This window comes from Ixodes scapularis, unplaced genomic scaffold (assembly GCF_016920785.2).
Source record: "Ixodes scapularis isolate PalLabHiFi unplaced genomic scaffold, ASM1692078v2 ptg000597l_1___fragment_3__unscaffolded, whole genome shotgun sequence".
In the NCBI taxonomy this organism is placed as follows: domain Eukaryota; kingdom Metazoa; phylum Arthropoda; class Arachnida; order Ixodida; family Ixodidae; genus Ixodes; species Ixodes scapularis.
Window position 1 is genome coordinate 404 of NW_024610008.1, and position 72,089 is coordinate 72,492.

The window sequence follows — 72,089 nt, forward strand, 5'->3', positions numbered from 1 at the left end:
ATGTGATCCACCTGTAATGACGACCGAAATCTAAAGTCACACGAAAAGTTTTGCTCAATATTCTAACAGTTTAGTTTTAAGCCGTACCCTTTCAGTGGTTTACGTGAAATAACATGCTCAAACGGATCACGCCTCTGCTCGGACAGCATCATCAGTTTTCTTCAGTTTAAACGGTTACACGAATTGAAAGATTGCAACCAGCTGCTTTGTAGACAGCTGGTTGCGGAAATTTACGCCGTCTGTAAATATCTCTACGACAGCCGAGTTCCTTGAAGTCATCGCAACCATAAACTACAGGTTGCAGCGACCAACAATTTTAGATAAATGTTGGTAGCGACTGCACTCTCGCATTCCCACCCATCATTCCGAACAAAAAGGCGCTAGTTTCGGTTTGAGGTCGGTACCTTTTCGACAACATAGATGGCGGCAGCATCAGTCTTCTGCACTCGGTGCGCTTGGCGAGTTCGTTTGAGCCCAGTTCTCCGTGCAACACCCTGCAAGTGCGATGCATTCTGGGAGAGAACTCGAACGGTGCCAGCGCGTGTGAAACGAACTCGCTAACAGTCACCGCTTACGGCCCCGACCGACCGTCATGTGCTTTATTTCCAATCATTACGATGCCTGTTTCCGCAAGAAATGTCATCCCAAAACATTTTGTATATGCACGCCTGCACTAAAATAAAAGACTATCATTTTGCATTGAAAGAGAACCTGAGGCTGGGTGGGACAAATAAAATGGAGTAAAGCTATAGACCTTTTCATTTTAGTAGTTGCCTCATCGGCGGATAGAGGGCGCTGACGCACTCGACGCCATTAGGTTGCTTCAGTTTGGTTGGTTTCGGTTTCAACGTGAACTCGGTTTTTGGAGGCTAAATCTAGTACTGTTCAGCTCATCTTCAAGTCCACTTGTGTTTCAAAGGAATGTTCCTTGTAACTGAAATAAATATTGAAGCACATTTACTTCCAGCTTGTAGATCAAATGGACATCACGTGCCTGGTAAGGCTCGGTCAGTCCAGCAAAACAATCACAGTCGGGGGCTCCTACCGGCTTGAAGATGTCCTAATCGCATTGAGGACCTCTCCACACTTCAGCCACCTTGAGCCAGAGAGCTTGCTGATCCAAGTAAGCTTTTACTGTACAATAGACTTTTTTTTTTTAATTATTCAAGTACCAAGGCGCCTGCTGGGACTATAAGTATTGTGTGTACGTGATGACACAATTTAAAGCTTCCGTTGCCATGATAACTGCTTCGGTGAGTGAGCCCATGAAATTGGATGGCTGCCAAAGTTAGATATGGAGCCAGCGGAAAGCCCTCATCGTGCCATAGCATGCATGCGAGACCTCTGTTCCGTGCATGCTCTTTGGTGCTTGGGTACTTTTGCAACTCAAAACAGCAGCAGCAAGCCCCTCCCGCAAAGCTCCCTTCTTTCCACATTAGCAGAGTGAAGGCTCGAGAGAAGGAAACCAGCAATCCTGGTGTAGGGAGGTGGTGTCCTTCTCTCCACTCTTCTGCTATTCTTGAGGTGCAACAAACTAGTGCAAGCTTTGTGCCTTTCATTGAGTATCCACATCGAGGAATGAGGTATTGATGGACGGTTAAAATGCATTAGCATTAGAAGCCCCATTTCAATAAAAAGGGGCATTGTTGTCGGCATTGGCATAGGTGTGCGCACCCTGTAGCCCTCGCCCACCACCTGTTGTCTTTTGTCCCTTGTTAATTGAGGTCACCAACTCAGTTATTGAAGTGGCAGTCAGATTGTTTAAGCCTAGTAGACGGTCTAGCGATGCTGGCAGGTGCAAGTCCCCATGTGGCTGGCCGCCCTATCCCTTGTTCTGACGCGGACAGATGCGCAACCTCGTGAAAAGTGCTGCATGTGGTTGGGCCGGAAATGCTCAGGTGTGCCTTTAAATCTTGTGGAAGGCTGCTACCATGACTGTAATATCAGAGACTGGGGTAGAAAACAGAAAAAACATGCAGTGAAAACAGGAAACTTTTCAACACTGTCTATTGCTATATTGGGCTCACATTTGGAAATTGTGTTCTGTGCAAGAGAACTATTTTTCAACTAGAGCGAAAATTGTTGGCTTGTGAACATGTGAATGAGTAGCTAGCCTCTTTGCAGCCGCAGAAACTTGTCAGCTCCAGTGTGCTGTGGTTAAACCTGCTATGAAATATGATCTCGTTACTAACATTCTTGCTCTACCTAGGTGTTCGATGACCGCTTTCAAGAATATGTCGACCTGGACGGAATCACTGTTCTACAACAGTATTCGAAAATCAAACTGGAAATCCAGCTGGAAGCTGGGGCTACCGAAGTAGCTACTGGGTAATTCCAAACAAATACTTTGTTTTATTTTTTTCTAGAACTAGTTAAATTTCAGTTGCTGTCAGGGGTTTCCCCAGAAATTGAAATTAGGGCGCACGGTGTCTAAATTTTTAGGGGGGAGGGGGGCATTGAGAATGGAGGAGTCGTTGCGAGTTAAGGGGGTGCCTTCACAAAAACCAAGGGGGGGGGGGGGAAATCACTGCTGGCTGCTGCCCATTCCAATGGATGACATGATGCACTGGGTTAACAAGACGTAATCATTAGTTGACCGTAATTTTTGCGAGCCGCAACTTAACTCATCAGCTGATCATTTTGCGCTGCATTTATATCTAACAAAGACAGTCTCCTGCTCTAAAGTAACTATATTTATTGAGTTATCACTTACATGCAAGAGGAAACATAGTTGTAATCCCCAAACAGCCTTTGCTGATTATTTTTTTTTTCTCACAATAATCTTTTTGAAATCTTATTCATAGTATGGAGCCTGGAACGCATTTCCGTCTGGTGCGTTTACCATGGCCAAAAAGTGGTCCCTTGATTTCCGCTTGATGATGTCACAAAAGTGTGATGTTGTTGCTGGCCACGTTCCTGGTGGTGTTACGGCCAGTTCAAAACGAAGGATTTTTCTTTTTCCTTGTACGGAACTAGGATGATTCCTGCAAGATGCCAGGATGTTGCTGTGGGGTTTCGGACAGGAGGAATGCTGGGCAAATGCCACTGTGACGTCACAGTATCTCACAGGAATTGTCCTAGTTCCAGCGGTAGAAAAAGGAGAAATCATTTTTGGTTTGAACCGGGCCTTACAAAAGCGGGGGCATATATGGCAGGTGCCTGTTCTGCTGTGGCTTGCTCTGCATCTAGTCATTCGAAAGAAACTTTCTCAGGCACTGGTTGAGACGCTAAGACAGCAGCCCTTGCATCCACTCGCCGTCTTTGCCAGCGTTTCGACATCCTACAAACAAGATCGCAACAGGCGACAATATGAAATGGCAGCTCCCATGACATAATTTGCTGCAGCTTCGGAGCCACTTCCAATGCATGGGAGGCATTGATGGTGAACACACGAGTCGGATGCAGCTCCAAACCTATTTTGATTAAATTTTTATTTTATATGTACTTTTTTTTGGAGAATGTCACAGAGTTCTGCATGTTCCCTTTTGAATAGTAAACAAATCTTCATTTTAAAGAAAAGAACTATTGTGGACACTGTAAGCTATAACACGACAGCTGTGGTTGTTTCGTACCCCCAGCGCCACACAGCAGACGCTGTCCGGAACACAGCACCGATTCTGTGCTGCAGCATTGCTCTTCCAGGTTGCACTCAAACTCTGTCGTCTGCTAGGCGCAAAGCGGACACTGCCACAGCAGTTTACCGACTCTTAGAAGGAGTTGTAAATAAATAAGTGTATATTTAAGCCCAGACTGATAATGAATCCAGTGTTTACTGCTTGCTTCATTATTATACATTTACATACCTGCCAACTATCCCGAATTGTTCGGGAGCCTCCCGATTTTGGAATATATGTCTCGATTGTACGGATGCAACCTCAAATCTCCCAAAAAGTGGCTGCCGTAGTTTTTTTTTTTTTTTTTGACGCTCTATTGCCATAATCATCACGCATGTGTCAGTGCGAGTTACTCGAGAGTAGGTTTAGTTTACTCTGGCAGGTTACCACATGACAACTCAGAGCAGCAGCGTAAAACGAGGGTAGATTTTCAAACGCCAAGGTACGAGATCTGTACTCCTGAGTAAGTTCAAGTGAATTTTGGAACACATATTATATGATCATGGGTGCGCTAGGCTTCAGTTGGCTTTGTCAGATCGTCAAGTGAGGTGCGGAACACCAAACTATTCTTTGTGTTTCCCCGAGTTTAGTTGGATCGATAGATGGCACTTTCAAAAACCAAGTAGAAGTTCTTGCAAGTATTTTTGAGATCATACGCGACTGAGTACCCGTGCTTTGTCGCTTCACTGAAAGCTGACAAGTATGGCTTCTGTAACATGTGTGCCTGTGATGTGAGCGTTTTGCACGGCAGCAAGCCTGACATCAAGATGCACATCGCTTCACGAAAGCTTCACAATCATGTTCGTGCCATAGAAAGCCAGGCACCATCGGCAGTTTACTTCAAAGCAACTGCGAAGACAGTGTGATCCGCGCAGAGTGCCTCTTTACAAGGTTTCTTGTCGAACTAGAAAAAAAGATGTTTTGACCCCCCATCCCACGCGGCGGTCTCCTAAATATTCATGTTGCTGGGTTGCCAGGTATGCATTTACAAACCAGTTGTGAAATTGTTTGAAACGAGGAAAGGCCATCAACAGCCATCTGTCCGATTGAGAAAAGTTTTCCACCTAGATATATATGCAATCATCGACATTGATTATGTTTAGCAGAATCCCCATACTGAAAGAGGCACGCACAAAAGCCTGTGAAGCAAACATCTGCAAGCGCTGTGGTGGCGTCTCGTTTGCACCTAGCAGATGACGAAGACAGAGTATGATGTTCCACCACATGCGGTTGCGCAGTGCTTCGGAGGGCACTTGCTATGTAGCGCTGGCGGTATGGAACTCCCACGACTGCTGTGTTATAGCTAACAGAGTCCAAGATAGTACATCGCCGAGGAAGTTTTCTATGCACTTTAGAATTCCACTACTCTTCAGTGAGCACAACCATTAAATGAGCCTGGATTACTCAAATGCAATGTTCCCTTTCAAAAAATGGAAGAGCACTTTTGAAAGTTTTATATAATGTTATGGCTTTTATCATTATTGCTTTGTTCCATTGTTCCAGGCAGTCTGAACTGCTGCTGTTTCAGAGTGCAGAGCGTCCTGCACAGGCGGCAACAAAAGACGTGTCGAGATATCGCCTCCCTCGGATGCCAGACCATGTGGAGGATGCCCTCAGCAGAGTGAAAGGGCTTGCAGATGTGTCGGAAGATTTGAAGAGGCAGATTGTCAACCACATATACTATGACCTCTGCAGTTACACACTGTGAGTTGGCATTTTATTTTATGGAAGTTGCAGACTTCGCTATGTTTAGCTTGTTCCATGCCTGTTGGCCTGTGGAAGAGGTGTTCAATTTCTCAGTATATTACATTACATACTAAAATACGGTGGTGGGCTTGGACATCTGATATACAAAAGGTGGTATGACAAAGAGCGTAGAACTAATCGAAGCACAGAAAGGAGGAAAATGAATGGCATATTTTCACACTTCCATGCAGGTATCCTGGACCACTCTACGCTGTTGCTGCAGAGCAGCTTGTAGCCAAGTATCCCAAGCTAAGGGATGGTTCTTGTTTAAAATATGTGAGTTTGTGTTACTTTGGTGTAATCGAAAATTGGAATCATGGGCACTTGTACTGCTTTCTTCCAGGAGGTCTGGCGAGCACACCTGCGCGTGAAGGCAATGAATGGGAGGCGCGCAATGGAAAGCACCGTGCCAGGTGTTGGTGCAGCACGGGCGAAGCACCAGAAGGCGAGTGAAGCTAAGCAGAACAGCGCTGACGCCAGGCCCGCAGTGGCAGTGCAGCACATCGCCAGACATGTAAGGCACCAGAACGTCTAAGTCTGCACTTCATTCTTTTGTTCCTCCGGTGCTTAGTAGAATCGTATACTGTTCACTATGCTTTTCCTGCAGCTCTTGGGAAGCATCAGTTTGGTCACTCCTGTTCTAGATATCAAGCTTCAGATTTACTCTCTCAAGGTTTTTGCTCCTTCATGCTTAATAAATGAACCTGATGAGTGATTTTTTATTTATTTGTAACTTATCATCTTGCTATTCTTTTGAGACAAACAAGCACCCAATATTTCGTTTTGCCTGATTTCGGTAGGTGCTTTGATATGTTAAAGTAGTCGCACCCTTGTGGACCATCCTAGCATGCATAATTGAATTTCGTAATTGTTTTCACGTTTGTTAAAACCACTTTGCTGATATAGTGCAGATAGCAGAAGGCACTGAATGTACTGTTAAGTAGAATTTATTTTGAGTGTATCATATTAGTGCTGAATTAGGAAATGCTACTGATTAATGCTTGTAACACACCTTTCCAGCTCAGCGGTGTTACCTACTGGGGTGACGCCGAAGACGAAGATTCTGTTGCCGGCCATCTGGCCTTCATGGCCAAGGAGGTGCGGAAAGCAAACCCGGACTGGCAGAAAATTGCATTGTCGATGGAGAGGACATTCGACGAACGCAGGCACTGGATGCAGTCGGTACAGCCACTTGTGGCCGACATTTTGGCCAAGTATCCAGCACTTGAATATCCCCAAGCTGTAAGCTCTTATTACCATTTTTCGTTTTTAAGATATTTATGCCTGGCGTCACCTTTTTATGCTAATTTGGCAGGGCTAGCTTAGTGTCCAGAACACTGAGAAAAAGTCTGTAAAAATAGAGAGAGAGAGAGGAAAGACAAAAATACGTCTCCACATGCTCTTTGGGCGAGGCCCTCACCTTTTTTTAATTCAAGTGGGAGGGAATGCAGCGTTGTGGAAGCTACGCTAGCCTTGCCAACTTAGCACAGGAAGCTGACGATGACTATAATTTACATTTATTCAGTCATGCTGCTTTAGGCTAGGTAGAACATGAAAAGAAATTCCGATCAGGCATACTTGTTTCAATTGCACAAACTGCATTCTATTGTTGGTGACAGGCTGGCAGTGTTGGGGGCCATGACTATTGTTTTTTTGTTTGGTTCTTCCTGAATATCATATATTCTCCGACTCATGCCTCGTTGAAAGGCATGGAGGGCAAGTAAATGTGAAATAAATCAACACAAAAAGATGTACAGTGTTTCCTGGCGTATAAGATGCATCGTTTAATAAGACACCCCCCCACTTCTTGCAAGTTTCTTCTAAGTAAGAGTTGGCATATAAGACGCACCTGTGTATAAGACGCGTATCTAAGAACACTTATGAAGCGCCAAATTTGCGGAGAAAAAATAGCGCAACCATGCATTAAGAGATCCTGCATAATTGCAGGAGAAACATTTTATTACTCGAAGCACGTCACAAAGCAACGTGTTTTCTTTCTTTCTTTTCGTTTCCTTGACTTTCTTTTTTGTTTTTTGTTATGGAACTCTAGTTTTGGGAGCTTGACTTGCATTTACGATGCATCATTTGCATTGAGCTGTCATAATAGTTATAAAAAGACTAATCAGCATCAACAGGAGTTTTTTCAGTTTGCCAAAAGGAAAAATAAAATATACATATATGACACACTGTTCTATAAGAGACACCGCTGAAAGGTTTGGAAAAAAAGTGTCTTATACATAGGAAAATATGGTAATTGGTTTTGGATTATGCTGCAGAATGCTTCTATATTTTCAAAATTTTTGTACATGCCAAGCAACTTGTTCTTACTGCACAGTTTTTTTTCAGTGTTAAGATGCACTGAAAGTGTTAGCCAGAGCAGCACCTGTATATCAGAGACTTTCATGCTTCAGATAAGGGCTCAAGAATATGTTGTAGCCCCCATCACATGTTCTATCGTTTTATGTTCTTTTACAAGGAAGGTGTGATGTGGTCTGGTCCATGTGTACTATCACGGGTACTATGTTTTGAAACGGCAAGACGCATGGTGCACGGTGCTACTAGCACCACTTGTCGTATCACTCCACAAACACCGGTGCATGCTAGGCCGAGAGAAATTTCCTCCTGCACTCGTTGCGCCATTCAGCACTTCTGGGCCGTCTGCCAGCGAACACAATTGTCAACAGAACCACCGTCACGATCAATACGCTTCACGTGCATTTCATGGCAGCAGCGGATTGCAAAATCCGTTGTTACGCACCTGCTTTTCTTTTTTCAATGCCGATTCCTTTCTTACTTGCGTGATTGCTCTGCATGAAACAGCACAAACCGAACAGAAATTTTATTAAAAAGTTCTGCAGTGCCTTTTATCTCCATATGCGGTGCCTCAACTTATCGTGCAATAATCGGGTCGTGATTAAATGGCTCAGACGCAGGTGTCGGTTTGTATTTGTGGGCAATGACAAGTGTGACCTTGGAGCCTCCGTAGCCAGTGCAAGGTTGGCCGGTGCCGCACCCTCCATCTTGCTAGCAGACGGCTGGGAGCCTCCGTAGCCAGTGCAAGGTTGGCCGGTGCCGCACCCTCCATCTCGCTAGCAGACGGCTGGAAGAGCACAGTTGCGCAACGGTTGCAGGAGGAGATTTGCTTTGGCGTCGGAGTCTGTCGGTGTTTGCGAAGCAATGCGGCAGGTGGTGCTAATAGTTCCGTGTGCCGTGTGTACTTTCAGCTCGTAGTGTCCACGATAGTACTTTAAGTTGGAGAGGGAAAGCAACCCTTAGAGACTGCCATGGAAACATAAAAAGTCTCAGCATTGTATTGTTTCCTGAAATTTCGCAAATAATTATTGATAAAAAGTAGCAAGGGCTGGTTGGCAAACTCAAGCAGGACATGCTCTGTGGAGCATCAGAATAGCAGCTTGTGCTATCTGTGCTATTTTGCACCCGTAGATACTTTGGGGAGAGCTCACCCTGCAGAACTCGGGGATTCTTAGTTCGATGCTCACCCTGGTCCGTTTCATTTTGGATGAGCATTATACCAGCATGTGCTCAAGTGAAGACGTCTTCTTGGTGCATATCGGAGACCTTAGGTTAGCAGCAACACTGCACTGACCAAGTCGCTTATTTACAGTGGAAATATCATGTGCTCCTTGAGACGGATTAACCCCATTGTCTAAAAACTATATGACACATATTGTACAGGAAGGTCTAGATGTTGGGCCAAGACCAAAATAAATCACAGAAAATCGGATGTACAAGCTACGACCCTGTAATTTACCAGACCAGTTCGGCTACATGGTGGATTTAATTTATGAAAATATCAAAGACTTGTCCCAGTTGAAAGTTAAAAATAAAAACAATAAAACTTTTATGGGGTCTGTTCAGATAGAATCACACACATCCGGTTAACATTTTTGTTTTTGTTCATATTTTTGTATGTTAATCCTCAATGTGTGGGGAGTAACTAGCCAATTATGTGAAGTGTGAAGCGCTATAGTTTTGACGGTGGCAGAATAATGCTATGTGTTTTTTTTTATAGAAAAACACACCGATAGTGTGTGGACTGCTTTACCTTAATTTTTAAAAAAATCTAAGATATTAATTTAATTTTTTTATTGCGCATTAGAGTTACGGGACTTTTCACTTTTGAACATGTTTGAAGCGCTGTAACCATTGTTAATTGTAACTTATGTCAACAAGTTCTATTTAGGTGATAAGACCCTTTTAGGAAAAAGACATACAAAAGTTTTCAATATTATGTCTTCTTTAAGACACGACGGGATAAAAAATCTCAAATATGAGGCAAAAATGTCAAAGTAGCCAAGTTTGTGCACTTTTGACGCGTGATATGTATTTCAATATTCTATAAATATTTGTGAATATAGTCACTAAAGCTACTATTTATATAAAATATTTGAGTTTTCTATTATTTGTATGTTGTCTATACACCAACTCGAGTTCATAAACAAACAAACATGCCTCTATCGGCGCGTATGGCGCCGCACGTGCACGTTAAAGTGGCAGAAAGCGCGCCATCTCACATCAGCACTTGTCGACAACGCCCGTTTCAGTTCGAGTTTTTTCTTTTGAAACATGTGAAAACCTGTATTGGAACCTTTCCTTGATCTTGACGCACAGCCCCGAGCTACACTGCTCTGAAGCGTTTTGGTGTGCAGGCAAATAAACTGGATAACCTACCAAAATGCCATAGCGATGCACGGCACACTTGTTTTCTTCCACCCACAGCTTTTTACCTGAAGTGCTCCCGAAGCACCACCACTGTGGCGTGACGTAACAGACATGATTTGGTGTATTACTTGTCGTCAAACTTGACAAAAATGACAAAACTCCAAAACTGGATGCCACCTTCATGTAGTCTTAATATTGTTTTCTCACAAAATATTTTTTTCTTGCAAAAACGTTTTTGGTTTTGTCACACATAGAAAGAGTAACATAAAATTGTGAAGAAAAAGTGTTGACTGGGGACACGTATGTGTGATCTTATCTGAACAGCGAGCCCCCCTGGACCGACATGAGGTTAAGCCTTTTTCTCTCAAAGCTAGAAAACTTTTTTGTGGGCCACTAAGACGTTTGATAGAAAAAAAAAAGAAAAAAAAACGGGGAACAATAACAAGGTAAAAAGTTTTGTTTTTCCTTCCACTTTTTTTTAGATCAATGACCCACGACAACACCTTTTTGACTAGATTGAAATACACAGAAATTTTATTGTTTTCCTTTGTAATTTCTGAGTGGGTCAAGTATCGTGCTTGGTATTTGAATTAATTGCATCCACCGCCTACCCACACTTAGCTAGTAAATTACAGTGTCATAGCTCGCAAATTCAAATTTTTTTGCAGTTTATTTAGGTCTCGTCTTGACATTTAGACAACACTGTAGATACTCAGCTGAAGAGGAGCTTTCTGGTAGCCTCAGGGCAGCGGTTGACGTTTTGCTGAGTCTTATTTAAGCGAAATCTTGCATCTGCTCCAGAAGTTGACTGTTACAGGTCAAGAATAGCAGAGAGTTCTCTCCTTCTTGCTCCACGTTAGCAAAGTGAACACTGGAGAGGAGGAAACCACCAATCACGGCGAAGAGACGTGGTTTCCTCCTCTACATTGTTCTGCTATTTTTTACTTGTAACAGACTATAGCATTTTCATTGAGCCTCTGTGCATTGTTTTGCAGGATTTCTAAGTACCTGCAGTTAATGTGGGCTTTACCAATTAATTGTTCCTCTCTATCATTTTCTAATATTGGCACAGATTCGTCAGGAGTTCCACCTCCTAACGAAACACCATCTAGACACTGAGCTGGAGGCAGCCATAAAAAAATATGGCAAGAGGGTTGTGACCTTGGCAGAGAGGAAATGGCGACTCAAACCCTCAGTCGTTGAACTCCACAAGCGCCTGGATGTACTGCCGGAAGGGGAGAAGGATGGTAAGCTGTTCTCGAGTTTTTACCTTTTTTTCAGCTTGGCTGCAGTGCTTGAAGCATGTTTCAAGCACACATGCTGTTAAAACCTGACCTACAGAATATTTTTCAGCCAGGATGAAAATTCTTTGTACTACAGTTTGCCTCTCACCATCTCCCCGTGGGGCGGTTTGCTCACTTCGCGGTTGCAGCTACGGCCAAGAGGCATTTTTATGTCACGTGACCAGTTCCATGGGGACAAGAAGTACCTAGTGTCCCTGCCTAATGGCTGAGAAATCCATGTCGCTTTGAGTACAACAGTCTAATTTCGCTTGCAGAAACTGACCACAGAAGCTTTAAACTGAAGTCCAGTTAACCGCGCCATCATACTTTAAGAGCGGCAGGTAAAGTTACGCCAAGGAAGGTAAAAATGAGCCAAAATAAAGGAAAAATCGCAAGATAAAAGCGGTGCAGTATAGTTATATACCCACGCCATTCGTCGGCGAGACTCACTTTTTGCTGTAGTCGAGAGGTGGGAGCGCCGAGACTTGTCATCGTGGCGTGAAACTCCCAAGTTCAAATCGCACCAGAAGCTTTTCTTTTTATATATATATATATATTTTGTGCATATGTCTTATCTCTTAACTGTGATCCTTTTTACAAATCGTCCAAGTCATCCACTTGCACGGTGTTTACTATTTGTCCCACCTGTTCAATCATCACACTGGAAGAAAAAAAAACATCAAGCCAAGTTAACGTGCCAATACAATCGTTTCTTAATATTCATTAAAAGGAAACCAAGATTACAGCATTGGTATGACTTTAACACAAACGAGGCCGAAAAAAGCTTTCTTCCCCTAGCAACTACATGCACTTTTATGCGTTTTCAGATATACAATGCTCTTGCTACGACTCTTTTCAATAACAGGAGGCACCTAATTCATACTTATACACACTGTAGTTGTGTCAATTAAAAAGAGAAAAAAAGCTTCCACAAAATAAGCACCACAAAATAAAAATGTCCAGCAAAGTTTGAATTCGAAACTTTCACGCCGCGACAAGTACTGGCGCTCTTACCTCTCAACTAAAGCAGAAGGCTTAGGTCTCCAGCACTATCGCGGAGATATAAATATACTGCCACCACTTTTATCTCAGGTGATTTTTCCTTTATTTCGGCCAATATTTACCTTTCCTGGCCATTACTTTACCTGCCGCTCATAAAGTATAAAGGGGCGGTTAATTGGACCCCAGTTAAAAGCATCGGCAGTTAGTTTCTGCGAGCGAAATTAGACTTTAGTACTCGAAGAGGCACGGATTTCTCTGCCCTTAGGCATGGACGCTAGGTACTTTCTTGTCCCCATGGAGCTGGTCAGGCGACATAAAAATCCCTCTTGGGATTTTTATGTCTCCTGGCATAAAAAGAGCAAACCGCCCCCAGGGGGGCTGAGGGTGGAGTCCCCTTTTTAAAAACGCCTTTTTTGGTTCATTAGCTACCGTATTTACACGATTGTAGGTCAACTCGATTGTAAGTCGACCCCCCCACATTGCACATCAGCGAAAAAAAAAAAAAAAAATCTGTAGATGAGTATTTTACTGTAAACACGTGAGAATGGCAAAGTATCTGTTTCGAAAGCCAAGCCTCCAACACGCGATTGATGCCTTCTGGCGTGCTTTGGCTGCACATGCACGCGCGAGGTGCATGAGATGCCTAGGCGTTATCCAAACTGGGAAGTTCACGCTGGAGGCGGGACAACTGAAGCTGGTCAATGTCGTTCTCACTCCGTCCGCGACTACACTACGACTCGTCCGCACTGAGGATGTCAGTCCCGTCATCATCACTGCCACTTTCTCGAACACGTCGGCGGCGGCGTTCTACGAAATCTTGTACTTCGCAAATGGCAGGATCAACCGTATCTTCCGCGCTTGCTCGGTGATCGCATTGGACGTCAGGAGTAGGGTCCGATTGCACACTTTTGCGGCGTACGTTGCAAGCCTGACTTCCAACTCCGGGACCAGACTTTGGCCTACGGAAGTTCCTTTGTTTGCCGTAACAGTTTAAGAACCTGCGCCACTCCTGACTCCACTGGAGCATCACCGCTCCGACAGGTCGAACTTGCGTCGAACACCAAAGTTGTTGGTTGCTTCTGAGTGAAGAATGGCCATAAACGAGCACAGAAAACCTGAACTGCCCGGATCACGCATGTCAATACAAAAAAACATAGTTAGCGCTCCAGCATGATCTCGTCACTCGATCAAACGATGTGCTAGAGCTACCGTGAGTCGCACGAAAAACTGCGAAGAGAAGCTGCGGGGTGAGTGAGCCAAGTGAGCTGTGAGGCTGTTACAGCGGCCTCCAGAGTGGCTCTTACAAGAAGTGCCGCCACCCCCCGGGAGTCGGGCGCGCCGTGCGCTGTTTACCGCCGTATATTCGGGTTAATTTGCGAATTGCTATCAATAATACTCGTTTGTGCGAATAAAAAATAATTAATTTGTAAAATGAACACAAAGAATAGTGCAATGCTAGAGGTACAGCCGGCTGAACTCGTAACAAGTCGGGGTGGTCATGATATCGCGATTGTTTCATTTTTGCCAGTGGTGGAATGCTTTGGTTCGATAAGTCGATTTTCAGATTTCAGATTTTCAAAAATTGAAAAAAAGGGTCAACCTACATTAGTGTAAATACGGTAACTAAAATCTCAAGTTAATTAGTTGGCCACGGCAGCCACTAGAAAAAAGTTGAAATTAGGTAATTAAATTACCTAATTTGAACTTTTTTCTAGTGGCTGCCGTGTCCAATAGCACTGCCCCAGGGCTCGAATTACCCTATCTCACATTCCTCTTTTTTGGAAATTTGGTGCAGTTAATAAAGAAAAGCCCTGTATATGTCTGAGGGAGCAATAGGACTGGCATTTGTGAATAGGGCAACTGGGAAACATAAACCGAGAGCGTATCAACGGGTTGCAGAAGCAACGACATAGCAACCTAACATGTGTTTGTCGCTCTTAGTGTCGCTGATCACCTGCAGAGCAAGCTATTGGCCTCGACATCGACCTAAAGGTGGCACTACTGTCGCACTATCGTCATCATCAAAGCGGGGATAGAACCATGGCTGCCCTATAGGCTTACTACGTTTGCGTGCGGGGCGGTGTAGATTCTTGCGTTTATTTTGTCGCACAGTATTGGTGGGAAAACAATTTTAGCGGAAAATGGTGCAGTACTGTTCGCTGCTTCAGTGAAGATCGAGTTGTGTTACCAGCATATGGCCTAAATTTTAATAATCGCTTGTGTGCATGCGTCGTCTGCTCTAGGCAGAAGTTGGGAAGCATGGATCACCATGACAGATGCCTATCTCATGTGAACTGCACTGTTATATGCTTGTTTCTTTTTAAATAGATGTATCGGTTCATTAGCATGGGAATTCAACAAAACAATGAACTCCAACCCTGATAACATAATACTGGTATTCTAGGCTGTGAAATCGCAGGTTCTGTGTATTTTCTTGTAACTTTTAGCTTTTGCAGTAATATAAATATTTAGCATGAAGAAAAGTTAGTGCTGTGTTGGAAATTACCGTTCTAATGAGTTCTGTTGCAGCCAGCGAGAGTTCCTCTGCTAGTTACAATCTGCAAACTGTTCTTTGGCAAGACAACTGAAATAAGTGAAACAAACTATTCTAATATATCTGCTGCGAGTGGAACAAATGAGTGTAACCGAGCAACGCAGTAGCATGCGTGTTATTAGGTGCTTTTCTCGGTATTGTGGGTTCACCCACTTCAATTTTTTCAGAGAGCCGCGGATGTCAGGAGGCTAATATCATAAATTTCTGGCTAAATAATAATCTATTCAAACATGGTAGACTCTGCGATTCTAACAAACGACCTGCACCACGACACAAACAGCATCGGCTGCAGCGACATTATTTTATTGATGAGGGCTAGCGACTCTCACGAGACTTTCACGTCACCCTCTGCCCTCACCTAATGCATATTGGGGTTGTGCAGTTCATTGATTAATCTTCAGATTATTTCAGTGATGCCTTAATTGCAATATTTCTTTTTGTCTTTTAATCGAAATCTTGTGCTGGTGAAAGTCAGGAAAAGTAAAAGTTGTTTTAGGACAGAGTGCACGGTAAACCACTTCAGCGTGCCTGTAATTGTCATCGGGGAGGATTATACTGTTTAAATAATGACTTAAAAATTACTTCACTTTAAAAGGCTTTCCTTATTCACATTTCTGTAAGCGTCACATTGCAAAGTTTAAAATTGGAATGCCATATGCCATTTACGAGATAGTAAAAATAGTAAAAGAAGTGTAGTTTAAAGTCTTCTATGTAATGTGACTGGAGAATAATCAACGGGTTTATCGATTGATTATTCTATCAACGGTTGGCGATCAGTCAGGTTAATTTTTTATTTAACCCCCAGCTCCAATCAATATTTAACATTTTATGAAAGCTATGGATTATGCGAGTTAACAAGGATATGTAGGACCAAAGTTTCTACAAACCACAGCACTAAGATTATGGAAGCCTCCGGCCTAATATTTATCGCTTTGTTGAATTTCCACACATGTGAAACAATACAACACAATACAAGGTTTAGTAAGAAGAATCATCAACAAAAACATCAAACATCTAATAAAGAGGGTCCAGCTCAGCTGGAAACGGGCTTGCATTGTCCAGATTCATGCTTGTGAATGTGCGCCCGAAGCAGACGACGCGCGGCAGCATGTTTCCGATTTTGGCCGCACGGTGGCGACACGGTTTGATCTTGAGACGAATAGCAAAACTTGCATTTTCTCTGTCAATATCAACTCCTCTGCGAGCAGTACTAGCTAGGACCATGGCAATCCACAAGTGTTCCCAGTTGCAGTGATAGCGGAGGAAATTAACTTGACAAATCAAAATCACCAGTTGAAGATGTTTCAGGCGTAGCTTGGCAGAACCTGGACTGATATAATGGTGTAATTTATTTTATTGCAGGCTGCTTTGCCACAGGAGTTGTGTCGCTCCTTCCTCGACTTCTGAAGGAGGATGCAGGCAGTTACCTGCAAAAACTGGTAAGCATGATAACTTACATAACCTATAGTAATAGACAAGATGTTAAGGCATTGAGTTTGATTGACGTTAATGTGTCAAACAGTTTCTGCTGCCCATACCTGAGTCTCTTCATTGGATTCCTAGGTAAAGCTACCTAGGACCCCTAGGTTCCTAGGTAAAGCTACCTAGGAACTCCAGCCAAGGTGCCCTTAACTTCACAGGTTTATCGTGGACAAGGCGTACCTCAAATTTCAGTTGCATGCCTCAATCCTTAGCTGGGGCATGCCAAATGCCCTTTATTAGTTAGTACTCCCCCCTTTGCAACTCCCACACAAAAGAAGACATGCTGGATATAAAAAAAAAAAATGTACAACTGCCAGGTTTGGCATTTTTTTATTTATTTGGAAAGAAGTTATTTTCTTCACGGTGAATATGGGCGCACATTAAGTCTTATCGTTTTTTTTTTGGTGAACAAGTATCTTTATTCAATAAAGGACCATGGGGTCTTTGTCTTGCTTTTCTTTTTCCATGAATGATGAGCAATTACTATTGATTGGGCCCCACACATAATGTCAAGGACATACTGGGTGTTTCACTTTAATGGAAACAGTTCTATAAACAGAGAATGAATCCATCTACGGTGTGTGTTTCTTGTGCTGAGCAGACGTTAGAGGAGGTGATAACCGTACCAATCTGTTGGGTAATTCGCTAAAATTTGTTAAATAACTTTTCAGTTATGGGCTTTATGGCCCATGTTGCACTCCCAATTTTGAAGACAGAGGCCGTGCAAGGCTAAATTGATTTACGGAATCAAAAGAAAAGCCACTGTCTTTTAGATACAGATATTAGGCAAATTTGGCCTGTGTTACCAAAGTTTCCGAAACTGGGTGGAAATGAGGGGTGCAGATTTACAGTGCTTGTACCGTCTGCGTGTTTCTTCTCCTTCGTCCGTGTTTGTTTGCGCTGTTTTTACATTATGATCAACGAATACCAACTAGCCCAACTCTCGACATTAAAACAAAGACCAATCTTTGTCTAGGAATATCTCCAAGCCGATTGCATTTTTTCAATTCTGCAAATTGCTTTAGCCTTGCAATATGGTTCATAAGGCCAGTAACTGAAAGGTTAAGTAGTTTTAGCTAATTATTTAACATATTATGTCTACTCTAATGTCTGCCGAGCCCAAGAAGCACACATCAAAGACGACATTCATGTAGATGTTAGCCTCTTTTGTTTATAAAGCTGTTTCCATTAAAATCAAACACCTGATATAGAAATATGACTTGTTCATTTGTGAAATATGTGCACCATGAAAACTGAAGAAAGAAATGCATGTGCATGTAAGTACTGTATTTTCCAGACTATAGTCCACAGACTATACATGTTTCAAAGTTAAAATTTTACGCGGTGCGAACTATATGGAAATATGGACTATACAAGGATTTGTATTTTTCTTGATCTTTCACTGTGACAAGATAGGAAAGATTTTATGAGTAACTGAGTATATTAATAGTGATTTAACAAATGATACAAACTTCTATGTGAGCTAATACAGCAGGCATTTGTCAAGGTGTGCTGTGTATAATTTTTACGTGCAGACTATGCACCGGGTGCGAACTATGTATAGCGGGTGCAGACTATCTAAGCAAAAACTTTTATTTTTGACCCCAATATCGCCCCTGCGGACTATAGTCCAAAAATATGGTACAATGGTACAAACGAGTGATATTTCAACCCACCTAGCAACCTTGTGTTTCATTTCTCATCTGTATTGCAATTGCTTTCTGTAATATAATAAATACATATATAAATGACCAAGTTTTCTTCATTAAAGCACACCCATTTTTTTTTTCTCGTTATAAGTAGGTGATATACTTTCCGGTGATTAGAGAAAAGAAAATTCAGCAGGTCTCTATTTGTATCTATTTCTTTTGAAAACACCAGTGTATTTTGGTGATGGTATATCTCATGCAAACACGAAGGTGGAAATTATCAGGGACAATGACTAAGAGACACAAACAGTGGTGTCGGAAGTGTTCGGAAGCTTGACCCCGCCCCCTTCACAGAGTTTACTTTACCTGTCTGAAATTTCTGGAAGGGGAGGGGGGTGGGGGGGCTGGAGGCTGGAGGTCCCCTGTACCCCTTGTTTTGACATCAATGAAAACAAAACACCCAATACACTAAAGTATTTCAATTATTTACATCTCTTCATCTCATAGGAGCATCTATACTTAACTTCCTTTTTATAATAGAGGCATGATTACATTGAATGGCTGTCATGCCCATGTGCTCCTTCCTGTTCTCAATGCACAATTTTGAATGCACTCTCTTAGCATTTGTGTTACACACATCCCAACAATGTCTAGTGACACTTGGGATAGTGGTGGGCAGTCCGGTGCATGAAGATTTAAAAATAGTATGGTGTCAGCATTGGTATTGGCGCTAAGAAAGGAACCTGCATTGTAGATCTCTGAGCTTGTATTTGTCGCGCGCAAGAAGCCTGTAGATGCTTTTGCCTTAGGCGGCTGTTCTACTAGGCGAGTGTGTGGCCCCAGAGGACAGTATGCGATTTTAAAAGCCTTTTTCAAGACCCACGTGAATTTCTGAATAGACAAGGAGGGTGCATGGTTCTAGTCAAGATGTGTCTGACAAGGAGCTACATACAGGTTGAATAAAAGATTGACCAATCTTTTATTTTTGAGACTGGTGAATGTTTATTGGTATCTTTCAGCTGAACCTATAATGTATATGGCCTATTTATAACCATCTGTTCAGAAAATGCTCCCCCAGCATTCACACTTGGGACTGGTATGCTGACAAGGCAAAGTGTTGCTGCATCTAACTTTGACAAAACAATCAAATGTGAACTGCAAAGGCAACTTGGGCCACATTTTTAAACTCAGCTTTGCAGCAGATTTGTAAATGTGCTGGAAAGTGGATTTCATCAGTGCAACTCGCAGCAGGTTTGAAAATACTCTTGTACATCGAGAAGTTATTTTTCAAAATTCAGTTTTCTCGGAAAAAGGTTACTCGCATTTCTTAGGTAAAGTAAAATTAAAAAAAAAAAAAGAATTGCATAGTTTTGTATGCTTTCACTTTTTTAAAACACAAGTGCCGAACCCTCTGTACAGCTCAAAGTAGCTTCTTGGTTGACTTGCACTAACTTCTATGTTCTATTTTTTTTAGGACCCAAGCAAGGTGCACATGCACCCAACGGTGCTCTTCTCTGGCGACTCAGCCTTCAGTGCCGACAGCTTCTTGGTGACAGTGGAAGATCTGACCCTGGATGGACTTGATGTTTTAGGCTCAGTCTCATTAATGATTTCATTGTACTGGGCCTTTAATATCAAGTATGCTCCAGGGGCGCAAAAGACTTTCGCTGTCATCGAGAGGCTGGTTGGCTTGGCCTTCACACAGCTGACGGCCTTGGGCCACACCGTGGTCGCGCAAGTTATGCTTAAGGATTAAGCGCAAGTTACGCCTAAGGAACGAAATTGAAATAAACGAAGTTTGTTATCAAAGGTTCTTCGTATGCCTCTTTTTTTTGCAAATGGGTGAATGGAGTGTGCATGTACTCCCACGAGATGGTGAGGGTGCAGGGGGGGGAATATTGGTGCACCCTAGAATGGGGTGTACTGGTATTCTTTATAATTGGTCATGGTGTACGAAACAGAACAGTAGTACACCCGTGAATGGAGTGTGCATGTACTCCCATAAGATGGTAGGGGTGCAAGGAGGGGAATATATATGCGCCCTAAATTAAGGTGCATCAATATCCCCGGTAAGCGGTCATGGTGTAGAAAAGGGAACAACAGTACACCCGTAAATGGAGTGTGCATGTACTCCCATAAGATAGTGAGGGTGTAAGGAGGGGAATATATATGCACCCCAAATTAAGGTGCATCAATATCCCCGATAAGTGGTCGTGGTGTACGAAAGGGAACAATAGTACACCTGCAAATGGAGTGTGCATGTACTCCCATAAGATGGTGAGGGTGTCAAGAGGGGAATATATATGCACCCTAAATTAAGGTGCATCAATGTCCCCGATAAGTGGTCACGGTGTAAGAAAGGGAACAACAGTACACCCATGAATGGAGTGTGCATGTACTCCCACAAGATGGTGGGGGTGTAGGGAAGGGAATATTTGTGCACCCTAGAATGGGGTGTATATGTATTCCCAATAAGTGGAGATGGTGTAAGAAAGAGAACATTAGTACACCCATGAATGGGGTGTGTCTGAACACCTGGGGGTGTAGGAGAGGGAGCATATGTGCACCACTAAATGCGGTGCATGCATGCACCACTAGTCCGGGTGTCATCTGGGGTGCATTATATGGGACAATCCCGTTACACCCCCATGGGTGTAACCACTACACCCTTTTTTTTCAGAGTGCAGTTAAAGGTGTGAATCTTTTATCTTGTCTTTTTCCTAACCGTAATGGCTCATTCACACGAAATTTTGACGCTGGGCGTCAAAATTTGATCAGATTATTTTGATGCTCGAACCACAATCGCAGACTTTTGACGCTGGGTGTCAGAACTCTGTGGAATATCCTGTGGCAAGCGGATCGATCAAAGACCTTTTTGATCTTTTTTTTTCTTTTTTGCTGGAGAAAACTTTTTAATTAGAACAAAAGGCAGGAATTCTATTGCCATATGTCACACCAGGGAATGTCAGCTTATGTGCAGCAAGAAAATGAATTTCGGCGGCGCGAGGATGTCTCGTGCAAGGCTCTGTCACATGCCTCCTCAGCTTGCAATGGCCTTGCCGCTTGCCTTCCTTGTCTTGCTCGGCCTTTTCTGTCCTCAGCTACAGTTGGTTTGCGACAGCACACTGCCTTTTGGTACCAGGGTAGGTAGATGCAGCTTTTAAAAAAGGTCTATTGCATCCTTTGTGATATAGCAGACGTTCACAAATCATTTTAAATCTCGTTTAGCAGACGATACATCAATGTCTTTTTTGTTCTGTTTTCGTCGGTGATTGACACTTCATGGGAGGCGAAACCAACACAATTTAGACGAACTTGAGGTTTTAGCACCGATTTTCCATGTTACCTAAAAGGAGTCAGTGTGAAGCGCGGATTGAACACGAGTGTCATGTCAGCCTTGACTGCCCATTCGGTGAGAACACGAGTCGCACCTGATTGATGATGCTTCACTAATTATTAATCTTAAATCTGTGCTCTGCTCGGTCCCCCTTTTGGTCACAGAAAATCCAGTGCATTGACTTCCCAAACTCTTCTTTTTCTCGCACTGACAGGCAACATATTTGCAAACAGTCTTTTAGCTCCTTCACTCTCGCCAAGACGAAAATCAGACCCCGTGCTGTGGACAGCTTTCGTTCGGTGCTCGCATATTTCTTGGTTGTCACTGAGCAATGAGCATAGGTAACCTACTCAAAGTAATGCATGGTGTTTGTTAAAAGTTGACCTCCTAACTTCCTCCGCCGACGCACACTGGCACGGCAGGGTTGTACCAAGGAAACTGATTTCCCAGATACATCATATGGGAACGGCAGGGAGTAGTAAGCCTCAACATTATAACTTACAGTGCGACTAGGACAAAGACAGACAGAGGAGAAAACACAGGACAAGTGCTGAACTGGCAACTGATTCTATTGAAAACAAAATACATATGATGCTGCTGCTGCTCAGGCAGGCATGCCCCTTCGTGGCCCTGGCGCTTCTTCTTTTACTCAACACGATACCAGCCGAGTTATCCGAGATCCGAAAAGCCGATCTCGCTCTTCATCAAAGTCACTGTGGGCTGGCTCACACACAGAGATCCGTTTTGTGTTATGTAGTATGTCTCCATCATTTCTCGGGGTAGTTTTTGGTTGTGTTGGAACATCACTGTCGTGTTGTTAAAAAAGGGTTGGCATCCGCAATCCCGGCAATGCATCGCGAGATGTGTGTGAGCGGTTCCTTTTGTAGAACTGTGGTGTTCTTGTAGTCTTATCTTGAGGCAACGCCCAGTTTGTCCTATGTAGGCACGCCCGCAGGAAAACGGGGTCTTATAGACCACACCTTTTATGCAGGCGACAAACTGCATTCCGTGTTTGATGCTGCTGCGGCTGAGATGTCGGATCGTCATTTCTCGCACGTTTGTTGACTGTGGAGCACACAGAGCCGAGATTGTGACAGGCGGAAAAATCAACATTCACATTGTATCTCGAGGCAGCTTTCTTGAGTCCGTGGGAAAGGCGGTGGATGTATGGTATGACTGAAGTTTTCCTTTTCTCTTTCTGCTCGAGGTCACATTGCTCGATCTCTGGATCTGTTTTAAGGTATTTCACGATTTTTTCGCAAGTTGAAGTAATGACCGAATTAAGATACCCCAACTCCTTGAGCCGTTGAATTTTGGAAATGAAGTGGGAACTCAATTTGTGGATGCATGTGCTTGTTAAAGCTGTCCTCAGACAGGGAAATGCGATGCCTTGTTTGACGAGTTTAGAGTGGGCTGACTGAAAGTTTAGAAGAGCCTTTGCTGTTCTGGGACTGTAACACCAGCAAACATGATCATCCCCCTCTTTGATGCGGAGGTCCAGGAACTCAATAAGGTTCTTTTTTGGGGCTTCATAGGTGAATCGAAGTCCTTGCCTTTTTTTCGTGAAGATCTTCAGCACATCGTCAAGCTTCTGATGGAAATTAGCCCTCTCAACGAAGACCAAATAATCGTCTACGTACCTAAACACTTTTTTGGTGTTTTTCTCCAAGCAAGGTTCCAGATCCTGATGGATCTTGCCTAGGAAGATGTTACTGAGCACAGAGGCTACCCTCGACCCTATGCATACTCCGGACTTCTGTAGGTACACCTTGTCCTGCCATCCGATGAATGTGGACTTCAGCCCACTCCAAACTCGTCACACAAGGCATCGCATTTTCCTGTCTGAGGACAGATTTAACAAGCACATGCATCCACAAATTGATCTCCAGCTTCATGTCCCAAATTCAACGGTTCAAGGATTCGGGGTATCCTAATTCGGTCATTACTTCAGCTTGCGAAAAAATCGTGAAATACCTTAAAACAGATCCAGAGATCGAGCAATGTGACCTCGAGCAGAAAGAGAAAAGGAAAACTTCAGTCATACCGTACATCCACCGTCTTTCCCACGGACTCAAGAAAGCTGCCACGAGATACACTCTAAAAAAAAAAGGTGTCAAGGGAGAGTAAGTGCCCTAACTTACTCTCCTTTAACTCTATCTGCATGGAAGTTACTCTTTCCCGACCGCTTCTTTCGATGATACTCTCCCTTAACCCTCCCTCGACCTCGAGAGTAACTGTAACGAGAGTTAGTTTCTCCTCGCGATATCACGGGCTGTCGATAGATGGCGCCGCTATGGGTTCGGCGCAAGTTCGACGCTGTTCGGCGCAGGTATTTTTTTCGTTTTCTCGGGGAAACCTTTTTTTCCTATCCGCTTTTCTTTTTTTCTTTTTTTTTTCTTCTTTTTTCTTTTTTTTTTTTGGGGGGGGGGGGGAGATGGGCAAGGATGTTTTAATAAATGAGTTGGTACAGCCTGCCTTGACGGGTTTATATTTCAGTATTTATTAACTTAATTATTACCTGCGGCAGGAAGATCATTTGAGCGGGGGACACTCCTTTATCCAAGCAATAGGCAATTAATGTTTTTGCTACACAGATATATTAAACAATAAGCATATAGATCAGTGTGTAAACGGGTGTATGAGCGGATGCTGACGCGCGTGTGCGATTATGTTTCGTTACAAAAGTGCCTAGGGTTGTTATGTAGCCCAGGGATGTTTTTGGGGCATTGTTATATTTTTGGGGGGTCGTTTCAAGTTACTGCTGAGCCCGACCTCACTGATCGTAGGAACAGGTATATGTATAAATCAAGTATTTTTTCCACATTCGCATTAAAAGCAAGCAAAGAGGAAAACCTCCCTCCGTGAGAGAAGAGGTCGGCTTCGCGCGGTCTATTGCATACGCCACGTGACGACCATTTCATAAAGCGTCGCCCTAAACACGGCGTTCGTTTCGAAGCCATGTATAGGTTCAAAAAACCTATACATGGCGGCAAGCCAGGTTTATGGTACGTGACACTAGGGGCTCCCTTATTTTCACCGCCGTGGAGAAAATAAACGACGGAGCCAGAGCGTTTGGAAAAGTTGTTAGCGATGATTTCCAAACTTGTTATGCGGTCTTTGTTTTGAGTCATTAAATAAACTTGGCTTGACTACTACCTTTTTTTTTTCAATATTTACATTTTACTTTTCGAAGCGAGGGAGTCGATTAGTCTTCTGCTCTGTTCAAGAAAAGCTCTGGGGGGTTAAACCTTTAACTCTGCACAGTTTGCTACATCCTTTAACTGTTTTAACCTCGCTCTCCGAAGCTCCCTTGACAGGAAGGTTTTCGATATAAGAGAACATTCAAGATCGCTGCTCTTTTCCGCTGTTCATCAAACAGTTCCTAATGTACAGCGGAAGCACCGTGTAGCATTCCGGATATCGATATTTGTGGTACGGATCTCACTGGCTTTAAATATAGATACATTAGTGTGTAATACAGAAGTCTTATTTCGCTGTCCAACAGAGCCACATTTAAACTGCCATTGACGGGTTCACCTTACGTTCAGTTGATTCTACACAGCAAGCGATAGCTCAATTATTTGGGGGAGAACGTACACTGCTCTATGCCGCCCTACGATATGTTAAAAATATGCTAAGCTTCTTATGTTCAATGTCCCCGAGGTACGAAACACGGACGACAGAAGCTCAGTTAAAATGAATGAGCGAAAATGTCTATATGTTCTGTAACTAGCGGTAGCTTCCTCCATCTAGCATGGCCTTTGAAAAAGCCTGTGTCTAGAGTGCCGTGGTACTCGTGCCAAGCGTTCAAGTGCCCACGTCCGATGGCACTCTAAGCACGCATTGGAGTGCCGTCCGAATACCCTAAATGGGCTGTACAGAAGACGTGGGTTTTTGTAGTGAAGGCAACGTGGAAACTGTTCGCGAGTTTTAGAGATTCGAAGAGCTATCGCTGTAAAACGCCAAACACTATCCAATGTACTTTTTTTTTTTTTTTTCGGACATGTTGGTTTGAATATATTTACTGTGGCGGATGCTTTCAACGCGTGAGCTCTTGTTTAGTGGGGGCATTCCTTCAGTATTGCACCCGCTCTCTCTTGCCTCGGAATTACGCAAATCATATGATTAATAACCCCTCCAACTAGCAATCCGGAAAATGGGTTTTATCGACGTGTTTTATCCGCTATGGCAATCAGTTTGTTGGAGGATGCTTCATCGACAAAATTGTCTCGTCGGCACCCTGTGCTGTCCCATCGACGGTTTCATCAAAACGAGCGTTGTATCGTTTCATAACATAGCTTGCTTTGTTGTAGCATTTATGGGCGAGCCCTGCGCACTTTACGCGTCCGTAACGGTCCGCCGGTCGGTCGTTTGGATTGGAGCCACCACAGATTGGAGCCACCACGTAACCACAGTGGAAATAGCGCTCCATATAATAGTCACAAGGTCACGTGACTATAATCCATGCGGGCGATGTAAACATCCTCACTGATGAATCCATGAATCCCGAACAAGAGCTCTGCCGGACAAAAGCTTTTATGACCCGTACTAAACCTCAGCACATTTTTTCCAGAGACCCGGATAAAAGTACATCATTTTACGACTACACATGAGCAAAGGGTGCATGAAGAATTTTTTTTATTTCATTACCGATCTTGATATGAGGACCGTATGTTTGTTTCTGGGGGCCGAAAACTGCGATCAGAAATGTCTCGATATGGGCTCATCGGGGCCGCCAAATGGGGCTGCCGATGTCCGCGTCAATGCCTCGCAGTTCTGTCGCGGCCAAATGCATGGGACCTTTCGCTCCAGATTATTATGTTGACTCTATGACCTCGAGAGAAAAGCTTCGTACTCTAACTACGGGTTTATGGACTCCATTTCGTGTCCAGTGAAGAACCCCGGTGCGATTGACAGGACAAGAACATATTCTGAAACGTGGTTATACAAGGACGGCTCTATGACTTTACGGCACTACTGCTGCCACAATAACACGCCGAATGCCTCCAACATGGCACCAAGGCACTGATAGCAGACGATAACGTCGTTTTTGATTCAGAGTTTAGCCGGAAATAACGTCAACTGCAAAACGCAAAAAAAAAAAAAAAAAAAAGAACGAGCACAAAGAAGTATGAGTGCACACTCGGAGCGCTACTGGCTACTGAATTTTATTTGGAAAACACGAACATATATACACACATTATTATACCTCACCCCAAATGAATCTGATTTCCTTGTTTGATGAAACGAGTGACGACGCACTGATGCAACCGTCATCCTTCTTTACACTGATTTTGAATGCCTCGAAAATTTTACCCTCTGTTTTCGGTACCCACTTGCCCGGAATAGGTATTTTATCTAGCAAAAAATCATACGAACGCTTATCACAGTGGACTGCCAAGTTCCACAAGGGAGACCGCTTTACAGAAAGTTCATGCCCTGTGTACGATCTGGTGGTGGACGAAAGCACCCAATGTCAAAAGCCCGTGCCAAATGCCCCACGACTGACACCTCACCCTTTAGCCCCGCCTTTAAAAGGCTAGCTTGATCAGAAGCCCATGACGCGAATCCCGAGATCACATTGCCGGGTCCTCACCGTGACGGCGGAGCATTCTGCTTTTAATTAAGAGACAGCAAGTGTGCACGCGAGCGTGTGTAACGTAATCATGCCGTCATTTGTAGACCCTCAACGTATTAGCTTAAGACATGGAACAATGCTGGTTGAAGCTCGCACAGGGATTCTGCACGTGAGGCTATAATACTACACCCGTACGATCGCCCACATGTGGTTGGTATTTTAGACTACCGATCTGGCGCAATCTACGCGTTTGCGTGCATGTTTTTTTTTTTTTTTTTGTGTGCGCATGGGTTGCTGTTTTGTTTATTTTTGAGCTTCGCTGGTGCTCCAAGGCAACGCGAAAGTGGCTGACGATTTTCTTGAAAATCATATTTCCTCTTTTTTATTCGTTGGGAGACATTTGATTTATCATTCTCTTTTTAATGTTGACATTAGGCTTCAGGCTAAGTTCGGAGCGTCGTGTCTGCCAGACTCCTTTTGTCTTCTTGCTAGAGCTGTCATGTCTAAGCAATCTCTACCACATTGGTTTTTTTGGATATCCGGCAAGCAGATATCAGCAGAGACAAACGAAAGAATTCGAGTGCCCTTCCCCCGCACGGCGGGGGGGGAGGGGGGGGGGGGGGGTGAAGGAAGGCGCACGCACCGACGGCCTCGAAACCGGAATGCTTACAAGGTCGCTCGGCCTGGTGCAAGACCTCTATCTTTCCCTGGGAAAGGGCGAGAGAGGGTGATGAGAGGACAGTTCCCCACCCGTTTTCCCCACACGGCCCTACACCATCACCAATATCTCCAAATCTCTTTGTAAGCGGACTCGGCGTCCTTGAGGCGGAACTCCCTTCATTCCTAACCTGATAGTACCGGGCGAGCTAAGCGCCCACCGGACCAGTTACCACCTGCCCCGCTCTCTGCGCGTGGTTACAGGAGGGAGCGTGATCACGTGATTATGGACAGACGTGCGATTAGTTCACCGGGCACCCCTTAGCTTCCTCTACACTTTCAGCTTAGGAGTGACGGAGCCCAACCCGCAAGACACACACGCTGTAAAAAAAAAAAAAAAAGAAGAGAAGAAGGCGTTGAAGCGGCGCGCAGCAAAACGCCGTCGAGGCGAGATCTCTTTGCTCTGGCGGCATTTCGCCATCGGAGCGTCGGAGGGAGACGAAAGCCGGTGCACTCAGCTCGCGGACGAACACGTCCGTCACGTGATGTTTACCGGCCGCACTATCGACACCGCTGCGTGCGCTCGTTCGCGCGGGAACCACCGCAGGCGGTCCGGATGACAGCTCTTCCATGACTTCGCTGTTGCCGCTATCACCTGTCACCATTCAACCACACTTAAAAGGTAAGTAGATCATTTTCGCATGCGCCTTTTAGAGGTAATCGAAGTGCAGAAGGAATGAAAGACGCGTAACTTAACGCGATAGCGCGTGTTGTGTCAGGAAACGCGCTCAACCTTGTTGCTTCCGCTTTCCCCACTCAGTCGCACGAGGTCAACGCTTCCTCGCATCAGACTCGACTCGATTGACGTGTGCAGGACAAGGGCTCATTGCCATGGGAGTTTGGTTTGTTCTGGTTTCTTCCGAACACTTCCTGTTCGTACCTTTTCGCTTTCCGGCGCCGTAAGAAGAACAGAAGAAATAAAAAACACTGAACCGCGCTCGTTGAATAATTATAATGGGCGCTCTCGCGTGCTGAAATTTAAGAGAGCATGTCATCTTTTCTTTAGTCTATATATATATATATATATATTAAAAAAAAAGTTCTTGTCTTAGGCAGTGGTGTGTTCGTTTCACATCGCGCATCCCCGCTCCGCGAGTGCGGCCACCGGACGGCCATGTTACATGTCGAAAAATTGCCTATTTGGAGCGTTGCGGATGCTGGCGGCAGCGTGCTGAAGATACGTGTTCTACTCGTTCGTCGGTATTCGCCGAAGAAGTTATTTAAAACCCTGTGTAAGCCGTGAGACTTGCCGTTGAGAACACGTGAAAAGTTTTACGGAAGCGCAGTGCCGAAGGGAAAAGACGCAACTCGTCGAGATCAAGTTTACCGCGGCGTGATCAAAGCTTCCTTGGCACGCCGAAGCGCTGCGTCTCTCTGCCTTCGCGCGCTTGGATACCGATCAAGAATCGGCGCCGCGGCAAAGTTTTGTAGGTGTGTCGCGCGTATATGTCATTGCATCATATATCGGGCACGGAGTTCTGGGTCGTCCAGCTGTTCCGGCGAGTTGCCATGAATAAAGGGGGAAAACAATATGGGGACGGTTGCTCTTATGCACTATTAACCATGGCTATTAGCCAAGTTCCATATCTGCTCTAATGAATCACATGGCAGCACAAATAGAGCAACGCTGCGGAGCAAGTTTGGTTTTTGAAGGCAAACCTACAAGACAGCGAGAATTAAAATTTTTGAAGCGCGACCCATATGGTCGTGTGCAGTCCCTTGGCCAATCCCAATTAGGCGAGTCGCGCTCAAACGTCAAGTGCAATAAAGTAGGTTTATAATGAGTCAGCACTGATCATTATAAACCTACTGAGGAGCTGTTGTGCACAATATTCTGTAAACCGTCTAACGACGAAAAAAAGACGTGCTGAGTGCGACACAATTTGTGCGAACAAGTGATCGCTGGTTTTTTCAGTTTTTCTCTTTGAAACCAAGGGATGTCATCCAAGTTATTATTTTTACGGAAAGAGCTCATATAATGTAAGCAAAAACATTTTGTGTTCGCTAATACTATTTGGAAGTAAAATGTGCCGATGTCGTGTTCGCGCTAACAATGTCGTGATGTGTACCTTCCTCTCCTCGTTCGTTGCCACTGGAGACTGGATCAAGCTCTTTCTGGACCGCTAGTGCCGGAAGTTACAAATACAGCCGTCAGAGTAAAGTAAAACGCTGCTCCAGAAGCACATATGGCTTCATGTACATTGCACTCGCAAAGCACATTTACACATTGATTCCTGATAGTTATCTGAGCATGGGAAGGCACAGAGACACAGCACTTTTTTGAGCCAGGGAAGCTTTGATCACACCGCTAGACCGGTGAAACTTGCTTTCGACCAGTTATGCCTTTTTCCTGTGGCACTCTGCTGCCGTAAAAATGTCCACGTTTTCTCAACGGCAAGTTTCACGGCTCACACAGGGTTTTAAAGAACTTCTTTGGCAAATGACGACAAACAAGTAGAAAACGTCTTCAGCTCGCTGCCGCCAGCCTCCGCCACGTTCCAAAAACAATTTTTCGACGTGCAAGATGGTTGTTCGGTGGAGCACTCGCGCTGCAGCGAGGAAGTGGGAATGCGTGATCCGGCAATTGTCATAGAGACCAGTGGTTCGTTCGTTTCGCGGTAGGCCTACCGAGGCGAACGACGACCGTGCTTGCATAACTTACCGCAGGATGGCGCCACCGACATCATTAGATGCTGGCTGGAAGCAGACGAAGACGTGCCACCTGCTTTTGCCACTATGATTTATTAAATACTTTCAGCGGATATGATATGTTACCGCTCGATAATAAATAGGACTGAGGTACACAAACCACTTCTGTCCCACGGTGAGCTGAGCAAGCACTCTGCCATAGACGGAAACAATTTTGTCCTTTCATGAAATTAAGGAACCCCAAGTTACTCGCTTATATTTCTCTACGTAAAAGCAACCATTAAAATATGTGCTTGAGCGAAAAGTAGACACTTTCCGAGAAAAGGTTTCAACTTTTCCTTTATGGTTGCTTCCCTTTGGCTGGAACGATTATTGATGCCTTGCATGGGAGGAAGTGAGGTGTCAATCATTGTTTCAGTGGCCCCAATTACTTGAGGATCACTCGTACGATTCTTCCTCGCTGTATTTGCATTTTAAAGGGATGCTGAACCGAAATCTGGATTCCACAAAACACGGCGGCAAAAGCGTGCAACGGGATGCTACAAACACCAAAACATCACCCGTATAGCGATATCTCGACCATATTTTCTAAAAAAGGAGGTGCATTTGACAGATATGTTGACGTCTTGTTTCTCCGAGAAGAGTCGAGAAGGAAAGGGAACGGTCTCGCGTCCTCCCCGCCTCGCCGCCTTGATAGGGCGAAGCGAAGAGAGGAGAAAACCAGATACGTTGACGCCACGTCCCTCGTCGGCCTCGTTCAATCTTGACCTCTTTTTCCAAAAATACGGCCGTCAATTCAAAATATCGCCTTACGAGTAGTCTCGTAGGGATTCTAGCGTCCCACCTACAGCTCCTGCATTGTTTTCTGAAATCCAAATTTCGGTTCACCATCCCTTTAAGGAAAAATGCATGTTGCATGCAACGTGTGGTTTATTCGCTCTGTTGAAATAGTTTTATTGCCCTGCAGTTGTCGAAGACTGAACTGATTTAGTAAATGGATCGAGATTTAAAGGCGTTTTGCGTTTTTACTTTCTATCCCCTTCTATTACAACACTTCCAACAACAATCTTTTTGCTGCAAATATTTGTCTGTGTTTAATCACAGTTAAAATAGTTTTTATGGCACTTTGAGGAACTGCGGGGTTTTCTATAGTACTTGCATCGCTTTTTACAAGGTGATGAACCGGAACCACCTGCTCCAAAAGCTGAATTCAGAGGGGGGGGGGGGGGGGGTCACACTACCACAGCCATGATGGAGCACTCACACATATTTTTGTTGCAGACTATACTTCTGAGCATCGCCAGCAATGACGGGGCCCATGTGCTGGACGGACCATGGGACGCCACTGAACCGATCATTTTCGAGCCAACCACGGGAAACAGCGGCTCCCAAAACCCGTCCTGGTGGATTTCAAGTTAGGAGCATTAGGAGCCTGCCAACATTGGTCGTCAGCTGCGATGCCTCTACAAAAGCCGTTATCCCATGCCGGTCATTCGGGGCACGCTATTACAGCCGTGATGGAGCACTCAAACATCTTTTTGCTGCAGGTTGGTTATTTGAAAACTTCAGCTTGCTGTCATTCTAGCAACTAATGTCTGCTAGTGGTATTGTGGCCCAGTGATTGCCAAATTTAACATAGCTCTCTCGAAATTTTCTGACAATTATGTTGTAAATTTTTTTTTAAATTGTACAGTTAATGACAACTAGTTACTTTCCAAACAGAAGTTGCTAGAATTTATTCTTGCCTTTGTTCTATGCTTTCGTATTTGGTTAGACAGCACTAAACCCCGGTACAAGGAAGATTTTGAAAACTAGGGCAACAGAAAGAAAAGACTATTAAAGATAGCCAAAAACTCGAATGTCGAGGCAGCCTGGACCAAATATAACTCTTGGGCCAAACTCTGTATCGAACGTATGCATTTCTTCGAAGATAAATTTTATAACTGTGACCTGCCTTTAATATTATAGAATAACCAAAAAACGTTTTCGAAACGTATTTTCTCATATCAGTCATCCTGTTCAATACTCTTGATGAACAATGATGGCAGTGTTATTTCGGACGCTGTATGTCCTACGGTTTTGAATAATTGCTTTTAGTCTACTTTTACTGATGGAGATAGTTCCTTCTTACCTTTTGTACCAGATGTCGATTTTAGGTATATGAACACTATTTCTATAACACCGTCTGAAATTGCGATATTGATGATAACCTCAAAATTTTCAGCTTGGCTGGTGTCGACTCAAATAATACAAAAATTCTAAAAAATACCAAGGGTGTAACCAGCGAAATATTGTCACCAAAAATAGGTGATGAGGCAAAGTAAAACTGAACAAAATGAATGTTTAATGGGGCGAACTTTGCCCAAATTAAAGGAAAATAACAGCACGTCGGAGGCGTCGAGTGTCTTCAATGCAACAGGGTCGAGCACAAGTGATGACTGGTTGCATAAGGCCACGCGGGGCTTCTTTTATAGCACTTTCCTTTCTAGAACATTCTGTACTCGAACATGCTGTACTCGAACATTTGTACTAAAATATAGAATTAACCACGGCCTTCTCAAATTTCCCAGAAGCATCGTCTTAGGAGTAAATAAAAACATCTGCCGGTCCCAAAATTCAAACCCGGGACCTCTGCATGACAGTCGGGCGCGGTGCCCACTGGGCTACCCCTAAGCACGCCGTAATATGCAGTCTACTTTTCCAGCATTCGTCCACTGGTTGCATCCCACACGAGCGGAAGGTTGGGAAGGTCGTTCCAATCTGCAAAAGTGGCGACCGTCACTCTGCGGGAAACTACCGTCTTATATCATTAACCAGCGTTGTATGCTAGTTGTTAGAACCCAATATTTTCTCATGTAGTATCGCTTTTGGAACCTACTAACAACTTTTTCTACCAAGATCAGTACAGGTTTCGTAAAAGATATTCATGCTAGAGGCAGTTGCCGGAGTTCACCCGTGATATTCATGTTAATATGAACACTAACTCCCAAATATGATGTCATATTCTTTTAATACGCTAAGGCTTTCGATCATGTATCTCTCTGTCATTTAATATCAAAACTTTCCTCACTGAATCTTGATTCTCTCACTTATCATGGATTAAAAATTTTCGTTGTGAAAAACAGCTCAAAAGGGAAAAGGACAAAAAGGAAGGACTACATAGGATAAGTGCTGAATAACAACTGATTTTTCATTGGAATGTGTAGATGGCACTATGTTCGCACGGGCATAGGGCGCACCGTGGATTTTGCACTTCTTTCTTCTTCATTGCACACTCCACATGCTAACCAAGATCCAGAAAATGAATCTCACTGTTCGTTGGAGTCAGTGAAGGTTGGCTCACTCAAGATGGTCTGTTTTTTTTATTATATAATAGGTTTCCTTCATTTCCTTACACATTTGGTCTTGGTGTTTAAACAATACAATGGTGTTGGAGAACTGCGGTTTGCACCCGCAATCGCGACAGTGCACCGCTAAATACTAGTATTAGGTCCCTTGCAATGAGCTTTGGTGTTCTCAGAGTTCGATGTTCAGGCATCGCCCGGTCACCCAGGTATCCTGGTCACCAGATAGAAATCAGAAACATTAAAAGATATATTTTTGTAATTATTGGAACTTTAAATATTCTGAAATGTTTTCTGTATGTCCAGTAACCTATGGGGTTGTCATGTAATGAATACTCTTACTTGCCTAATTTCTGTGTCCTGGCACCTTTCAAGTAATTTCATTTGGGTTTACAGCTTTCTTGAATCACACTGGCACCTGCAGTGCACTTACGTGTAACTCTCTGGGAGGTGCACTCGGCAGTAACCTCTGAAATTAACTTGTGACAGCAGGCTTGATGAAACTCATTGAATGTGGAAATTTCATTTTGAAAGGTATTTTTCGAACTTGCCTTGTTAAAGTGGTTTCATAGCATAAGTCACAAGTTGGTTTCACTGCTTAGTGCCTGCCAGAATGAATCTGAGTTACCTGCACTGCGCTTATGTACAACTCATAGTTTGCTGAAATCGGGAGGTTTAGTTTGTCATTGCATTCTGTTCAGAACCTAATCACATTCTACTTTTTTTTAAAGGTCCTGTAGTTTTCCGTATGGACTTGATTGCTCTGGAAGTTAGAGATTACCTTCCACATAAAAGCTGGACATGGCCCACTAATTTTTTCCCAAGAATAAAGGTATGAACAGGTTTTACTCCGTATTGCATCTTATGTGCACTTGCTTGAAATTTCTTACTAACATAGTGTGTAATTATCTCTGAGAGACAAAGTTGGCAGTAACTTTTGAAAGTAACTCGTGACAGCATGCTTGAAGAAACTCATTGATTGCAGCAATTTTGTCTTCGAAGGCATTTTCGGACTTTCCTTGTTAGTTTGTAGCATAAGTCTCAAGTTGGTTTTGCTGTCTAGTTCTCGCGAGGAGATAAGCTGAGGCTCTTGCAATGCGCTTACGTGTAACTCATAGTTTGCAGAAATTGGGAAATTTATTCTGTCATCGCACTCTGTTAATAATCTAATCACATTCCATATTTTCTGTTTTGCTTTTCCAGGATCTGTAGTTCTTCATATGGACTTTATTGCTCTGAAAATCAGAGATTGCCTTCTACATGAAAGCTGGAAATGGCCCACTAATTATTTCTTGAGAAAAAAAGGTATAAACATGTTTTACCTAGTACTGTATCTTGTGTGCACCTGCTTCAAATTTCTAACTGTTTAAGCACCTGCTAACCGCTGGGATGCGCAGTTGGCGTTAACTCTTGAAAGTAACTTGGGCCCACAACCTAATCACATTTTAGGGGCGCTAGATATTTAATTTGAATTGTTCCGGCATCAAAAATTAGTTTGCGTGTTCTCCGTAACTTGCGGCACCAGAAAACCGCAACTCTCAATCACTGAGCTGCACGTCAGGCGTGACAACGGGAATCATTCACACATTAAAAATTAGCTGCCGTGTTGTCCACACCTTGCAGCAACGGCTAGAGCCTGTTGAACTGCTAGCTGCAATGATCTAATAAAACGGACGTCTCAGTGAACAATAATTATATTAGTAAAATGCCATATTTATTGTTCACTGAGGCGTCCATTTTGTTAAGTCACTGCAGCTAGCAGTTCAACAGGCTCTGGCCGTTGCTTCAAGGTGTGAACAACACGCCAGCTAATTTAAACGATTCCCGCCGTCGCAAGTTTCGGAAAACATGGCAGCTAATTTTTGATGCCGGAACAATTCCCGTATCCGTGCATCACGTGCGGTACAGTGACTGAGAGTTAGTTTTCTGCCATGCTTCTACGGGTCAAGTTACGGGGAAAACCGTAGGGCCTCATTACTCTCATGCACGTAAGACATAGTTAATGCTGTGACCATGATGGAAGACAACGGTAGTTGTACCGGCATCAAAAATTAGCTGGCGATTTCTATTAATTTGACGGAATTTGTTTTTACAGTGAATGTACTTTTTGTCAGGATCCGATGAGCTTGGATTGTGTCTAACTCTGGACCGGGAATCTCTGACAAGTCCAGCGTGTAATCCACGGCGAAAGGCCCTGTACAGCGCTATTTGTAAGTGCTTTTTATTCTAATAGTTCCTGAAAGACGTTATGATTGGTTACTTTTGTGTTCGAAGTCATGTTTATTTCATTTTTGCTATTAAAATATGGCTGTCTTCTTGGCGGTAGATGTGTGCTGTAGTAAAGTCCTCCCAGTAGGTCCAAAGCCGAATGCCACAGAGCGTTGAGTTAGTCCTTATTTGCCAAGATTCGGCTTGTTGGGTGCGAGTGGAGTGTCAGTTACGTCACTGCGATATGTGAATGTATTTGCCAGTAATTGTCTTTAAACGACGATTTCTTTTTATATGACTGATTTATTTTAAATTCTTGATTCATTCAAATGTCATGTTCTTTCCTATAACAGGGTATTTATTCGACTTAATTTAGTAGTACATTTGACGCTAGTGAGCTGAAGAGGAAGGCCAGCGGTTTGATTTTTAACTTTTAAATGATATGGAGGCACTATGGGTACATTTATGACTACATATTTCTGTGCCGCAAATACCGTAAGCCTTAAAACATTTTTTTGTTTGTTTTCAAATCAACATAGAAATAGAGGTGTGAACTTATATGGCGATGTTGTAATTATCAGTTCTTAAAAACCGGTGAAAGGACAAAAAAAGTTTTTTTAAAAAATCTGGTTGGGGCACGCGTGTCAAAAAAAATTGAAGTGAAAATTTTTTTTTATTTTAGAGAAATATTGATGGCGCGAGGTGCCTTGCAACTAAGTCAATAGTCACCTCCTTTCAACTGCTTTTCTCTTGGCATTCGGGCATGCGGAGGAGAGGTGGATCGGCTTCGCCTTTACGTTGAGGTGGAAACAACGAATGACCATCTCGTTGAGGTGGAAAGAGCAAATGACCATTCTGTGATGTCATGGACTTTGCCTGCATAATTTCAAATCAATCTTTTGCCGTCAATATTGCTCTAAAAATTATTTTAATTTTTTTTTGCATAAAATTTATTTTTTGACACGCGTGTCCCAACCAAACTGCTTAAAATATATATATATATTTTTTTTTCAAAGCTTCTTCAAGGTTAGATGAAGGGTTGAGGGTCACTATGATGTAGCAAGGTTAGGCCTAAGCAATTTATAGATTCACCTTCCTACTATTTGAAAAAAAGAAAAAAAGAGCTCTAAATTCGACCTTGCAATGCAATGCATTCAGAGTGGTGCAGCCAGTTCATTCACATGCAACGAGAAATGTAGAGCCCACATCTATTGTGCAGCTAGCTGCATGATGAAGTGGCACACATGAACAGCTTGCTGACTATCTAGTAGTGTCGGTTGTGGCGGAGCTTAGGCATGCCACGATGCATTCTTTGTTTTGACATGTGGCACATTTATCAATTATTTTAACTCTTGCGAATCAAAACCTGTGTGTTCTTGGGGTGGGGTACTTTTATATATATATATTTAGAATTTGTGCATTTTAGTATGTATAATTGTTTTTTTAAGGTTAAAATATACTTTATGGCAAATTAGCTCCTTGTAGAGTTGAAATTACTTTAATTAATGGTCTCCCCAAACTGAGATGTTACATGCACTCGCTAGCTTTTTTTTTTTTTTTTGTAAAGTTGTAAAATAAACTATAATATATGGCAGTCAGCACTGAACCACCACAATAGATTGTTCACACTAACTAATCTATAAAAACTTGAACGAGTCTACTTGGACAAATCCAGATGTTAAGAAATTGCATTCATCCTACCCTTCGGGAAAGTCTGTATAAATATAGAGCTATGTCTTTTGCCACTGTGGGCAGAGGCCAGCTGAATTGCTACCGTTTGGAAGGTGAAGGGGTGATGTGCAGGGAAGCTAAACCCTGTCCCCCTCCCCATATTGTTTGCTATAATTGTTTCAAATGTCAGGAAAAAGGGGGGGGGGGCAACTGCCCCCTCCCCTTGCACCCTTGTCCCGATGCCACTGGCAGGGGGTGCTAGCTTGGGGATGCCATAAATAAATGCAACCACTTACGGCTGCCATTGCATACAAAGGAAAAAATAGAGAGAGAGGGAGAGAGATGTGGATTATTTTTCTTTTAGGTGTTCATGTGAGAAGGGTACTAATGGTTTTGGATGGTTGCGGCTGAGTGGCTAGCCATGAGTGCTGCCTAAGTGTTTGGTTCGGACTCTTGTTCAATCGGCAAAAATGCAAGTCCCAGCCAACTATTCAAGTATATTCTATGAATGGCTCCTGGGATTTTCGAAAATGGTCTATTGTCTTGCAAATGAGTGCACTGGTATTAACTAAGGGCACTTAGCAAGCTTACTCTTTTTTAATATTTCTGACTTTACATTTATGCATTCATTCTTCACAGGAGGAGTGGCACGACGGATCGACCTGCCCGGTGATGCGCAGTGATGAACAGGACTCAAGTGCCATAACTCTGGTGTCGGAGGACCACTTCTTTGAGGTGACGGATATTGTGGCTCGTGCTGTGCTCGTTCTTGCACTGCACTGGGTCCACGACATATCTTACCGTCAAAAAGCAAGCCGGTCACTCGCAGTGATTGGGCACTTCATTAGTTTGAAGTACAAGATAAAGTCCGTCCTGGCCTTGGATCTGATATCAAAGTTAGAAACTTTTAGCCAGAGGGAATTTAGGTGCCAGTTTTGGTTTTTTTGCCATGTGCTGAAATTAAAGTCTTGGTTTATTAAGCTTTTTTCTACTGTTTTTATTCTTTCCATGCTGACTTTTCATGAAGACCTGTAGCCTCTGTACAGGCTCATTATCTATGTGCCGTTCCACATTTCCTATGCAACCATCTTGTAAACATGTACATAGCCGATTTTAGATTTTAGGGCTACTGTTCATTGCAAAATACTTGAGTTGTCCCTAGTTGTATGCAACAACTCCTGCAATAAGGCCAAAAGCATTCCACATTACAGTGAAATCAAGAGAGGTATTGACATTCATAAAATAATTGCAAAAAGAAAAGTACTGTGGTCGCACTTTAACTGGCTAGAAATGCTGACTGCCAGCAGAGTTTTTTTTTTTTATTTTTTTTTTTTACTTTTTTTTTAGCAAACTTTTTATTAACAAACAGCCAAATTTACACTTCTGTTCTTCTAATTTTCTTTTCAGGCGTTTCTGTTACTTTTTGCTGGGTTAACTTGCACTCAACAACACAACAAAAACAACATATAAGAGTATATTTGAGTGGAGTTTGTGTGACCCCTTCCTGAGAGTGTGTTTAATTCTTTTATACAGAGTTTAGGCACACGGGGGTGTACTTTACACAATTCTTTGTGGAGAGTAATTGACTCTATTAAAGAGTTAAGCACTCTTCGAAAAGGGGTCACACAAACTGCTCAAGTGTGCTGTTATTTGACATTAACTCTCGCCAGAGAGCATACTTAACTCTTTAGTATGAAGTGTAGGCAACACTTCTAATGGAGTTTTATTTACTCTCCTCAAAATGGTCATCACAACTCTTCCTAGAGAGCATGCTTAATTCTTTATTACAGAGTTTAAGCAACACTTCTAATGGAATTGTAGTTACTCTGCACAAACAAGTGAAATCAACTCTTCCTGGAGAGTTTTTTTAACTCTTTACACAGAGTTTAGACAACACTTTTAATGGAGTTCTCATTACTCTACACAAAAAAGTGAAATCAACTCTTCAGGGAGAGTATGTTTAACTCTTAAGTACAGAGTTTAGGCCACACTTCTAATGGAGCTGTAGTCACTCTACACGATGGAGTGAAGGTAACCCTTCCTGGTGAGTACGCGTAACTCTTGAATACAGAGTTGAAGTTACTCTACATGAAGGAGTGAAGGTAACTCTGCCTGGAGAGCCTCCTTAACTCGTTAACAAGGAGTTTAGGCAATACTTTTGATAGAGTTATAGTCACTCTACACAAAGGAGTGATATTAATCCTCGTCAAAGAGTTTAGACAACACTTTTTATTTAGTTATAGTTACTCTACACAAAGGAGTGAAATTAACTCTCACACTTACACATCGAAAGAGTAGTGCTGACTCTGGCAAAAGTATTGGCATGACTCTTTATAGAAGAGTTAAGTGGACACTCGCATGGGAGAGTTAAACTGACTCTCGTCATTGAAGAGTAACCGTTACTCTCAATAGAGAGTGTGGTTTGCGACAACCCAGATACTCTCCAAAAAGAGTCGAGTCGACACTTGTCGACTCCTTTTTTTTTTAGAGTGTACAATGTGAATGTTGTTTTTTCCGCCCGCCACAAGCTTAGATCTGTGTGCTCCACAGTCAACAAACGTGCGAGAAATGACGATCCTACATCTCACAGCCGCTGCAACATCAAACACGGAATGCAGTTTGTCGCCTGCATAAAAGGTGTGGTCTACAAGATCCCGTTTTCCTGCGGGCGTGCCTACATAGTACAAACTGGGAGTTGCCTCAACATAAGACTACGAAAACACCACAGTTCTATGAAAGGAACCGCTCACACACATCTCACAATGCATTGCCGGGATTGCGGATGCCAACCCCTTTTGAACAACACGACAGTGATGTTCCGACACAACCAGAAACTACCCCGAGAAATGATGCAGACGTACTATATAACACAAAACGGATCCTTGTGTGTGAGCCAGCCCACAGTGACTTTGATGAAGAGCGAGATCGGCTTTTTGTATCTCGGATAATTCGGCTGGTATCGTGTTAAGTGAAAGAAAAAGCGCCAGGACCACGGAGGGGCATGCCTGGACGAGCAGCAGCATCATCATATGTATTTCCTTTTCAATCGAATCAGTTGCTTGTTAAGCGCTTGGCCTGTGTTTTCTCCTCTGTCTCTCTTTGTCCTAGTCGCACTGTAAGTTATAATGATCTCTACCGTAAACTCGCCCAATTGTCCATTCTGCTAAGCCTGAACAGTTCGGTCTTTTTTTGGTGACCAAATTCGGTCGGCAGCAAGACTGCTTTTTAAAAGTGTGAACGAACCATATGTTCTAGCAAAAAATGTGCCTATTAGAGAGGTTCAACTATTAGAACCATAGCTATACTTACTGACCTTATAATGTGAGGCCTAAGTTTCCACATTCCACCAGGATGTGCGAAGAGGTAAGCATTGGAATCTATGGAAGAAGCTTAGCAATGTTGAGGCATAGAAAGGTAATGGTTCTTCAAACAGCGCTAACCGTATTGTTGGTTTCATTTCTGAATTGTTTTGTGTTGTCTCTGTTTCTGTCGTGTCCTTAAATCTCAGTGATTTGCTTTGTTCGTGGTTTGCAAGGTTTCAGCAGACCCGTCCTCTTTTTTAAAAGGTTCTTTTTTTTAATTAGATGCTGTATATGGGGTGTCTGTTCATGCAGGCTTAGGCCATCCCAACAATGTCAGGACTGCTTTCTGCTGATCATTTTCATAACCTAAATATAATTCAGTTAGAACCCAGGGAACAATTTTTGCAACAGATATATCCCTCATTGCCTCTACGCACGCCTTCTAAATTCTGGGAACTGGATGGAAATAGTGTATTAGGTTCACCACTATCTTTCGATGATTTTCCGAGTGATGCTGCCACACTCCACGAATGCGGCCAGCGGAAGTTCTCATTCAGCCACTGTAGGGCGCGCAGCATTCAATCGGTTGAGGCGTTTTCAAAGCTGGAGGATATAGTGGTGCCTCGATTATGTGACTTTCAGGAGACTGCGCGACAACATTGGATAATCCAAAAAACAACAGTTACGGGTCAAAGACATACAGAACTTCCAAACAGCCTTTAAGCTGATAATCTGCTGGAATCTGAAGAAGCTAGAACCCTCATGCGACTATGAATGTAACCTAGAAATTGTGTAATAGAGGTGCCAATCAATCTTTATTATCACATTGGAACTTCAAAAGAAATCAGTGAGTTTCTGCTGACTCGTCCAGTTGTGCATAAACCGGGGACGCATAATTGGGGTTTTACTGTATCCACTGTGGGACACATTTCATTCTCGATCGCATAATGTGTAGAAGTTTCTTAAAAATTTCTGGGCGTTGCCTTTAAGGACTAGCATTTTCAAAATAAAAAAAAAACAATCAGAAAACTGCTTTAATAAACGACGCAGATCAAGCCTGGAATGTGCTCGACAGCGGATGTTTTCTTCAGCTTCGATAACACTTCCCCAGTCGACTGCTGCATGCTGCAAGATTGCCAATTCAGAACTTCCGGAGGCTGCAATCACAGAGTGAAGCGTAATTAAAGTTGGAGGCACCTACTACAGTCCATGTGCATGTTCTCTTAAAGGGACACTTGCATGGCTGTTACTATTAGCCTTGGCACACTCGCAACTGTTGTTTATTTGGAAAGACAATTTACTATGTAGGCCTCTTCGGCCAGCCTAGTCATCATCACTTCGCGCGAAGCATTTTTTTTAATAGTGCAATTGATGCCCCACTTACACACTCTTTTCCTTTTTCCTAAATATCATATTCCTCATGCAGTTCTCTGCTTGTTTTGGCATTGTATCTGGCAAGAATCTTAACATCGTGCAACACCAAGGAACAGGGGCATTTGCTGCAGTGAATGGCGAGGTGGCCAGACAGGCTAGCTCACGTGGCAGCCACGTGCTCATGGGCACATTCGTTCATGCATCCACAAATTTATTATTGTGTTTTATGCTGCAAGGCTCAGACGGCTGCTCTATGATGTTGATTCTGTGGCAGAGCCGAGCCATCTTATTGGATGCCAAGGACACCACGGGAATGCGGTGGCGCTGACCGACTTCCCTTAATTGTGTGAAACTGAGGGTATGGTATCACAGCTGGTCTTACATTGGACCTCTCACGAGTGGGTTTGTTTATCCAGAAGCAAGCTACCTGCAGATGTGTATAATTCAGGTCGCCAAAAGCTTGTTAAATAAAGTTGAGGCATAAACAGACCTGCTCGTGAGAGGCCCAATGTGAGACCAGATGTGGTACCATACTTACACTCATACCTGCCAACTCTTCCGAATTTTTCGTAAAATGTACAAATTGAGACTAATTTTACGATTTTACGAATCTTGCTTCAAATCTTACAAAAAAAAATTTTTTTTTTTTTTTGTTGTTGTTTTTGTAACTCCGTTGTTGGTGGTATCTTGTATTGCCACAAGAGGGCGATAGGTACCGTCCACAGCAGCGTCGTGGTTTTTACTATCCGTCTATCCGGTGGCCACGAATCGAAAACCAATCCAAAGCTCAAAGCCTTTGTTCGTGTGTTCGGCGGTGCACAGGTGCAAGTTGGTTCGACGTGTTCAGACGTTGCTGGGGCCTCGTTGTTTCGGCCAGTTTCGAGGCAAAAAGTATGGCGTCTGTGTTTGTTGCACGTGTAACTGTAGCATTCTCCTGGTCACTGTGGCTTCGCGGCGCAATGCCGAACTCGAAACCTCAAAAGAGGTACTTTCAGGTGTTCCTGAAGTCCTACACGTCGAAATTTCCGTGCTTCATGCCGCCCAAAAAGCAAGAGAAGTTTGGATTGTGTAGCACGTACACGTGTAATGTAAGCGTTTTGCACGCTGGCCAGGCTGACGCTAAGCTGCACATCGCTTCGCGTAACCCCCTCCCCCCCCCCCCCCCCCTGCCGCAGCCGCGCGACTTTTATGAATTTGAAATTCCACAGGTTGGCAGGTATGTACACTCAGTGTCACACAATTCAAGGAAGTCGGTCAGCGGTACCGCACTACTGTGATGTCTTCGGCACACAATAGGATGGCTTGGCTCTGCCACAGAATCAACAGGCCCAAGCCCCGCCGTCTTAGCCTTGCAGCATAAAACACAAGGATAAAATTGCTGGGTGTGTTTTGGGCGTTTTGTATCGGATACCAATATTGTGAGGGGCAGTGTATATGGGCCAGATGTGGGAATGACCCTGCCCGTGAGCATGTGGCTGCCACGCCAGCCAGCCTCTCTGGCCACCTCGCCATTCACTGCAGCAGATGCCTCTGTTCCCCGGTATTGCATTATGTTAAGATTCTCGCAAATACAATGACAGAACAAGGAGAGAACTGCGTGAAGCATATGAAATTTGGGAAAAAGGAAAAAAGCGTGTGAGTGAGGCATCAATCGCCCTATTAAACAAAAATGCTTTGCGCCAATGTGATGGTGACTAGACTGACCAGTGGATTTTATATAGTAAATGTTCAAACTAGCCTTATTACCCTCTTTACTATTAGCTAGCTCTCTTCATCAAACACTTCCTTACCACCAGCATGTCACGGCCATTCGTGCACATGCGCTCATCTAAAAGGCATTCATATGGATGTAATGACCGTATTTGGTTCTATTTTTATGTTTCAGATAACCTTTGGAGACATTGCGCTTCCTGAAGCGCAGTTGAAGCATGTCGACACGAAGCAGCCATCCATTTACGTTCAGGAACTCGCGGTCATGGTATTTGGAACTGAGGCCCTGACAAACTGCTGCCTTACGGGGTCGGCAATGAAGGGAAAGCTTCCTAAAAAGGGAGTTAAGGACTTGATAGGTGAGTAAATTGCCGTAAAGAGGAAATGGCAAGGCACTATTGCAATCAAACTTAACAGGAACAAATACTAAGTTTACTCTTGACATATATTGGACTTAAATCTTGGACAAAAGCTCACCAGACAGAAGCTCACCGGTCAAAAGCTCACCACGTGAAAATTTCATGTTGGTCTTAACACGAGTGCAGACAACTTAGGTGCATGCGTGCGACACTAAAACACAACAATGAATTAAATCTGATAGGCACATGGTTTGTTGATTAGACTGGAAACAAGTTTATCGATTGGTTAGAAGGAAATGCAGTCCCGTACAGGCTGTTTCCAGCAGTCTTGGTAGATCTCGGTGTACCTGGAGCCCCTTGCAAATATTTTCCAGACGGTTGTGGCATACCTTGAGTCAACCGAGATTGATCTTATCAGCTTCAGCTCCACTCATTTTGGTGACCTAAATTTTTGTCCCAAATCGTTGCTTCTGTGCCTGTTATGGCTTACCTGTCGACACCGTTGCATGAGATGGGGTATCACTTCTTCTAAAAATAGTGCAATGTCCATTGCGTCCGCACTTTGGCCCAGCTCGTGACTCGCCGGGTAGCCAAAAAAAAGGGGGTGAGCTATTGTGTGCGTCTAAGAAAAAAACGGGTGAGCTTCTGTCCGGTGAGCTTTTGTCTGGTCACCATTGGACTTGTGTCTCGGTACTCATGGATGGTTGTTTCTTTTTGGCTTATGTTGGGGGAGGTATTTGTCTTTTTGTGTCATTACGTCTTGCGCTACACCTCTGGTTTGCAATAATGTGCCCCAGTTCTAGCATACTTTAATTTTTGCCTGGATTATAATTCACTCTGATGTTCCTTCTGCTTAATTTTGATCGTCGATTTATATCAGCGATTAAACTTAACGAAACTTCGGTATTGTTTACTTTTGTGTACAATTTTCTGAAGATAGCTGACTGTTTACCCCAGCTTTAGGCTGCTGAATCTTTCAAAAACTTTCAGCTTGTTCAGTTGTTTTTAAAGTAATTGTTTGGTACAGTATGGCCTCAGTTGGTTTTATATCAGTAAACCCTGAATTATAATATAAAATAGATGTCAGAATCAAAATTTAAAAAAATGTGGTCATCTGTGTGTTTAAAATTATTGTCTAGCTACGCTATCTCCGACTTTCTAGCCAAATATCCTGAGGCACTGGTTCTCGAACAGGGTTCCTTGTACAGTATACTGAGGGTTCTTTCAGCACCTGAACTTCCTCAATCGTTCCTATACCATTGTCATACACTCAATTGCAACAATGCCAAGAGTGGAAGGGGCTCCTCGGCTAACAATAACATTAGTAAATTTTTGTTCGCTGATGCCAGAAAGTTTGAGAGTCCCTGTCACAAAGAATGTTATGTTTGCAGGCTTTTAAAGGGGTTATGAAATAGTCCTCAGACTTCGGCCAAGTAAGTGTGGCAGTATCTCACCATCGCATGTGCAGTGAAGATCAGAAAACAATTTTTTCCAAGGTGCACTAGTTTTATTAAAAAAATTAAATAGACTTAAGCTTGGGGGGCCCCTCAACCTTTAGAGTCCTTTCCAGGTCACGTGCGTGTGACATGAGTTGGGGGCCAAATGAGTGAATGACAACTTTTATAAAAACCTTAGCTTCAAATTGGGCAGATACCTGCTCAACCCGCAAACTCAACCACTATTGGCGCCAAGCCAGTAGTTCCTGTGGCCACCATAAGCTGCATGATGAAAAATGGACTCTTTTTTTCCTTTCTGATTACGCAGTGCACTCGCGACATTTTGAGGGATCAAGGTGTGTTTTCTCGTACTTGTGATAAGGTAAAAGAAATAAAAGTAACGAGCTCCAGACTGTTTTCACAGTAAACTTGTTTCATGATCCCTTTAATGCATTGCAAATTGACGAAATGCCTTGTTTTACATTATTTCACAGCAGCAATATTTCACAGTTGCCAATAAACATAGTCATTGGTCCCCGTGCTCAATATATTTAGATGATTAACTTTTTGTTGTTGGTTTCTTTTTGTGAAATTTTCTAAAATTATGTGGACCTGAAGTATAATTTTAAGTAGTATTAAGTAAATATGGAGTCTTAAGGCAAGTTCCTTAATTGTCTATTGTCTTCTCTTTTCAGCTTTTGTTACTGCCAATTCCCTGGAGAAACTCGGAAGTCCGTGAAAGAATACCTGTAAAGGAAGTGCAGCAATGCTTCCTACACTCAAAACAAAGCCTCCAACACACAGAAGAAAACTGCAGAATGAAAAAAAAAATTAGCTTTCATTTTCATTCATTTTGCGCATTGGCTTTTTTTTTTCTCTTAAGTCTGATTAGATTAATTTAGATTTTATTTAACAAGTGCATTAACTTTTTTCATTAATTTTACTTCAGTCATGTAGGTATGTTACTTCAGTCATGGTAGATGATAAATATTGTAGGTTTTATATTAACAGGTGCAATACTATTTTTGCTAGTTTTTCTTCAGCATGATAGTTTGTAATTATTTTTCTCTTCTAATAAGAGCTTGTTTATAAAGCTTTAAGTGCATCTGTGATATTTGTAAGCCACTAAAAGTATTACGTTTTTTGTTCCATCGTAAGTGTTTGTTGTAGGCAACATGTGTTCATTCTATTGAAAAAAAATATTTGTTTAATAAAAAGTTCTTACTTTAATTTGTCATCACTTTGAACTCGTCTACGTTAAAGCCTGTAACATAATGCATTTCAGTTTCGATAACTGCAAACCACTGCAATTGCTAAATCAATATAATTTTCTACTTTTCTTATCTGGAATTGGTCAGGAATAAATTGGTGAAATGCTTTAAAAGTTCTATTAAGTGTACCCCCGATTATATTTGAAAGCCTGCTTCCAAATTTAATCCGGGGTACAATTTATAGTACTAAAGGCCTGCATAAAAGCATACTAAAATTCTGCTCAGAAGTGTACTAGAAGAAGTATCCTAAAAGGATGGCGAAATGTTACTTCTGAAGTGCGTAAGAAGTGTACTAAAATGCCTCTTACAGGCATGTTTAGAGGTATCCTAAAAGTATAGCGAAATGTTACTTTTGAAGTGCGTAAGAAGTATACTAAAATGCCTCTTAGAGGTATGCTTAGAAGTATACTAAAAGTATGGCGAAATGCTACTTTGAAGTGCGTCAGAAGTATACTAAAAACCGGCCAATTTAGAGCATCAAGCATACTTCTGGAAGTGCAAATAAAGTATACTCTAAGAGCCCCGGTTTTTCGCTAAGGGCAGAGTTGCGCATCTGTTTTCCACGTGCCGCCGCGCCGCTATTCGCCGAGATCCGATCACGTGAGGAGCAGACTCAAATGCCGTGCAGGAAAGTAGACGTTGCGTGCGCCCCGGCGTACGTTCCCCTGCTTCAGTCAGATCCTCATCTGAATTCAGTCAGATGAGGAGCAGGATCAACGTGCCGTGCAGGAAAGACGGCGCTACGGGGATAAACACGCAACTCTGGCTCCCATAGCGAGCCTATACAGGAACTCTGCAAGCACTGGTACCACAGATTGAGCAGCACCTACCTCTCCATGCTTTTGCCGCAAACTCTCAGCATTGGGGTTCGCCCGTGGTCGGCGCCAGGCATGTAGCAAGTGAAGGGGCCCATGGGGCTTGGCTCCCCCCCCCCCCCCCCCCCCCCGAAATCTTCCATTTTGCTGGGACCTCCTGTCCCCCCTCCCCCTCATACAGCATTTTGTCATAGGCGGCCCCAACCCCCCCCTTGCCCGAAACAAAATCCTGGCTACGTGCCTGGTTGGCGCGGTCTCGCGCGGCGAGGTGCAGCAGTGTCCTGTGAGCAGTTAGAAACAATCTCGCTCACCAGGGCGTGCACAACTACATCCTCTCTTTTCCAGAGTGAGGGTAAAAACCGGATTTTAAGCCTTCTTCAACTTCTTACTAACTGTGCAGCGATATTACCAATTCTAAGCAGTCGCAAGAGATTAAAATCTGTTTTTGCACCCTCCGGTCATAAGCAGTCACGAGTTTGTGAAACAGCCATTAGAAACGTTTCATTTCAGTTAATTTATACCGCTAAAACGATATCAGTTTTGAGCAGTCAAAGCAGGATCAATCGAAACTTCGAGTTCAGACCAATACCCTTTTGCAAGTTCTTAATAAAGTATTCGCACGACTAGGTTTCTCCCTGAGCACAGGATTAAACGTCATCGAGCTCTAAACTCACGTGCTCCGCATCACGAATGTTCTCAAATCCCCCCAGCTCGTGGGGAGCCGAGGGGAATTTGTGACGGGCCGACAGAATATCTGTTGTTTCGTCAGAGCGACCAGGCCTCCCCTTTGTCCCCCTGCTTTTAGGAAGGTACAGCAGTTAACAACGCTTAGGTGGGCGCCTTTTTAAAAAAAAAATTAACGAGTTTCCGAAGTCGTCAAAAAAATTTGACGAGTTTCCGAAGGTCGCCAGCACATTCGAAAAAGGAAAGACTCCGGCAACTCCGACTCGGTTGTGCGAATGCTTGCTTGATATTTCTGCACTGCCTCCTCCTTCTCGTTTTTTCCTTCTCGCAGCTCTACGACATACTCAATTTTCTCCAGCATTAATGATTTCTCATGAGATACCCCGTCACCATTATGCACATTTACAAGGCGATCAAAAGCCTTTTAGCTGCACGAGCAGTTTCTTTGAAGCTCACTACCCATACAGGCATTGTATTCGATCGACTTGTCTTCCTTTTTTCTTAAAGGGACACTAAACCAATGTCTGCGAAAGTCTATTTACGGTCATAAATGTGGACGTGTCTGCAATAGTTCCCGAGGAATCGATTTCTGATGCCGCTTTAAGTAGCAATAGCTACTTAAATTGGTTAAGTGCTTCTTTAATTTTTTAACAGACAATTGCTAACCAACAGATTAAAGCAGGCTCCTCTGTTCCGTGCAATTTGCTCCGTAATCAGTCGGTCAACTTGACCGTCAAACTATATCTTCGATCTGATATGTTTGGTATACTATCCCCATCACGTGAGTGGATAGTTGAAATAGCTGCAAGGCTATGTCCTTTTTATCAAAGTAGACCATCTTCTGTGGTGAAGCTAAGGTTCTTGAGAGGCAGGTGCTTTCTTGTGGCCCTTGTGGGTTGCTCTTCACACGTCCGTTTGTAGAGCAAGGTTTAGCATGGTGACAGGGTATCTTTTTGGTGGTAGTCTTTATCCGTGCCACAGTTTTCAAGGGCATAAGAGCATTATTTGGTTGACTGACACTTAACTTGGTATTGTGAGTCAAGTAGATTGTCACGGCTGTGCTCATCTTCTTTGTCAATGCTTTCAAAATATTGAGAGGTTATTGTCTGATTGGCCACTAATTGTAAGTTGGCTTTGTTACAATTTTTTGTCCTCTGATTCCGAGTTATCAGGTTGTAAACCAGACCGAGGTGCCTGCAATTTGACAGGCTTACTGTTCTGCAAGGTCCATCAATCTTAACAATACCTAGGTGGTTGAGATGAATCTTCAAAGCTCTACTCTAATTATTTTTATGATTTTATTATTTTTGTTCTAAGTGATTGCTTCTTTTATGCTTTGTATTTTCAGAAGTGGGCCTTCAACTCCTTCAGCTGGTGCTGCAAGCCTGCTGGCACAACTTGTGGCCCAGGTACCAGAATGAAGAGCTGAAAGCACTGTTCGAGCGAGAGGACCAGTGGCCCTTGCGCAGCTCGAAAACCGGACCGGGCAGTCATCAGAGCTATTTATGTTCCACTTCCATTAGCTCCAAGATGTTTCGTTGGCACCCTTTAATGGTTTCCGTCCGTGACGTCACAAACAGAATTTCCCTTGTCCTGATTGGCAATATTTGCCTCTACCTCCCTGTAATTGGCGGGATTTCCCTCCCCGTTAGCCGGCATTTGGGTAAGCATTATCAGTATACAGGAAGCTATGGTTCGGCGGATCGCAAACCCAACTACAGCGACGCTTTTTGTCGTGCACGTTGCTAATAGTCTGCGCCACTAGTTGTGTGCAGTGCAAGCGAAGCAACTCCAGGCAAAAAAAAAAGGGCAAGCACTAGGAAGGCTGGACAGAAGAGGGCGAGGCGAGAAAGAGAGAGCACTAGGAACGTTACTGAGGAGGGTAGGTTTCTCCCCTCCCCAACCTTTCTAGTGCTTGGCCTTTCTCCCCTCGTCTGGCGTTGCCTTTGTCTGTCCTTCACGTAATTATAGTCTGTTACAACTCAAGAATGTAAGGAAAGGGAAAGGAAGGCCGGGGAGGAGGAAGCAGACGAATTGCTGGAGAAGAGAGGAGGAAGTTTTTCCCTTTTCTATCTAGCATTCCGTCTGCTTCCTCCTCCCCGACCTTCTTTTCCCTCACCCCATCTTCTTGAGCTGTAACTTACTATAATGAAACAGGGTATACGGGACATGTTGCTTTTTGAAACAATCAAGACTCATGAAAGATTGATAAAAGCCTGTTGGTATGGTTATTTTAATCTTTAGTGGAATAGACCGATCTCACTTAGCGTTCAGCGCATGTGTGAAGCCGCCATAACTTTAGTTCACAAGAGGCAGGTGGCAGTGCTTGAGACACCTCGTGCCGACTCGCGCTTTGCACGCGCAGAGCTCCAGCGAGGTTGGGGCACATGCAGAAAGAGGAAAGCTCCCGTGATGCATTGCAGCAGCAGTGGCTTAGCCAAACTGACCTGTGAAATCAGTCTATTACAACTAAAAAAATTTAAATTATTTGTATAAGTTAGGCAATTCCTTGTTATGTATTTGCCAAATATAATTGTTAGGTGTACATCCTTTAGAGGAATGCTGAAGCGAAATTTTGATTTCGGGAAACAACGCAGAAGCGCTACGCGGGACGCTACAAACCTGAAAGCATCATGCATAAATCAATATTTCTAACGGATGGTTGTATTTTTGTGAAAGAAGAGCACGCTTGAACAATGGCCAAAAAGGCCCGTGACGTCGCGATTCTGGTTTCCTCCTTTTCTCACTTTGACTCCGCGAGGACGCGAAAAGGGAAAGAAGCAAAGCCGTTTCCCCCCTCCTCAACTATTCTGCAGGAAACACGATGTCGCGATTCTCACTTATCGCATCCTTATTTTACAAAAATATGGCCATCCGTTCGAGATATCGCTTTATGAGTGGTGTTTAGGGGTTGGTGGCGCCCCGTTGAACACTCCTGCTACCTTATTTTGTGAAATCTAAATTTCTGTTCCTTTCCTTTAAGACCTGTTCACATTAGCACTACACCTGTGCTGCCAAGTTATTAATCTTGGTGAAGCTTTTAAAGTACTGCATTAAGTCGGTTTGGGGATGCATCACGCTACGATTTACGACAGAGGTGCCCGAAGGTAATGGAATCACTGCATCAAAAGCTCAAACAACAAACTTACCCGAGTAAAAGGTAAAAAAATGACTATTTTTTTCTGCCTACGGCGCCCGTCTGCTAACTGTGCACCCTTTGACTGGCTCAATAACTGACAGATGGCGACATCAATCCTAGCGGCTTGTAGCTGCTCAGCAGCCGCCCAGTCACACCAAAAACGGACAACCTTTTTGAGTCATAAATGGTGCACACTTTTTCGGTGCTATAATTGTCAGAACATTATTTTATTTTCACCCCCAATAAATCACATTAAATGGACACAAAAATAATCAAACCGATGGTTCGTTGAATAATTTCAGCTACATGTGGTGTGCTTTTGGCGTGACCGTGGAGCTACTGAACTGCCATAAGGCGTCGGTGCCGTTGCCGCCATCTGTCGGTTGTTGTGCCAGTCGGTGGATGCGCATATACTAGCACACTGGTGTCATAGGTAGCCAAACCAGTTTTTTTACTTTTTACCCGGGTAAGTTCATTCTTTGAAATTTTTTCTGCGATGCTTTCACCACCTTCGGGCACCTCTCTGGTAAATCGTAGTGCAATACATTGTGAAGCCAATTTATGCGGTGATTTGAAAGGCTTCACCCAGATTCGGGGCATTACAATAGTGCAGTATTATTAGTAAGTGCTGGGAATAGTGCTGATTTTGCTCTTTGTTAATGATCTGATGCTCATACACTGCTGTATCAGTACTAAGTTAAGTTCAAGTCGGCACTGTTTTACTGTTGATTTAGCTCTGTGCCGTATATGTGAGCTATCCCTTATAGTCGTTTCTCAAAAACTTGATAACTCTTGCATGTTTGCAGTGCACACGATTATGATAATGGGAGGGCTTTTGCTTCTTCGGCCTAGTGATTGTGCGAGAGTGAAGAAAATTATAGTTTGTAGGAGTGAATCGCTAGAAATGTATACTAATTTCAATTTCTTAAGCTTACATGCAGCAAGACAGGTATCCTACAGTTTTTGCAATAGGTCGTTTTGTTTGGTTTGACTTTTTTAAAGCTTGCAATAAGCTGTCAATTTTTCCGGCTTTCAAAATTTTTACATGCTTGATGACATTTTTGCAGGACTGTCACTCACTCTTAAAGTTACTGAGACTATGAAACGATGGAAAAGGAAACTAGCACAGAAAGGTAGATAGTTATAAACATGTTTAATGTGAACTGTTGAAAATAAGAGTGTACCTTGGTCTTTCTTTTTTTTTTTAAGGTTATTACAACAAAATTTTAGCACTAATTATACTGTCTAAATGTTAACCATGTTCTGCCCACACCATGGAGACACCGATTTTTTTTTTGCTAAAAAAGGCGCCGAAACATTATTTAAATAAACCAAATACTGTCACGTCACACCACATAAAAGCAGCACCGCTACACGGGAACATGGTGGCAGGCTGTGTGCGCCCGAGCCCTGTCTAACTTGGCTGAACCGGTTTTCTTTTTTCTCCCGTGCTTATTCAACTCCTGCGGAGACCGAGGAGGGACAACTCAAGCGGCCAGCTTGCAGTGCATTGACATCATCAAGTGGCGAAGCTCACAGCCACGCCAGCCCCCATATAGCCTTCATTGAAGGAGAACCAGACGTCACGAACGTGTAAGCTCACAACCACGCCAGCCCCCACGTAGCTTTGACTGAAGGAGAACCAGACGTCGCAAACGTGATGCATATCGGGAGATCTTCTGAGACACTAGTTCTAGATGTTTTGTGTCTTTTTGAGCAAAAAATTGGTGTCTCCACTGTATGGTCAAAACATGGTTGACATTTAGACAATAAAATAGGCACTACAATTTCGTTGCTATATCACTTTAAAACGATTCTGCCCTTTTACCATATTTTCAGTATCAGTAGTATTGATATTGCTTTGAAGAAACTGTCTTCAATTCACTTCTTGAGAAAAGTCTACTCCCCACCTGGTTTGCAAGGTTCATACGATAACGTCGGAAACATCTGTTGTGTTGATTGTGAGTACATTTTAACTTAAATGCTTGTGCTTTTTTGGTTACAGGTCCTTCCAGCACTACGCAGGAAAGAGAATGGCCAACAGCGGACTGATTGCAGGAAGAGTGATTGCATCTGCCGCTACTACATATAACGAGCAAGCTGCGACGTCTAAGAAGGAGCAGTCAGAGTGTTTAACATAAATAAGCTGAGGTAAAAAATCTGTGACTCTCATATTATGTTTTATTAAATTCTGTTAAGTTTGAGGTAATTTATTTCAATATTTTAGGACTGATTAAGGAAGAACTTTGAACTTATGGTATGGCTCTGTCAGGATGTGGCGTACCTCATTGCCGTCTACTGGATTTTCCACATCCACTACGTAAAGAAGGCACATAAGATGCTGACTTTCATTGAACGTGGTTTTGCCGACTGCTACATGAAGCCACGGGTGAAGGCACTGGAATTGATAAATTTCTACAGAGCGATCGTGGCTTGTGTACCACAGTTAGCCTAGCGTACCCTACATTGTAATAAATACCCCTGTCACTCGGGCATTTAAATGGCCTTCGGAATGAATTCCTTCAAAGAATCGGCAAATCAGTTCACAATCTCGGCTTTGCCTGTGCCCTTTGGTGTTCGCAGACATTTTTTGAGGAGTTTGCTCTGAAGGCCATTTAAATGGCCGTCTGACAGGGTTTAAGCCAGTTTGCGCCCAAGGCAAAATGAGCTCTTGTTACACGACATGTGCAAAAAATATTCATAATGCAATAAATTTATTTCGTGCATTGTGCTACCTGCTTATGCCTTTCCTTCCACACTTCCTGGCTTTGAAGAAACTCCTAGATGGATGCGAAGGAATACTCCCGTAGGTATACGACTCTTAGGAGGATGTGAAAGAAGACTCCCGTGGGTCCACATACTAACTTCCAAATGGATGTGAAAGAATACTCCCTTAGGTCTCGGCTGTAACTCCCAGGTGGATGTGAGAGAATAGTCCCATAAGTGCACGTAAAAACTCCCATATGGATGTGAAAAAATAGTCCCATAAATGCACGTAAAAACTCCCATATGGATGTGAAAAAATAGTCCCATAAATGCACGTAAAAACTCCCATATGGATGTGAAAAAATAGTCCCATAAATGCACGTAAAAACTCCCATACGGATGTGAAAAAATAGTCCCATAAGTGCACGTAAAAACTCCCATATGGATGTGAAAAAATAGTCCCATAAGTGCACGTACAAACTCCCATATGGATGTGAAAGAATAGTCCCATAAATGCACGTAAAAACTCCCATATGAATGTGAAAAAATAGTCCCATAAATGCACGTAAAAACTCCCACATGGATGTGAAAAAATAGTCCCATAAGTGCACGTACAAACTCCCATATGGATGTGAAAGAATAGTCCGATAAATGCACGTAAAAACTCCCATATGGATGTGAAAGAATACTCCCGTGGATCCACGTAAGCACTCCCAGGTGGATGTAAAGGAACATTCCCGTGAGTCCACGTAAAAACTCCCATAAGAATGTGAAAGAATATTCCCTTGGATCCACCTAGGAACACTCTGATGGAAGTAAATAAATACTCCCATTGATCCATGAACATACTCCCGTACTGCTGGGAGTTCTGTACATACTCCCTTGCATCCCCCAAAAACCTCTGGCCTGCGTGGGAGTTCATTCTGAACTCCCATCCTGCAGAGTATAAAAACCTCCCATAAGGGAATGCGCTAGAGGACAAGCGATGTACTCCCATCTGGGTATATTTTCGTTTAGTGTGTAAGAGACGAGGTATAAAAGCGACAACACCTGATTTTACTCCCATTTTAAACTGGAGTTCTTGTTCCCTCCTTCCCTCCGCAAGACGAAATGGGAGTTGAAAATACTCCCATCCGCCCACCCGTCTGCGGGAGATCGGCCGCCATTGACGCAGCCGGCGTTTCCCCCGTCCCGCTCAGTCCCGGCTCTGGCACCAACGGGTTTCCCGTCGTGGAAGAGGTCGTTATAATGGGTCCAAGACGTTTTGGGGCTGGTTTTTGTACAAAATCCCGACGCTCTCGAACAACAAATATTACATCAGTGAAAAACCAATCACAAAGTACGAACTTTTCGCTCAATCTGGCGAATACTCAAAAGTTGAGGGTACTATGGGGAAGCAGAAGAGAATCCAGCTCTTTTTGGGCAGACTCAAGTATAGTGCAACCATTGTGTGTTGTTTAAAGGCCCTTTCACACGATGCATTTTTCTGGCGCATCTTGACTCGCGAAACGAGTTTCGTGAAATGAATGCGCCGTCGGAACAGGACCGAAAAATGTGCGTCTGCATCTCCCTGGGTTTTCACGAAAAACACAGCCAACGGCCTCTCGAGAAAGCTTTCACGCGATCTCAAAAGGAAAAGCGAGCCGTTCGCGGGGCCCAGTGGCGGATTAAGAGGGGGAAGGGGGGGGGGGGGGGGAATGGGGAGGTTTGTCTAGATGTTCTGACTACCTCTTGATTTGTGCATGTGTAAAAATTTAGGGCGGGAAAACAAAGGGAAAGGGTGGGGGGGAGGGGGGTTTCAAAAGACATCTGATACGCTAACCTCACCTCTCTGGAAATACCGGCGTCGGTACCTGGCGGGGCCAGATTTCTTCCCGATTCCAAGCCACAGCAGAAAAAAAAAAGTAAATAAACACGGCGCGATCTACGGATGGATACGTAGGTTGCGTTTTCTTGGTCCATACGAGTTCGGGGGCGCACAGGTCGGTGGCGCGTGGCAGCTTTCTCAATTTTTGTGCGCTCGTAGCGACGAGCGCGAACATTGCACGTCGCCGCCAAGAATGCTCTATTCGCGTCGTCAACGAGCCCGGAGAGCGCTGCCCGACGGCGGTGACTACCCAGAAGCCCACGCGCGAGCGCCCCATTCGGGAATTCGGGGCAGCTGGGGTCAGTGTGGTGCTCGAGGCGCTCACTTCTGCGATCTGAACCTGCCGTTCGTGCCGCGTGTCGTCTGCTGTACACGTTTTTCCGTGCTGGTGTGCATTTTTAACGTTCGTGCGCTCGACTGGGCGATTGTGCGCGTGGACGTAGACTGCACCGAGGATGTGCTACCGCCGTTAGGCCTATCTGTTAACGAGCCCGGGCCCATAGGCCTAACAGCCGGTGGTGGTGGTGGTGGGGTGCCGGCGAAAGCGGGAAGCTCCATGACGCGTCAAAGGTAGAGTTAATTAGAATTAAGGATGACCTCATGTGTGTGCTATATTTTATCATGTGCTAGTTGTACGTTAAGGCAGCCGTTCCCGGTCGAAACAAGCGCCATCGAATGTACGGGAACGGAATTCGGTTCAGCTGGGGCCAGTGTGGTGCTCGAGGCGCTCATTTCTGCGAACCGAACCTGCCATTCTTGCCGCGCGTCGTCTGCTGTCCACGTTTTCCCGTGCTGGTGTGCATATTTAACGTTCGTGCGCTCACTGGCGATTGTGGACGTGGACTGCTCCGAGGATGTGCTACCGCCGTCAGGCCTATCTGTCAAGCGAGCTCGGGCCCATAGGCCTAACAGCCAGTGGTGGTAATGGTGGGGTGCCGGCACAAGCGGGAATCTCCATGACGCGCCAAAGGTAGAGTTAATTAGAATTAAGGATGACCTCATGTGTGTGCCATATTTTATCATGTGCTAGTCGTATATGGCAGCCGTTCCCGGTCGAAACAAGCGCCATCGAATGTACGGGAACGGTGGACCCAATGAAACATTTTAACCAAGCCGGCCAGAAATTTTCATCTGGAGTGTCTCGGCTAGGTAAACGATAGTAGCGGTACGCCATGAAAGTGGGACTGAATTTTTGCATTGTTTGTAAAGGTTCTGTGAAATGCGCTACAATTTCAAACGCGTACGTTGTGTAATTAGGCTTCGTCCGCTTTCTTCGGTGTCAGTTTCTTGACTCGGCGAACAGACTGGCCATCTGTCAGAAAGAGGTCGCTGTGGAATATCGATTTCATCGAAGCATTCCGGCGGAATCACAAGAGTCGCTTGACACCACTCCGGAAAATCTGCCAAGCAGCTAGTTTCGACAAACCCGATAGTGTGATTTGTGTTTTTTGTCACATTTGTGTGAGATTTTGGAGAAAATAAATGCTGGTCTGCATTCGTTATTCCCCAACACTTGTTTGTTTTCGGTCTGCTAACCACTACCCCGAATCGTTGTTTTGAAGCGGGTCCAAACCACGGGAACGAAAAGGTACCGACTGGGAATCCGACATACGGTACGTGTAAATCCGACGCGGTTGCCGCGAAGACATGCATGCTCAAGGTGGCAGCTCGTCGGGGTGCGCTGGTTGGCCGCGCTGATAAACCAGACAGTGGCGTAGCCAGGTCGTGTTCAAGGGTCGAAACACTTTCGAAATTGCATGGTTTTCCTCTTTCTCCCCTTTCCCTTTTCCATTGTCAGCTTCTTTTTTTTTCTTGTTTTGTGAAGGCATTAAAAGTCCTATGTGCTTCTCTTTCTGTTCGACAACCCACTACGGCGAGGGGCCGGAACATTCTAAAGCAAAACGAAGATGACAACACTGTCCGTGGACTGCGTGAGCGTGAGAAATAGAAGTCCGGCTCCGGCTTTCCGAAGAGCTCTCGCCAAACTCGACAGTGTTATTAGCAACCTAAGCCTTTCTTCGGGCTCGCAGGTGCGGATGACTCCGCTCCTGACGTCACATAAGCCGCGAAATCCTAACCTCGAAGGACGCTGGCCTCGCCTCGGAGAATGCAGGCGGCTTGACTAAAGTTCCCCTACTCTTTGAGCCTCAAGGACTCCACGCCACTATCAGGGCAGCGAAACAAAATTTCAAAATAGCAATACTTTGACTTTGCAAACCCTACAACCCTACAAACAGGACGACAAATGACAAACAGCTTAGCTTTCTTTTTTTTTTTTGTCCCGTCTTTTATTTGTTTGGGGGCATACAAAAATGTATAAAAAAGAAAAAAAAAAAGAAAAGAAGCGGGAGAGAAAAGCGGCAGCATATGCACCGTAGAAGCACTTTGGAATGCTCATAATTCTTTTGGTTTCAAAGCGTACCGAGGTTACTTCTTTAATCGCTGCAGTGGGTAATGTTTATAATCTTGCGTTCAACACGTGAGTTGTGAAAGTTCCTTTACGTATATAGACTCTCAAAAATTAATTCAATAGCCAAAGCTGTCGCTTGACGCTTTTTTAAAAAATGATTATTTACCTACAACTTCAAGCGTGCCATCAACGTCTCCAACAGAATCGGCACATTCACGTCAGGCAGCATCGTCCGCCCTAGGCGAGAGCAATGTCATGGCCAACGACGTCGGTTGCAATGTCGCAATCCTCGGGTTGGGCCAATCACCAGCCTGTGCGGAGCATTCGTTTCATTAAACAAACTGTCTGAGGAAGTTCTGGTTTGGACACAGATGTGAAGGGACCGCACCGCTTAGCGCGTGTCACCGGTAGAGACAACTTGCCTTGGTCCCCAGGTCTCGTATTCTAATGTCAACCGCCTGCTGCAAATCCTGGCCACCATGCCCGTTAGCGTCGCTGAGGCAGAACGTTCGGTCTCGAGACTCCGAAGACGGAAGCCATACCTGAGAGCTTCAACGTCCCCGGAGCGCTTGCTGCTCCGTTCTTAGCTCAGAGCAGAAGCTCCGCCTTCAGCACGAGCTCGCTGGCTTCCGCTGTGCTTTGTTTGCGCGCGCCTGCGCGTTCAGACTTGTGCCAGCAAGGGCAGAAAGCTCGCGCTGAAGGCGGAGCCTCTAGTCTCAGCTAAGGGTGAACGGAGTATAGAGGTTGCGCTTTTGAACATTCACGGGAACATCCAAGACAGCTCCGAAAGGGTCCTTTCGCTGCTTTCGATCGACCGACCGCGGCTTCCACTAAATGTTTAGACCCCACAAAACGATAGAAACTGGTACTTTTCTCTGCCACTTTCTCGTAAAACGACAACGAAGAACGGAAAAAACCCGAAACATGACCACAACACGATCATTTCTGAAAAATGTGCGCAGGAACAATGAGCGTGACGTTTCACTTGCTCGTTACCCCGGTCGGTGCGCATTGGAGTTTTTAGGTGTAATCGTATTCTAAACTTCGCTATTCTTTGGCACTCTTACGTAGTTTTCAGTCATTGGATACCCCAGTGTTCCGCAGAGAAGTGAACGCACCGGAATATTTTATGAGCCTGTCTAGACTTTTTTGTTCAAAGCGCATTATTATATTTTATGATTGCGTGTTTTCGCTGTTCCACAGTAAAGTTCCCCTCTTTAAAGATCGGAGGGACGAAATAAAAAACGTTGAATTATTGTCTTCTGAGAAGCAGAAAAATAGCAACTAAAGTTGTGTTTGCGGGATTTCTTTTCCTCTTTCTTGATTTTTTTTTTCTACTTTTGAATGGTCTGGGCAAAGGAAAGCATCCCCTGAAAACACTTCCTGGCTATGGCACTGGCGGACTGCTTTCTAACTGTTTGCGTACCGGATCGCCGTGCAATGCTCAGAAAGGACAACGAGCTGGCGTGTTATCTCCGATGGGTGGAAAACGCACCAATCTCGCCGTGCCCTTTTATTTCGATATGGCGTAAAATGTGCGTGAAATATCAACAGGTAAAGTGACAAGATTTAGGCACATAAACAAATTCAATCATACTGTGAAATAAGGTCGTCCATCTTTATATTTAATCCCGTGTAGGTATGCCGCGAACTTTTTTCGACCGAAGTTTCGATGATCGATTGAAGTGGTTCAAAAGATTTCGAATTTTCGACCTTTCCATTTCGAAAAATTCGACGGAAGTCGATTTTCAAACTTATTAAACTAAGAAGTTCGACGCTTTCCGAAATTTCGAACTTATTACCCGGCAAAATTCGATGCTTGTCGAACTTTCGAACTTGATAGACTAAAAAATCGATGATTTTCGAACTTTCGACCTTCTTGCACTAAAAAGTTCGAAGCTTTTCGAACTTTCAAACTTCCTACGCTAAGAAATTCGAACTTATTAATCTACAGAATTCAAAAATGGTCGAACTTTCGATTCCTGAAACGTCAAAGGTTTGACGAACTTCGAGCTTTTAGGGTAAAAGTTCGAAGTCGGCGGGCGGTTTCATTTGGATTCAAGCAGTGAGGTACATTCGTAATATTTTTTTCTCGCAATTTTACATGCGGTGCCGCATTCCTTGCGAAGGACAATGCCGTTTATTTAAATCATCTGGCATGCTTGGTTTTAAAGAAATAGATTCTCGAAGGAGCGAGGAAGGACGACGGGGTTTTGACAATTGTCGTTCGTGCCATATTTGAAGCGCGCTATAGCCGAAGCTATTTATGGTAGAGATGTTAAACTTTTTAAGAATTATCTATGTATAGCCTAGGTAAGTGTCGTCTTAAGATATGATTATTGTTGTTCAAGACGAGTTTCGAAGAAATATCCAAACATGTACCAACGGGCAATTATGCCCTAAACTTGGTAATTTTTTTCGCCTACATTCTTTGAGGTACCGCAGTTAAATTAACACCAGAGACAGTACATATCATTACCATCAGCAGATTACAAAATAATGTATTTCTTTTTTTTTCCCGTTGAGGAACAAATTAACTCATGGGGAAGATTTCTAAAATTGTTCAAGTTCAGCACGTCATAAAAAAAAAAGCATTTTTTTCTCAATTTACGTTTTTGAGACGTGTTTCTTTTGGCCTGTACACATTTTGGTGGGAGAAACTTGTTTCATAGTTCTGGGCCTCTGAATATGCAAGAATACAACACTTCCGACTGGTTCTTGATAGTTCTTTTTTCTCTCCAGCTTTTTATTTTTGCATTTATTGTTATGTTTATTTATTGATTATTTTTTACCAATGGCACAGTTATTTAGGTCGAAAATACATAGCTCTGAACTTCCGAGCCACCGAGCATGTGACGAGTAGTGCCTTCTGACAACGAGTTTCTAACAATGACCATCTACGCGGTCGATTATGCAGTGAAGAGCGACAGTAGCTATACATATGCATAAATAATTTCAGATTAAAATAAGCTAGACCATGCCCTCTTTCCCTGTATTGTTTTCTTTAACAGTCCGAAATATCTGGAAGGGGGGGGGGGAGGTACTGGAGCCCCCCCCCCCCCCCCCCCGTTTTTTCTCTTCCGACGCCACTGGTATTGTAGAACGCTCCTCGACCCCAAGTTGCATCAGCTTCTGTGCTTTTGGCTCGGCGTTTCTTTCGCCCCGGAAAATAAACCTCCAAAGCAATTACAAACAAAAAAATTGTCTCGATGCAGGCGAGCTGGCGTATGTTGATCATGATGCAAAATCCCGAGACTGGGAATGAAAGTCGCAAGAAATAGTGTAAAAAGAAAGAAAAAAAGGAACAGGTCAACATCTCAAACTCAGCTGAGTTGAGTTTGAGACGTTGTCCTGAGCTGAGTTTTCAGCTGAGTTGAGTTTGAGACGTTGTCCTGTCCCCTTTTTTTCTGTCTTCTTACACTTTTTCTTTCAAATTTCATTCCCAGAGCTGAGTTTGAGGCGTTGTCCTGTCCCCTTCTTTCGGTCTTCTTCCACTTTTTCTTTCAAATTTCATTCCCAGTCTCAGGATTTTGCATCATGTACAAACTAAACTTACTATATGCCAGCGTCACTCGGGCGGCGTTCGATCGGATTACTACCAGCGTGCAAGGGGGTAGGGGGGCAGTTTGCCAGATCACTTCAAGGTTTTTGTGAGCCTCAACCACCTGCCTGCCCCCGGCCGTTTCGAACTGGATGAGTATCCTTAAACAGTGCGTTCGTAGGATCGCTACTTCGTGATGCACGTTAATGACCACCCCGGGCCGTCGGTCACAATTACTGATCTATTGTCACACGTCACTCTGCACTGGCACATATTCCAGCACATCCCGGACACTCGTCGTCTCATTTAATTGCCTGACCAACTTCGCGCAGTCTAAATATCACACCCGAACTTTTCTAAACCTGATTTCGTGAAAACCAGTGTGGCGTGAAAACGTTATTTGAAACTGAAACTGGTGGCGGAACATGAAAACCCGACTTCGAACTTTGCGCACTTGGACATAAAAAAAATTTAAAACCTTCAAAGATTTTTTTTTTAATTTATCCCTGAAAGAGAATCGAAACCTTTGACCTTTTCGAACTTTATGTAGAAAGCAAATCGAAATCTTCGAATTTATCGACCTTTGTCTTTAAAAATTCGAAACCCTCGAATTTTCGATTTTACATCTAAAGCAATTCGAAACGTTCGAATCTCTGGAATTTAAAATTAGGAAAGTTCGAAATCTTCAAATATATCGAACCTCAAGTTAACAAAAATTCGAAATAATCGACCCCAACTTTTAGAAACTGTGAAAGCTTCGAACTTTTCGATTTCGAAACCCCGCGATTTAGGAAAGTTGCGAATTTTTCGAATTCAAAACTCTGTACTTTCGAAAATATAGAAACCTTTCGAATTCGAACATCAGTTCAGGTCGAAAATAACGCAACCTTTCGAAATCGAACCTAGGGTGGTTCGCGGCATCCCTAATCACGTGCAAAAATAAATATGTTCAAAAATTCATTTGCAAAAAAAAAAAAAAAAGATTTTGTATCAAAGCGATAGGCAGCATTATCTCCAATCTACCTTTCAAATTCAGGTTCCGATGATTTTAGTGGTTTTAAGTACTATTTGTATCAGATAAAGCGATTTTATCTTTTTCGGTTTTGAAACCGAAACAGGGTGCCTATGGCAGGTGGCGCCAGCTATCGCCCAAAATCTCCCCGCTCATATCTTGTTTTGAATGGGCGTCCATAACTTTGCTCTCGGAGGCGCAACTTGCGGAGGCGAGTCGTCGGGTGTCGTCGTCTTGTGCCGGCGTTCGCCGCTTATTTTTTACTTTTCAGAACCTTAATAATGGGCATTTCTTACTAGTACCTTGTTCAAGTGTGTCAAACGGTATCTCGGAGACGCCGCGTCTAGTCATTGACCTTTGGCTGGCAGCGAGAGGGCTACGAAAACTTCAAACGGCCGGTGAGCACAACTCTTTTCTTTGTTCAGAACGAAGTGTTACTTTTGCCGTAAGCTTGCTAAGCTATGCTCTGACCTTTAGCCCCTTTCCCTGGCAAATCGCGAGCGCTTGTTTCGCACTTGGACTCGTCTTCGCGGTTGTGCGACGGCACCGCGTTGTATCGCATCGCCTACTTTTGATGCTCCTAACGGGGCTTGTAACAGTACCGCATCCCTCAGATGTCCACGTAACTTTCTATTGCGATGTGGCACTGGCACAATCAGTTTCGTGACTGCCACAACATCGCCAACAGAAATATTTAAACTGAAATGTTGCGAGTGATTTCCGAATAAACTACTCCGAAAAAGGCAGAGAGAACTTCTGTGGCTCGCTCGACGCGCTCCGCCACTTTCCCACGGATCGGTTGGAGCTAGAATTTTAGTAGATCGTTTTCAGAGGCTCTGTACTGCTACGGGCGCGCGCTTCAGAGCATGCATCGAAGTGGCAGCGCGAGCTCCCGCTACGAATAGCGTGGTCTGAAAACACGGCCGCTCGCCGAGCGCTCTACCGGCTCCAGATTTACCAGCGGCACAAGAATCCGCCCGGCGAGCGCGTGCTATTTGCCAAGGGAAGGGCTTCTAGTATGCTTGTGACCTGGGGCGGTTTGCTGGATAGCGACGTTGTGTTTGTCCTTTACCTGTCTCGGCTTTCAGTATGTCGAATGCGCCAAGCGACTGAGAGAGAGGAAGAGACGAGTGCGCGAGGACGTCAGAACGCTGAGCTCTGGTTGGATTGATTAGTGGGTAGACCTAAAGCCCTTGGTCTGCACTGCATGTGTCGAACACATTCTGATGCAAGAGCATAACGCCAGACGCATTCTAGCTCGTTCGACAAGTGACAAAGGCAGCTAAATTTAGATCTACCCACTAATCATTCAGACGAAAGCTCGGCATTCTGATGTCCCCACGCTCTCTCGTTTCCTCCTCCCTCAGTCTCCTGCCCAGTATTGTTACCTTCGATTCCCGTTTATGTCGTCCAAGTTTGCCAGGTTTACATAAATCCGACTTGAGTACGTAGACTTTAATTATTCTCAGAATTAAGCCGATACGCCAGCATTCACCTTAAAGGGGCCCTGCAATCATATTTAAGCGTCAACCTTTTTTGCGGTTTCCATGTATCTTCTGGTTCGGGCAAGCCAGCGGGTACGGAGAGAGTAACTAATTATCAGTGCATCATATTTTAACCGGACGACGCGGAAACCTCCTCCACCTACGGGGGCGTCCCGTGGTACCAAAAGTGCACGAAATGTGAGGTATTTGCTCCTGGGCTTACTACTGGTGAGAGCCGCTAAAAGCTTCTTTTAGTCGAAACACAAAATATAAGTGGCGAGAACCGTCTCAATTATTTATGCAAGTAGTTTTTGTTCAGTATTTTGGATCAGAAAAGAAACAAATGCAGTTTATAAAGTCAGGAAACCAGAAATGACCTGTCGACATACCCGCCTCCAAGCGGTAAAAAAGGCGGCGCATACTAGAAAGGAATAGTAGGATCAGGCTCCAACGAGTGGCGAGCGTAGAAAGGTCCCGGATGTATGCGGTGGCACTGCGGTCATTTACGGACTCGAGGATTTGACGGGTTCCAAGCGTTGCGAAGCCTTCGGCACAGGTTTGGCTTGCTGTTTGGCCGTTTCGCGATATGGCAGCGCGAAGTGGCTCCTGTTCTGAACTGATCTTTACCCCGTGTTTGCTGTCGTCGTTTGTGGCCAATGAAGTGTCATGCCGAATTAGTGTTTAATCGTGCAGCAAATGCAATGCGAGCCGCCCTGGCTGCCTGCTCCTACAGCCTATCCAGCCTATCCAGAACATGCTTTAGTGGCGCCCTCTCGAGCTGTCGACGCAGAGTGCGGCAGCCATGAGCGCTCGATGCGCTCACTACCCCTCCTCTAGTTTACGGCCACTGAGGTGGCCAAAGACGTCATGAAGGAAGTTATTTTTTGCTTGTTTTTGTAATTTTAATTTGCCTATAACTTTTAAGATAAAGTGAAATTCGAGGGGAAAAAAAAAGTTTCATTAAGTTACTATGTTTAGTGCGCTCAAGTTCGGTGCAAATTAAAAACCAGTAAAAAATTCATTGCAAGGCCTCTTTAATGCTCAAGTCCTATGCTAAGATGGCACCATGTTGTGTCACATCTCAAAGTTAAACCAGCATTTCCAACTCAAGCCGAACATTGTAATCACATTTTCTGTCAGGTGTTTTGCATGCGGTGGCCTTTCTGATAGCATAAAGATCTTAACCACTGTCTTTGATGCTCTGCAAGAAGTTACAGCATGGAAGAAAGCGCTGAGAGTTCTGGGCCTTGCCACTCTAGAACCGAGGGAACAATACTGCACACGACATGGCGAGCAAGATCGTTTCCAACGGCTTTCAAGACACTACAGCTACTTCTATCATGGTTGGACCACAAGGACGAGAGGTTCCAGTGCAAGCAGGAGCAGCACTGAGGTGGGAACTACTTTTTCTGCAGTACCAGCACTTTGAGCTCGCGACGCCATTCCGGCTTACAACTTACTCTAGGGGCTCCCTCCGATGCGCAAGGCCAGAGCGGGTGCCGCCCTCGCCGAGCAGCTCAGCTATTTGCGACTCCAGCGAACTATAGGGGCGCGCCGGTCAGGCAGTATGGCGGGCGAAAGGAGGTTGCTTTCGTCATTCAGCACGCTGACCACCATAAATTCTTTCACAGCAGCGTAAGATCGGTGTTACATGTGAAAGCAAAGCGATTTTTCGACGGAAGAAACCTTTTTCTAGTCAGTGCGTAGGAATGACACAGCGGAAGCATAACAATAATTACTGGAAACAATGTTTGTTTCTATGCTGCCTACGTGAACCAAGCAGCGATAACAGACGACAGAGTGGAAACAACCTCCTCTCCTGAGCTTCTCGGTGTTGCCGCCACGCTGCGTTGATTTCGCTGGAGTCGCCAATATTCAGCTCATTTACAATGGCAAGAAAGGTTTGCGTTTCTTCTCGAGAGAAACTTACGGAGGGACACCCAGGATTGTGCCCACTTTTTTTCTGCTGCCAACAAGACAAGACTCACCGCCTCCATGTTCTCAGCTAGGCACATAGCCAGGATTTTGATTCGGGGGGGGGGGGGGGGGGGGGGGGGAGAGAAGAGGAGGAGGAGGGGGGGGGGGAGGGGATTGGTGCCCGCTTTTTGCTACCAACTCTGCCAATACTGAGTTGGCGGCAAAAGGAAAAGGAGTGCTATACTCTAGCTCTGCAATGCCTATACAGTTACTCTATATCTGGACTAAGCGCAGCGCTCGCGTTAAACCACAAAACTAAAAAAAAAAAAAAAAAAAGATTGCAAGATTGCAAAGACAGGAAAGGACCTTGAGACAAGTTGAAAAATATGCCATCTCGGGATCGTCCTTTTGTTAATTTTATTTCTTATGTTTTGTAACAAGTCGTCGCAGACTGTCGCCGCGAAGCGGCTTGAATGGGTGGATTGGGTAGGTTAAAGGGATACTGAAACGAAATTTGGATTTCGCTAAGTAAGGCTGCAGAAGTGTTGAACCGGATTCTACGAACTCCAAAACATCCCTCGTACATTGATATCTCAAACGGATGGCCATACTTTTGGAAAAGAAGGGCGTGATCAAGCGAGTTCTTTGACGTAACTGTCCTCCGGGAGAATTTGAGAATGAGGAGAAGCGGCCTCGCTTCTCTCCTCCTCGCTTCGGTTCACCAGCTTGGCGGGACGTAGCGAGGAAAGAGAATGGGAATCGTGACGTGCCTTGTCTCGTCGGCCTCGTCAGCGGTGTTCAATCGCGCACTTCTTTCCCAAAAAAATATGGCGATTCGTTAGATATATCGCCGTATGTGTGGTATTTTTTGGTTTTGCAACTTCCCGCCTATCTGCCCGGCTTTGTTTAGTTAGCTCGACATCTCGTTTCACTATCCCTTTAACACGCACGCGCCTTAGTGTTACGTGTGCGACATAGTGGTCGTCCCCCACTGCAGTGGCGTGGACAGGGAGGAGGCTTATGGGGCTTCAGCCCTCCCTCCCCTGGTCATAAAGATCCCAGCCTCCTCAGCCAGCCCCCCCCCCCCCCCCCCTAAAAAAATCTACGCATGGCACCGTGAAAGCGGTGAAAGTGGCAAGTTATTTTCTTCGACAAGGAAGAGCACATGGGGGTACATTACCTTGCGACAATTTTAGGGATTGCTATGGCGCAGTATTTGCTTTAAAATGTCAGGGAAAAAGGTATATTTTGGCTTTTAAAATGCTGCATCCAGTTAACATCTGCAACGATTTTTCGTGCGGCGAATTGCCCTATGACGAATCGGCCCATTCGATGAATGAACCGCCGACGAGTTGACCGTCGGCGATTTGTCCTAGACCCTCACCACATCATCTCAGCTGCGAGCTACAACGCAGGACGACATTGCATTCCTATAGGACAGGGGTCTGAAGCACGCGGCCAGCGACTCGCTGGGACGCGGCCCGCAGGCAACCGGCTACGCGTTCCGGTTCCTGTGCGCTGGAAATGGCATGCGCCATAGTGATCTCATCACGCAGATTCATTTCCGCTCGAAAAGTAGCTCTGCTATTTTAACGTATTCACATAGTTTATACTTATCTGTGCTCATTTGCCCTTTGTTTCGCTTTTTTTTTTTTTGCTTCCCGGCTTTTTGTGATGTACAACAATTACGCTACTGCTGCAAGCGCAAACTTTTCGTTTCAGGATACATCTCAGCTGCGCGAACTCTCGATCAGCAGGAGTAGCTGCCAAAGATAAAGCTACGAGGTCGGGACTAGATCCATCACAGTATTTTCTCAGTGTGTTGTAATAAAAATCGTCAGGAAAGCATGAACTGTCAAATTAACTGATTGATTTTTTAGAGACATGTTGGGCTTGGTGAATTTCCGAGCGAATTAAGCAACGAAAACGACAGTGCGATTTCTCTCTTGTTCCATTAAAAATGCTAGCATGCTGGTGGGGCGGTGTCATTTTAATTATTGATATCACATGACGTGAGGCCCCAAAGTAGTCATATAAACCAATCAAATCTAAACATGTCACTGGCGAAACTGTGAGTTACAAAAAGCATAGAGGACGAGGTCTTTTCATTTTTAAAATCGTCTGACTCCCACCCCCGTTGCGTTGGCCCTCGACCTTTCCGGTATGGGATATCTGGTCCTCAGACTCAAATGAGTTTGAGACCACTGCTATAGGAGGTGCGCATCAGAAACGTTTAATAGGACCCAACAAGGTGGGCAACAATATCCGGCAACTTGCGACGCGCAAACGTTTCTCGGCGAAATTATGGAGTGCGAAGGTCAGTACACGAGACCTCTCTTGCTTAGGCGACGCAAGTGGACATTACCAGTCGACTGCTTCAGTTGCATTCGCATATTTAAACAAATCTAAAATGTTACTGTGAACCAAGAAACTTTTTTTCTTCTCAAGTTACAGTAATTTGTGTGCAAAATAAAAAGTGTTACTGTATCTTTGTGGCGTTGCAAGCACGAGGTGCTTAGGACTTTCTGTTGCGGTGTAGAAACATTATTCTAAAACACCCTGGCACAGCGCGCGCTAACTCATGCGCTAAATTTAGCGCTAGCATGGGCTCGGTCGCTCCGGCGAAAAGTAAATCCGACAGAATAAACACAAATTTGGGACGAAAACAGACGCATACAACTCTTTCAACTCTCAACGAGATTTATTTTGTCTCCGTTCAAACGACGGCCATCGAGCAGGTTCAGGGGAGGGAGCAAAGAAGGAAAAAAAGGGGGGGGGGGTTGAAAGAAGAGGAGGGGGAAAAACAGGTTATTCGCGGCCTCCCTCAAGGCCCCTGTCCCTTCCGCCCAGTTCAGGATGGAGGAATCTCATCTCCCTGTCTGAAAGGGCTAGAGAAGCCGAAGCAACGTTAGTGACCGAGCTCTTAATGGCGTACGATTCGGTGACTTCCCTGCCAAATCTCTGCCGGTGTCCTCCCAATACGTGCGTACCTTCGTATCTGGGCGAACAACCGTCGCACTTTATACGGTGTACGACTATTGGATGCATGGAGTCGGGGGGAATTTGCTCACCTCTCGCGAGTGTTCCTTCAGGCGCTCATTTAGGCGCCTGCCGGTCTGCCCCTATATACCCCCCCCCCCCACGAAAAAAGGATGGTATAAACCACCTCCTTCCTGCACTTAACAAACTGCTGTCCGTGCTTTTTGTTGCATTGGGTCACAGAGGGTGGGGTATTCACCATTCTGCACATTTGTTGAAGCTTTTGCTTGCAGCTAAACACTACCCCTATCTCGAAGTGATAGGCGAGTCCCTTAAGGCGATGGGCGGTATTGTGCGAGTAGGGGATAACTGCAAAATGTTTTTTACGAGGAACAGGAGCGGCTGGCGGTGCCCGGGAGACAGTGATCAGCCTCTCTAGTGTCTTCGCCACTAAGTCTTCAGGGTACCCTGCCCTCTTTAGCCTCTCTGTCTGTAGAGCACGCTGTGCGTGGTGAGATGGGGGCACGACCTGGTTCCAGAGGATTTTAGGAGTGAGTTCACGAGATCCCGTTTTACTGCTTTGGAGTGGGCACTCGTGAAAGCGGACCGGCTTTTCTGTGCGCTATCTGAACTCCCAGCATATCCCATCGGGGTGCATCTTCAGGTGCAGGTCCAAGTATTGAAGACCGTCTTCAGACGGGTCTTTTCTCTTGAAGGAGAGTCCGGTGGGTCTCGAAGCGAAGGCCTGAATGACAGACTCGGGAGGGGTCTGCTTTGGGTGCACGATCAGATAATCGTCTTCATACCGGAACACCCAGCTCTCCGGCGCGGTCTCCTCCATTCAGCTCCTATGCACAGCGCGCACAGCATGCTTCTACAAACAGAGAGGCTAAAGAGGGCAGGGTATCCTGAAGACTTAGTGGCAAATACACTAAAGAGGCTGATCACCGCCCCCCGGGCACCGCCACCCGCTCCTGTTACTCGCAAAAAGCGTTTTACAGTTATCCCCTACTTGCACAACACCGCACATGGCCTTAAGGGACTCGCCTATCACTGAGCAAACCCCCCGACGACTCCATGCATCCAATAGTCGTACACCGTATGACGTGCGACGGTTGTTCGCCCAGATGCGAAGGTACGCGCATATTGGGAGGACACAGGCAGAGATTTGGCAGGGAAGTCGCCAAATGGTACGCGATTAAGAGCTTGGTCACTAACGTCGCTTCGGCTTCTCTATCCAGCCCTTTCCGACAGGCAGATGAAATTCCTCCGTCCCGAACTGGGCGGAAGGGACCAGAGGCCTTGAGGGAAGGCCGCGAATAACTCATTTTTCCTCCTCCTCCTCTTTCAACCCCACCCCCCCCCCCTCCTTTTTCCTTCTCTGCTCCCTCCCCTGAACCTGCTCGATGGCCGTCGTTTGAACGGAGACGAAATAAATGTTGGTGAGAGTTGAAAGAGTTGTAAGCGTCTGCTTTCGTCCCAAATTTTGTTTATTCTTTCCGATAGTTTAAGTATAATTACGAACACGCTCGTTTTTAATGTTAAATCCGGTCGCTGTAGCTATTTTACTATACGAAGTTGGTACTGGTGTGGGCCTTTAGCGACGATGAGTGGAAGTCTGGAATAATAAATAAAAACGTGCTCTCCTGGCGCAATAGACGCAGTGGTTGAGTTGCCAGCTGACTCCACTGCTATTGAAGTAACAGGGCAAAGATACGCTAGTTGATCTTTTACTGAGATAAAATAACAAAGCGCTAAAGGCTGGTTTTGGAGTAGCCATAAATATTCTAAGAATGCGAACCACTTCATATCGGCAGCCACGAGCGAGAGTTCAATGTTTGGTAGATGGAGAACGGCAACCTCCCTGTTTTTCGTCTGCTAGCAGAGTCGGGCGCGTGCCCTCTCTCGCTTTACCCCGCCGACCCTGCTGAACTTCCCGGATGTGTGGAGAGGGTGCTGTGGTCTAACAAAATGGCGCCGCCCTAAGAGAGCTAAATGAAATGGTCTATAAGCTCCCTACGGGAGCCGGAGTTGCGCATCTGTTTTCCACATGCTGCCGCACCGCTAATCGCCGAGATCCGATCACGTGAGGAGCAGACTCAAATGCCGTGCAGGAAAGTAGACGTTGCGTGCGCCCCGACATACATTCCCCTGGTTTCGGGCGAGCCTCGAACGCGCGGCGCAGATATTCGCCGAATTCAGTCAGATGAGGGATCAACGTGCCATGCAGGAAAGACGGCGCTACGGGGATGAGCACGCAACTCTGGCTCCCATAGGGAGCCTATACAGGAACTCTGCAAGCACTGGTACCACAGATCAAGCAGTACCTACCTCTCCATGCTTATGCCGGAAACTCTCAGCCTCGGGGTTCGGTCGTGGTTGGCGCCAGGCATGTAGCAAGTGGGGGGGCCCATGGGGCTTGGCCCCCCCCCCCCCCCCCCCGAAATCTTCCATTTTGCTGGGACCTCCTGTCCCCCCTCCCCCTCATACAGCATTTTGTCATTGGCGGCCCCGGCCCCCCCCCCCTTTGCCCGAAACAAAATCCTGGCTACGTGCCTGGTTGGCG

At 44.4% G+C, this 72,089-nt stretch overlaps 1 protein-coding gene across 1 annotated transcript; it reads left to right on the plus strand.

Moving 5' to 3' along the window:
* The first annotated feature begins 918 nt into the window (after window positions 1-918).
* Window positions 919-19,785, plus strand: LOC115311371. Its single transcript, XM_042287953.1, has 9 exons — window positions 919-1,123; window positions 2,210-2,328; window positions 5,118-5,318; window positions 5,552-5,636; window positions 5,704-5,874; window positions 6,381-6,602; window positions 11,116-11,290; window positions 16,245-16,321; window positions 19,488-19,785. Exons 1-9 carry the CDS (start codon window positions 980-982, stop codon window positions 19,767-19,769), a joined length of 1,476 nt encoding a protein of 491 aa, XP_042143887.1. The 5' UTR covers window positions 919-979; the 3' UTR covers window positions 19,770-19,785.
* The last annotated feature ends 52,304 nt before the right edge of the window (window positions 19,786-72,089 follow it).

Coding starts and splice junctions, on each gene's coding strand:
- LOC115311371 (XM_042287953.1), top strand. CDS start 980: ATGGACATCACGTGCCTGGTAAGGCTCGGTCAGTCCAGCAAAACAATC. Junction 1,124..2,209: donor CAGAGAGCTTGCTGATCCAA/GTAAGCTTTTAC, acceptor TGCTCTACCTAG/GTGTTCGATGACCGCTTTCA. Junction 11,291..16,244: donor GCCGGAAGGGGAGAAGGATG/GTAAGCTGTTCT, acceptor ATTTTATTGCAG/GCTGCTTTGCCACAGGAGTT.